Source organism: Eptesicus fuscus, chromosome 9 (genome assembly GCF_027574615.1).
Source record: "Eptesicus fuscus isolate TK198812 chromosome 9, DD_ASM_mEF_20220401, whole genome shotgun sequence".
Classification (NCBI taxonomy): Eukaryota; Metazoa; Chordata; class Mammalia; order Chiroptera; family Vespertilionidae; genus Eptesicus; species Eptesicus fuscus.
In genome coordinates this window covers 64,002,050-64,074,138 of record NC_072481.1, presented here as the reverse complement: position 1 = coordinate 64,074,138, position 72,089 = coordinate 64,002,050, and the positions used below count along the sequence as shown (strand labels likewise).

Genomic DNA, 72,089 nt, shown 5'->3' with positions numbered 1-72,089 from the left:
AGCTACCAGTTACAGAATAGGACTGAGGTGGGGATATGATAAAAGAGCAACAGCTCAAGTGGGGATGTTAGCTTTAAAATTAGATAAAATTCTTCTTGTCTAATATAGGTGCAGGTAGACATGAATTTGGAAGTAGAGAAAAAGGTAGGGGTTCTATTTCTCAATCAAGGCACCTGTTGATTGATGGGATTGAAAAAAGTGGCTAGAGATCTTGAGAAAAATGGTACAAGTTTTAGAACAGCTTCTTAGGAATGAGAAAGAGAGTTGAGAAGATGGAAGTACAACATTGTTGAGTAGCTGTGAGGGCTTCACTAAGTTTGAAAAAAGTATTTTTTTAATGACACAAATTAGCTTTGTAACTTTCACAATCTTGAAAACATTAACAGGAGCAAAAGGAAACTAGCTGGAAATTTAGTAGAGAGGATTTGACAAATTGAATGAAACATAAGGATAAGAGTGGTGAGGGAATTGAGCTATCTACACTTCGCTGGACCTGCCATGTAAAGAAAAAAAATTATAGTTAGAAGGGAGCAAAGGTTAGAGGTGCCAAGGAGAACAAGCATGACTGGACTAAAGTATGGGGAGAGTTAAGATTCAGATGGCATGAGATTATGGAGCTTTCAAGACTGGTTGGGAAATAGGTCATGAGAACCAGGGTTGAGTGTTTGACAGAAACAAGGGCCTTACTGAATGCTCATTGAAGGGACAATGGAAGAGAGGTGATCTTGTGGTATGTGGGTTCAGGAATGTTTTCCTGTGTAGTGACATGTGAAATGATGTGCTTTAAGTTCATTTGAACCAATGACCTTAACTTTTAGACTGAACTAGATGAAATTGCCATTTTTATAGATAAAAATGATCACTAACAGACAAGTACATCTAGTTCAACCAAATAGGTTGAATAATAATATCAGCAACTACAGCCCCTAAGTGTTTTCTCTTGGCCAGGAACTATAATCTTGTCTCTTTTCAGCTTTTCACACATCTGCCTTCCATTAAGGTGGCATGTGATTGATTAATGTCCAGCTGTGGAGAACTGGAATATTAAGATTTGAAAAGTATGCTTAAGAAAAATATTTATTATTTTTGCCATGTGTTCAAATTTCTGTAGACACTCTACTGAGAATTATTGTATGGAATATCTAATTTAATATTCACAACAATTCTATACAGTAGTAGCTCCTTTATTCACCATTTTACAGGAAACAAGCACTTGTCCAAGGTCACATAGAGCTGATAAATAGGGGAGTCAGGATTTGAACCTATAGACTCTGACTCTAGGGTTTGTACATTTAACTTGGGTACACATCTGCTTATTGGAATAATTGCAAAATATATGTTAACCTAATTCTTACCTGCTGGTCCATATTCATTTTGTTTTTTTCCAAGTACAAAGTCAGGGGTGAAATGAATGTATTTTCCTTTTTCTCCACAGGGTTCGAATTGCTTGGTGTATGGTTCATCTCTATCTGGTAGGGTAGGTGGTGCAACTAAAACATCAGTCTGAGAATGTTTAAAAAGATTTTTAAAACATCAGAAATAGAAATGACAACATTTAGTCAGAAAAACTCTAAATCAATTTGGAGTTCAGTGGAGGAGCACCAGAAAATATAATATTTTAAGAGACTTTTTTTGATTCTTACATGTGTGTAGCTTTCGTGTTTTGGTCTCTTGTATTGAGGCTTTTCCTTCCAAGTATCAGGAATTAATATTGATACATTTTTGAAAAAAAATCTTCTTTCTGTGGCTTCAAATAGGTAAGTAGAAGCTGCAGTCACCATGTCCTGTTATAAAAGAATATATGGCAGTGAACTGAATGAGCAGAGGTTCATCACAGGCGTTTCTCAGATCAAGAGTAGATAGAAAAAGCCACTGACTAGTGAGCAGAGTCTCTGCCTCAGAATTCCAAACCTGCCACCTTTCAATCCAAAATTATAGCTTAATCCTGCACATTTAAAGGTTTTGAGTATAATTCTGCATCGAAAGGCAAATGTTTCTATTTGGTGTTAAGAGAAATTGCATACTATGATAGACTTTAGGTCATCTACTTGGTTCCAATGCTGGCATTAGCACTTTCCGGGTGATAGATTTTGGCCCACTTATATAATGCTCTGAAGCTTAGTTTCCTTATCTCACAAATGGACTATTACTGCCTATCTTTAAGGTTGGCATAAGCATGAAACAAGTGCTTTACACATAGTCATAAAACTGATTGATTTCATTACTGTTTATAAATCTAGTAGAGAATAGCCTTATTTGATGCAAGTTTAGAACACTGTGTAGGCATGAGTCATAGGAAAGGTTTTTCATTACATCCATTCCCCTAATAGAAGCAGCTGGGTTGAATTGGAGCCTGGGGGTTGGGTGATGGAAAAATTTATAGGTAGACCTTTTTGATCATAGACATAACTTGTTCCTCTGTTATCGAGGTGAAAATAATATCATCCCAAATTGTTCAGTATTCTGAACCTCAAAATGCAATGATTAATAAGAGAAATAGTCCCACTCTAGAGCTTACTATATAGTGGGGGGAAATAGATGATGAATAAAAGGGATTTTTGGTAATTTAATATACATGATCAATCCCACTGAATAATTAAGAAATCCTGGGTGCTAGATGATGATGTCAACCTCTTCATCTTGCTGGCAATATCCCAGTCTATATTGATGTTTTCTTCAAGGCAGGATCGTGTCCTCTGTGATACTCCTGACCTAGCATAAGCCCAGGATAGCACGGTCCTTCTTCAGGAATTCCAGGGCTCTATTTTCTTTTCTGTTGAAGACAGGCCAGGGTGCTGACTCATATGTATTGAAAAGAACAGCAAACTGATTGGGTCCAGAGCCGTGAGTTCAGGAAGGCCCAGAGGACTAGCTGGCAGTCAGGAAAAGAATTTTGAAGAGCTCCAATGGTAGGTTGGAGGTTACCTCATCACTGACCGAAAGCAGATGAAAGAATTCTCTACCTGTTCCTTAAGGAAACCCACCCTCCTCCTTGTGTTTTGGGATATTTAGGTCTCAATGGATTGTTACCTTCTGCTTGAAGTGATGGTTCTCTCTGTGCCTATGAGATAAAAATGTAAATGGTGGTCTAACTCACCAGGAAGAAAAGGGAAAGGACTGAAATAAAACAAGAGTGAAAGAGGAAATGTTACAACTGATACCACAAAAATACAATGGATAATAGAGACAATTAAATGCCAACAACTTGGACAACCTAGAAGAAATGGAAACAATTCCTAGAAATATACAACATACAAAGACTGAATCATGAAGAAAAAGAAAATCTGAACAGACTAATTAGTAGTAAGGAGATTGAATCAGTAATCACTCCCCTGCCCAGAAGTCCAAGACCAGACAGCTTTATTGGCAAATTATATTAAACATTCAAAAAAGAATTGGAGGAAGGAACACTTTTTTAATGAGGCCAGCATTAAGATAAGCATGACACAAGAAAAGAAAATTACAGGCTAATATCACTAATGAACATAGATATAACAATTCTCAATAAACTATTAGCAAACTGAGTTCAACTATACATTAAAATGATCATACACTATGATCAATTAGGATTTATTCCAGGGATGCAAGAATGGTCTGACATTTGCAAATCAAATAACATGATACACCTGATTAACAAAATAAAGGATAAGAATCATATAATCATATCAATAGATGCAGATAAAGCATTTGACAAAATTCAACACCCATTTGTGATAAAACTCCCCACAAAGTGAATATAGAAGGAATGTGCCTCAAAATACTAAAGGCCATGTATGACAAGTCCACAGCTAACATCAGACTCAATGGTGAAAAAAATAAAAGCTTTCCCTCTAAGGTCAGGAACAAGACAAGGATGCCCACTCTTGCCACAGTATTGGAAGTCCTAGCCAGAGCAGTTAGGCCAGAAAAAGAAATAAAAGACATTAAAATCAGAAAGGCAGATGTAAAACTATCAGTATTTGGAGATGGCATGAAATTATATATGAAAGCCCTAAAGAATACACACACAAAAAAAAACAACAAACCCACAACACACAAAAAACCTGTTGGAACTCATAAATGGGTTCAGTAAAGTTATAGGATACAAGATCAATATAAAGTATATGTTTCATTTATATACACCAATAACAAGCTATCAGAAAGAGAAATTAAGATAATCCCATTTATAGTAGCATCAAAAAGAATAAAATGCCTAGGAATAATTTTAACCAAGGAGGTGAAATTTCTGTACACTTAAAACTATAAGACATTGATGAAAGAAATTGAAGATGGTAGAAATAAATGGAAAGCTATTCCTTGCTCATGGATTAGAAGAATCAATAGTGTTAAAATGTTCATACTAGCCAATACAATATACAGATTCAATTAAATCCCTATGAAAAATGCCAATTGTATTTTGCACAAAAATAGAACAACTAATCCTAAAATTTTTGTGAAACCACAAAAGATCCTGAATAGCCAAAGCGATTTGAAAGAACAAAGCTGGAATCATCACACTTCCTAATTTCAAACTATACTACACTAGAGGCTCAGGACATGAAATTTGTGCATGGGGGGGGGGTTGTGTCCCTCCCTTAGCCTGCACCCTCTCCAAACTGGCAGTCGGACATCCCTCTCACAATCCGTGACCGCTGGCTCCTAACCGCTTGCCTGCCTGCCTGCCTGATTGCCCCTAACGACCTCTGCCTGCCTGATTGCCCCTAACCACCTCTGCCTGCCTGCCTGATTGCCCCTAACTGCTCCCCTGCTGGCCTGATCACTCCTAACTGCACCCCTGCTGGCCTGATCACCCCTAACTGCTTCCCTGCCTGTCCAATCGCCACTAACCACCTCTGCCTGATTGCCCCTAACTGCTCCCCTGCCTGCCTGATTGCCCCCAAACATCTCTGCCTGCATGCCTGATCACCCCTAACTGCTCCCCTGCTGGCCTGATAATCCCTAACTGCGCCCCTGCTGGCCTCATAACCCCTAACTGCTCCCCTGACTGCCTGATTGCCCCCACCCACATCTGTTTGCCTGCCTGATTGCCCCTAACTGCTCCCCTGCTGACCTGATCACCCCCAACTGCTCCCTGCTGGCCTGATCACTCCTAACTGCTCCCCTGACAGCCTGATCACCCCTAACTGCTTTCCTGCTGGCCTGATCACTCCTAACTTCTCCCCTGCTGGCGTGATCACCCCTAATCACCTCTGCCTCGGCCCCCACACCCGGGACCCAGGCTACCCTCCCTCTGGCAGGCTGCAGGCACCTGGCACCTAGGCCAGCTTTGCCCGGGCTGGCCGTAGGCGCCCAAAACCATGGGCAGCTTTGCCCAGGCTGGCTGCAGGGGCCCAGGACCGCTGGTGGCTTCATTTGGGACCAGCTTTGCAGGAAGGACATCTGGAGGGTCGTCCAGAAGATGTCTGGTCTAATTAGCATATTATCCTTTTATTAGTATAGATAGCAGTAGTAATAAAAATGTATGGCATTGGCATAAAAGCAGACACATAGTTCAATGGAAAAGAATCAGAAGTCCAGAAATAAACCCACACATATATTATCAATTAATTTGTAACCAAGGAGCCAAGAATATACACTTGGGCAAGGACCATCTCTTCAATAATTGGTGGCCCACCAGGAGTGGCTCAATTGGTTAAGCATTGTTCTGTGCACCAAAAGGTTACTGGTTTGTTCAATCCCAGGTCAGGGGTCAGGGCATGTACAGAAGGGAACTGATCGATATTTCTCACATTGATCTCTCTCTCTCTCTCTCTCTCTCTCTCTCTCTCTCTCTCTGTCTCTCTCTCTCTCTCTCTCTCTCTCTAAAAATGTCCTTGGGTAAAGATTTAAAAAGTACCTTTTTTTAAAATTAAAAAATGGTGTTGGGAAAACTGGGCATACCCACTTGAAAGAATGATACTGAACCACTATCTTACACTATATACAAAAACTAACTCAAAATGCATTAAAGATCCGAAACTATAAAACTCCTAGAAGAAAACATAAGCTCACTGACATTGGTTTTGGCAATGATTTTTTAAAAATTTTACATAAAAAGCAAAGATAATAGCAAAAAAACAAACCCAAACAAAGAAACAAAAAGCAAACTAATTGAAAAATAGGCAGAGGAACTGAAAATACAATTTTCCAAAGAATACAAACAAATGGCCACCTGGTACATAAACAAGTTGATCAACATCACTATCGTCATGGAAATACAAAGCAGGACCACAAAGAGGCATTACTTCACCCCTATAAGAATGACTGTCATAAAAAAGATATGAAATAGTAAGTGTTGGCAAGGATGTGGAGAAAAGGGAACCCTTGTGCACTGTTGGTTGGAATGTAAGTTGGTGCAGCCACTATGAAAAGCAGTATGGAGGTTCCTGAAAAAAATTAAGAATAGAACTAACATTTGATACAGAAATTCCACTACTGGTTATTTATTAGAAGTAAAATAAAAACACTAATTTGCAAAGATATATGTACCCCCATATTCATTGCAGCATTATTTACAGTGGCTAAGACATGGAAGCAACCTAAGTGTCCATATAGATAAATGGATAAAGAAGATGTGGTATATATAAACAGTGGAATATTATTAAGCCACAAAAAAAGAAATCCTGTCATTTCTAACAACATGGATGGACCTCTAGGGCATTATGCCTAAAATAAATCAGAAAAAGGACAAATATGGTACAATATCACTTATATGTGGAATAAAAAAAAAGAAAAAAACAACAACATCAAAAACTGAGCTCATAGGTACAGAGAATAAATTGGTAGTTTTCAGATGCTTTTGGGTGGGAGAGGTGGCTCAATGGGTGAAGGGGATCAAAAGTTATAAACTTGTAGTTATTAATAAGTCATGGTAATAAAATGCATAGCTTGGTGACTATCTATATATATAAAAGGCTAAGCAACCATTGACCATCTGACTGGCCGGTAGGCATGACATGCAATGATCACCAGGGGGCAGATGCTCAACACGAGCTGCTGAGCTGCTCATGACTCTGCAGCAGTGGTTCTCTGGTGACACACCTCAGAACTAGAGAGGAGGGTGATCCCTGCAGGCCAGGCCAAGGGATCCCACCTGCCGGAGGGACCCCACTCATCCGCAGATGCCCTTTGAGCACTGCCCCAGGTGTGGCCAGCCAGGGAGGGACCACAGGAGGTTGGCTCCAGGTTGTGTCTGGCCCATCTCGCCCGGTCCCACCCTACTGGCCACCTTCTAATTAATTTCTTTTCAATGTGCACTAATCTGTGCACCAGGCCTCTAGTAGTTAATAAGACTGTATTATATATTAGAAGTCACTAAAATAGCAAACCAAAAGTTTTTAGTAAAAAAATTTTGTAACTATGTTATAATGATGGATGTTAACTAGACTTATTTTGGTGATTGTTTTGTAACATATACAAATATAAAATCACTAGTAGCCCGTTTGCACGAAGATTCGTGCAATAGACCTTCATTCACCTGGCTGCCTGCACCAGTTTTCTGCTGGCACCGGGGACCCAGGCCTTGGCTGTGGCCACCACCTTCTGCCTTCTTTCAGGGTCGGGGCTTGGCCCCGGGCGGTGGCCTTGGGCTCGGCTGCACCCAGCGTCCCTGCTACTGATCGCAGGAGCCGACCCCAGTGGTTTCCTGCGATCGGCGCAGGCTCCCCGCTGGTGCCCAAGGCCGGGAAAGCTCTGCCACACCCAAACGTCCCTGCAACGGTTTCCTGGTGGGTGTGGTTGGTGGGCGTGGCTTGGGCGTAGCGAAGGTGCGGTCAATTTGCATATTTGTCTATTATAAGGTAAGATTATATTGTACACATGAAATAATATAATATGTCAATTATATCTCAAAAAATTTAAAAAGGTATATATGGTGGTCTGAATGATAGTAACAACTGGAAATGTAGGTTTATTAACATACAGTTGTGTGGGCTGTGCATTGTATAATACCAAAGGATTTTATTTACTTGGAGTCTGCATGGTCCTTTGGACAGTCTTGAATAGTGGTATGTTCTCAGGTCATGGAGGTATTTCAGAGACCCTATATCAGATGACTGTGATCTCCTGGAGCATAGTAGGGTGGCCAAAAATTGTTCCTGCAAGCTTTTCAAGCAGAATTCCTATAATATTCATTATAAATTGTTTATCAGAATTCCTCTAGTATTCTAGTTGTATTAAGGAAGATTAAGATATCAGTTTTTCAAAAAATAAGTACTCTCAAACTAAAAAGACATAAATGCAAGAATAATGAAAGTTGACAATTGACATCTCATGTCATAAATAACAAATTGATTCACGATAAATTTTATCATGATCAGATATTATTCCAGGAATAATGTTATGTTCACATGTTGGTTCACTGGTTACATAAAAAGAGTGATTTTTGTCATCTTACACAAACCAGAACCCAAATTCCAGTTTGTAAGTAAGTCTTCAAAACCTATGTACTGGATCTCTTCTCTAATTGTGCTACCTAGGAAACCCTTGAAAAATCATTTAATTTCTCCAAATCCAGTTTTCTCTTTTGTAAAATGTGGATGATAGTGTTTTACATGCTTTTCTGATATTTTAAATGCAAGGACTTTGTAGAGGACTGAATGAATGTTAGGAAACATTGTGTAATCTAGGAATGTCTGCTAATAATTGAATTTTTTATCTATGCTTTCAGTAGAGGACCATTTTAGCAAAATTTTTTTTTGCCCCTACAAAAAAGTCTTCCAAATACTGGTTTCTGAGGTTCAAAGTATTTGAAACTGATCTACTGTCCCTGGACATGAAGAAGCCATCATTTAGAATTAGCTGCATTAACTGCTATTCAAGCTTGTGTCATTGATTTTTCTATCTCTCTCCCCCTCTCCCTTCCTCTCTGAAATTAATATATAAACTAGAGGTCTGATGCACGAAGATTCATGCAAGAATGGGCCTTCCTTCCCCTGGATGCTGGCACCACCTTTGCTCTGGCAGGAGCCGCCTTTCTGCCTTCCCACGCTGCCCAGAGGCCCGGAGCTGCTGGGGCAGTGTGGAATGCCAGCATCCTGCCCCACCCCACTCCTGGCCACCTGGTGCCTGTGTATGCAAATGAACCTGACATCTTTGTTGGGTTAATTTGCATACTCAGTCCTGATTGGCTAGTAGGCGTAATGAAGGTATGGTCAATTTGCTTCTTTCTCTTTTATTAGTGTAGATTAAAGAGTTTATACAGAATGAGTGATAAATGGCACCTACAGAATCACCTGCTCACAATTCAGGTCATGCCTATCAGCTTTTGCTGGATAACAGTACCCATGCAAAAGGCTAAAACAGTGAGCATAAGGACACAGTAGTGGAGGAATTAAATATAAGGAATTAGTAGATGTTGATGTCAGGGACAGGGGAAATCTATATGGCTATAACACAAATCTCTTTATTACAAGGAATGTTACAGTTGAAAGAATCTTTAGGAATACAGTTCTTGGTTCAGTTCTGTTGTCTTTCTCTTCACTGTTCACACTACTTAATGAACTCATTGGTTCTCCTGGTTTTAAATCTCACCTACACACTGATGACTCCCAATTTTTATCTGCACCCAGATTTTCTTCCTGAACTCTGATTCCTATCTCCATCTACCAGGTTTTCTAATAAGCATCTCAGTTCAAAATATCCCAAACTAACTCCTGATATCTCAGCTGCCAGATGATCACTGAAGTCTTCTCTTTCCCTGTTGATGATAATCCCATCTTTCCAAGTGTATAGGCCAAAACCCTTGGAGTCTTCTTTGACTCCTGTCTTTCCTTCCTACTTTCCCCTGCTCCACATACATCTAAATCATCAGCAAATTTGTCTATGACACCATCAGAATACGTTCAGAATCACATCACATCACATCACATCACATCACATCACATCACATCACATCACATCACATCACAGAATCAAGATCTCTACCAGAATATCCTTGTTCCTAATCACCATCACTTCTCCCCTACAACAGCTTCCTACCTGATGTCCCTCTACACCTCCATGCTATGCAGAGCTTATACAGGATTAGTGACAAGTGGAAGCTTTCTACCGAGTTTCCTCAACACTACAGTCAGTGTGATTTTAGAATATGTATGAGAGAGCACACCTCTCCTCTGCTCAGAATCCTTCCATGGATTCCTGTCCCACACAGAGTAAAAGCTCAAGTTTTTCCATGGGTCTGGGCCCTGCTACCTCTCCAACTTCAGCTCTCCCACCCTTCCTCCTGCTCATTTACAGTTGTTTCCTTGCTCCAAATAAGCATGCTATCACCTCCATGCTGCTGCTCCCTCTATTCCCTACCCAAGATTTCCAATGGGCTCCCTCCCCCACTCATCTCAGGTCTCTGCTTGGAGGTCACACCAACAGTGAGGCTTTCCATGTCTTCCCTACATTCTCCCCCTAACCCTCCCTGACCAACAGGGCCTACCTCCCTTTGCTGGTTTATTTTTATGCCATAGCAACTCACCACCAACTCTTCTGCTATCCATTTACATGTTTAATTATCTGTATCTGAAAAGAATGTACACTGCATAAGGGAAGAGGCTCTTTCATTCACTGTTGTCTTGCTATAAGCATTCAATAATTGTTTAAAGAACAGACAAGTCCAAGCCCTGGCTGGGTAGCTTGATTCGTTAGAACATTGTCAAGATACACCAATGTTGCTGATTCAATCCCCGATGAGGGCACATACAAGAATCAACCAATGAATGAATAAATAAGTGGAACAACAAATATATGAATATTTATCTCTCTTTCTCCCCACCCCTTCCTCTCTCTCTCTCTCTCTCTCAAATTAATACATTAAGAAAACAAAACAAAAACAGAACAGACAAGTCCAACTGCTCATCTACACATGAAACAGGATCAGGGAGGTCCTGTGCCTTGTCTTTGGTCTTATGTTGAGACAGTGGAGAACCCCGTGTACAGTCTCCAATTCCCACTGCCCTCACTGCACATGCTGTTTTTAAACTTTCTGGAGCATTCAGAAGTTTCCATAATATTTATTAACTACCAACTTTTTTTCCTTTTCTAGAATTCCAACAGAAGAAAACCCCATTTCTTTCTTACCTTTATTTTTTCAATCAGTATTTCATTTTCTGGCACACCAGGGTTTATAGCAATGATAATGCCTTCATAGCCATTGTTATTCAGCCGAACAAGGGAAGTATCGGACCCCTGCAGCAGGTACAGGACTAAGAGGAAGACAAAACTTCTGAATAACACCATTGCTCCTCTCCAGTTTTCCTGGCTGCAAGTGGCTTTGCTAGCCCCTTCTCTCTCTATATCTACTCCTAATCCTTATAGCCGTGGCTGATTATGGGTTGCAGACTGAACAAAGATCAGTGTTACATATGAGAGAAAATATTTGATTTTATGTAATCATTTTATTGTTACTGTAAAAGTGATAAGAAAAATAGAAGTAATCAGATTGTTTTATAAAATACATTCCACATTTTTCACTTGGGAAATATTTTCTAATTTTGCTTGATTTCCTAAATATGGACATATACTTTGTATTTTCTGTAGAGTACAATGTGAAAATTAATAAAGTTTCTTAATGAAATGAATAGAGGCAATAATGCTAATTTTTTTTTCAGTTTTACAAAGCAATTTAATTATTTTGATTATTTACCAAAATATAAATAATGGAAGAAAATGTAAGATTATTAAATGTAAATAACACCAAATTAGGTAAGATGTCTGAAATACAAGTTAAAAAACTTGAAGTACTTTGATAAATTAAAGAAGATTTGATAAAGTCAGAGCAAAATTTTAACAACTCCTGCCCACAAAATAATGAATAAAATTTGCTTTCATATAAGCATGTCAAAAAAGTCTGGTAGAATGTGGACTATAATTAAACAACAACAAAAAAAGAGCCTGGTAGTGTGCTGGTTTCTTTTAAGGCAGAATGAATAATATTAATAGCTAATATTTATTTGGTGCCAACCAGGGCAGAGATTCTCTCACTTAATCCTCACCACAACGCTCTCAGGTTAAGCCTGAATATGATCTTCATTAAGCATGGGGAACTGAGGCACACAGCGTTTCAGGAACTTGCCAAGATCAGGTAGCTCATAAATGGCAGAGTCAGGCTCTGTACCCAGCATTCCTACCCCAGAACCCATGGATTTAATTACTTCAGAATAAGGCAATTTTGTTTTATATGACATAATATAACATAATAACATATAACATAATAAGACTTTTTTAAAAAGGAGGAAGGGCGTCACTTTAGGAGTTGTGATGATGAACTAAGAATGTCTAGTCCTAAAGCAAAATTAGCCAGGACTCATTAGAAACTCAAAAGATAACTAACCAAAAAAAAAAAAAAATAGAATCATAGAAAGAAAATATCTTTAAACTAAAAATTCAAATAGGAGGATACTTTCTGTCTCAAATGGATGTTTTATTGCTGTGATAAGGAAGGGCAGAGTTCACAGCTGAATGAGTAACACTTTTTCAAGAGCCACAAAAAAATGAGCTTTGTCCTTTCCCTTGCTTAAGTTTATCAACGGGAGAAGAATCTTGTATTCCTCACAGAGAGAATGAACACAGCAAGTCAAGAAAATGGGATATTAATGTTCTGGTTTTTTTCTTTTTAACATCCCATCTCAGATTCTTTTCTTTTCCAAGAATTTAGCTGAATAACTGAATTCTCCAGGGAGGGTGAGACTTCTGATTACTACAGCAACACAGAGGTCTCTTATCATGGGACTTTTAAATCATGGGTCAGTAACATGTTAATAGAGTAATAATAGCCAGTTTTTATTTTTTATTATGAGAAGAGGATTTGGATTAGTTTTATTGAGGCAGGAATATGATCTATGATTCCATGGAAAAAATGATATTTGGAATATTTTCATTTTAAAAAATGAAAGCTTCTTTTTGAATTGCAAAGCAGTTACTCATCCTTATATAATTTTCCGAAGGCAACACTGAATTCTATTATGAGTTATTAACTAGTTTTTAAAATTTATCTTTATTGTTAAAGTATTACAGATGTCCCCCTTTCCCCTCCACTCTGTTCTCTCCCCAGGCCTTCACCCCACTATTATCTGTGTCCATGGGTTATACATATATGCATGTAAGTTCTTTGGTTGATCTCTTCCCCCCCCCCCCCCCCACACACACACACTTTCCTCTGAGGATCGTTAGTATGTTGCATGCTTTCATGTCTCTGGACCTATTTTGTTTGTCAATTTATTTTGTTCATTCGATTCCACATATAAGTAAGATCACGTGATACCTGTCTTTCTCTGACTTATTTCACTATTAACACAGAACCTGGGGTATAAATAGGTTGGGATCCATTGGGTGAGACTTCATTTCCTCCTCCTTCTCGTTTGGATCTCCCTGTCCATGGTGTGTTTAATCTATCCTAGCTTCCTTGTGCTAAGCCTCCTGTCCTGCCTTGTGGAGGTAGATCTGGAAACCAGTTTCTCTTTCCTTACTACTAGTGACTTGTATCCATCATTTGTCCACTCTCTTTTCTGTATCTCCCTCTCTAGTGCCTTCTTACTCCAATCTTTTTTCATTTTAAAAAAGAGAATCTAGTAACTTAGATATAGTGTTTCATGCAGTGAACAGTTTGGAGTACTTCACCTTACTTGACCTCTGTAATATTTGATGTTGATCATTCCCCCTTCTTTGAAACTGCCTTTTTTCTTGGTTTACACGACAGACTCCCAATCATCTTTGTAAATCTCTGGCTGTTCTTTCTCATTCTAGTTCACAATGCCTCTTTCTTTATCCCAAATTTGAGTGTTGACTCTTCTCAAGAGTTCATTTTTGGCTTCCTTCTCTTCTTTCTCTCTATGTTCCATATGGGGATCTCACCCTTAGCATGGCTTTAGTTATTCCCTGTACACTGATGATAACCAAGTACACATCCAGCCCAGACTCCTCAACAACCACCCTAGGTGAAAGAAGAAATGGAATGATATTTTCAAAGTGTTGAAAGAAAAAAAGTTAAACTTAATACTTCAGGTTAGCCTCAGACCATCTAATACACACTCTAAAAATACTCTTAAAGGAAATTCTCCAGCAAGAAGCAAAATAAATAAAAAATAAGAAGATATGAGAAGTAAGTTAGTAAAATTTATTATCTAAATAAGCAATAAATAAAACAACAAACATTTATTAATTCACAATTTAAACTAGAAAATGCCAACTTGAGGGAGGTTGGTGTTAGAATCCAGTTAGAGACAAGAGCTTGGTAAGGCATTTCTATTGGAAGAGAAGAGAATAAGGGGAATATAGGTAAGTGTTTGAATTCTATTACTATGGGAAATAAATAAATGAATAGTACATATAAGAATGGATCTTTTTTTTAAATGTTTGTTCTTTTTTATTAATATATATTTTATTGATTTTTTACAGAGAGGAAGGGAGAGGGATAGAGAGTTAGAAACATCGATGAGAGAGAAACATCGACCAGCTGCCTCCTGCATACCCGCTACTGAGGATATGCCCGCAACCAAGGTACATGCCCTTGGCCGGAATAGAACCTGTGACCTTTCAGTCCGCAGGCCGACACTCTATCCACTGAGCCAAACCGGTTTCGGCAAGAATGGATCTTAATAAGTTGAGATAATGATCAGAAGACAAAAATCATAATGTGTAATTTTTAAACCAGCAGTGTCAAATTTAATCTATTCAATGGAAGTTAGGAAAGGAGGGGACCAGAAGACACAAAAGGAAATATGTGAAATGGAAAAAGATGGAAAATAATTTCTAACAAATCATTAAACTTGTGTGAATTGGTTAAACTCTTTTGGTAAGACAGACTCTCAGCTTAGATTTTGAAAAGATGAAATAATATGCTGTCCATAGAGATACATGTAAAATGGTTATGTTATAACAATTCCTGCATTATATATGTGTAAAAGAAAATCTAACAAAGATAGGGCACTTGTAACAGTAAGTAATAAAAAAAGAAAAAAAATCAGTTGACCCTGATTTTATTTTACCTTATTATAACTTTACATAATAACTCACTAACTCAAAGACTACAATCTCTGTTTTTACAGAACTCCTTTGTTTCTATTCTGATTGTTCTCAATATATTCTGCAGCATGAAATTGTCCTGCTGTAACTTTTTTACTACCATCCCCCCACAGGGTAAAGTCCTAAATATTTTATTCAAAACCTCCCTTCATTTGTAGCTTAGGTACTTCCCCATTGCCTCCCAAAACAGCCACCTGCCCCCTACAATTCCTGCCTTAGGCAAACAGAAGGGTTCACATTTTCCAAACTGAACATTATGCCTTTGTCTATTGGTAATTTTTGACTGGAACTTACTTCTTTCTTTTCTACTTGTCCTTCAAGACTTAGATAAGGTGTAATCTCTTCCATGGTGCTTTCCCCCTTGTTCTCCTATAATTATGTATATGATATCATATCTCATCACATCACATTAAATTACTTTGTCTGTTTCCCTGACTAAACTGTATGTCACTGGAAGAGCAGGGACTATGTAGTCCCAGTCTCCAACATGATGCCTGTCATACAATAAAATACAATGACTAAAGGCATCCATATCAACAAATATCATCCAGGCACTAGACGATACTAGATTCAGACCAATAGGCAAGAAACAAAAATTTAGAAAATAGGTTCTGTGTACAACGTCTACAATGAATGTGGGTTTTCTTTCCAGTTCCAAAAAAGGGAATCAAATAAAACAAGTTATTTTTTAAAATCTTAATTGTATTGTATGAGTATTTTAAGCAGCACTCTGGTTGTACGTGACAGAAAACCAACTCAAGTTATTTACATATTTATTTACTTATTTATTGGAAGGATATTGGGCAAATCTCACATAATACTGCAAAGGTGAAGTTGGGAACTGGGGATGCTAGGGATGTGAATATGCTCATTTCTTGGCCTGTTGGCCTCATCATCTCATACCAGCTTCCCTCTTTCAGCAAGAAAAAAAATGGACAGAGACCAGTCCTGAGCCTCACAACAGATAGCTTTGCTGCCACAGAGACATTATTCATCTTCCCTACTTCGGGTTCAAAAGTCCTGGAGAAGAGCTCTGATGAGCTTGTTCTGAGTCAAGTGGCCATCCTGAGGAGTCATCTGCAGCCAAGAGAACACCTCGATCTTCCTGAGTCAGGTGCCTATCCTTGGTGAATCCACGATAGCAAGGAGGGCAGGGTCAAATAGCAAAGACCTGAGAAGTGGGGACAGTCTCAATCCTTGCCACCCAGAGTGAGGTCCTCCAGATCATGTGGGGATTGATAGAAATTAAGAACCATGGGCCCCTGGACCTACTGAACCAGAATCTGCATTTTGCTCCCCAGGTGATTTATGTACACACTCAAATTTGAGGAGCATGGGACACATTAACCAGGGACCATTGCTCTCTATTTCTTCAGAGGTTGGGAGAATTAGACCTGGTTTTAGGTTGTAGCAGAAAGAATTTCAAGGAAATATTGCAAGATCATCCTCCATGTTTAAAACATAAAATGTTTTTAAAAAGTTTTGGAATTTTCTTTTTGAGCAAATGCTGCAGAGAAATATCATTCATAATTTTTCTCTGGAATAGTTTGTCACATTTGCAAAGGAATAGGCATTTCAACTTCCTTTACTGTCCCATCATTTTTATAACAAGTTCATCTACTCTTATTTCATAGCCCAAACACCGATTACTGGCTCCTAGAAATTCTCATTTTCTAAACCAGCGACCTGTTTCCTCCTGGTTCCCCACTCTCATTGTGTTTTCCCCAGATGGTCTTTATTAAACCCTAGAGGCCCAGTGCACGAAATTCGTGCAGGGAGGGGGGTTCTCCCTCAGCCCAGCCTGTACCCTCTCCAATATGAGACCCCTCGAGGGATGTCCGACTGCCCGTTTAGGCCCGATCCCACTGGGATCGGGCCTAAATGGGCAGTCAGACATCCCTCTCACAATCCAGGACTGCTGGCTCCTTACTGCTTGCCTGCCTTCCTAATTGGCCCTAACTGCTTCAGCCTGCCAGCCTGATCACCCCCTAACCACTCCGCTGCCAGCCTGATTGATGCCTAACAGCTCCCCTGCCAGCCTGTTTTCCCCCAACTTCCCTCCTCTGCTGGCCTGGTCACTCCTAACTGCCCTCTCCTGGAGGGTTGATCACCTCCAACTGCCCTTTCTTGCAGGCCTGGTCCCTCTCAACTGCCCTCCCTTGCAGGGCTGATCCCTCACAACTGCCCTCCCTTGCAGGCCGGGTGCCTCCCAACTGCCCTCTCCTGCTGGCCATCTTGTGGTGCCCATCTTGTGTCCACATGGGGGCAGGATCTTTGACCACATGGGGGCAGCTATATTGTGTGTTGCAGTGATGATCAATCTGCATATTTTTTTTTTATTAGATAGGATAGAGGCCTGGTACAGGGGTGGGGGCCAGCTGGTTTGCCCTGAAGGGCGTCCCTGATGAGGGTGGGGTTCCCTTGGGGTGTGGGGCGGCCTGAGCGAGGGGCCTGTGGTGGTTTGCAGGCCAGCCACGCCTCCTGGTAACCCAAGCAGAGGCCCTGGTGTCTGGGATTTATTTTCCTTCTACAATTGAAACTTTGTAGCCTGGAGCGGAGCCAAGCCAAGCCTGGGGCTCCCTCCGAGGCCCGCAGCCATTGTGTTGGGATTATAATTGAAACTTTGTTGCCTTAAGCAGGTGAGCCCGACCAGGGTGTGTGGAAAGCTTTGCTTCCCCTGTTGCCGGCGGCAACCCTGGCCTGCTCTCTCAAGCTCCCTTTGTTTGAATTTGTTTACCTTCTATAATTGAAACTTTGTAGCTTGAATGGAGGCTTAGGCCTGCAATGGCTGGCAGAAAGCTTGGCTTCCTCTGTTACCTAGGGAACCTTGCTCTCTGTGGCTGTAGCCATCTTGGTTTGGGTTAATTTGCATACCTGCTCTGATTGGATGGTGGGCGTGGCTTGAGGGCGTGGCTTGTGGGTGTGTCGGAGGTGTGGTCAATTTGCATATTTGTCTATTATTAGATTAGACTAGAGGCCCAGTGCACAAAATTCGTGCACGGAGGGGGGTTGTCCCTTAGCCCAGCCTGTACCCTCTCCAATCTGGGACCCCCCAAGGGATGTCCGACTGCCCGTTTAGGCCCGATCCCTAGGATCGGGCCTAAACGGGCAGTCGGACATCCCTCTCACAATCCAGGACTGCTGGCTCCCAACTGCTTGCCTGCCTGCCTTCCTGATTGCCCCTAACCGCTTCTGCCTGCCAGCCTGATCACCCCCTAACCACTCTGCTGCCAGCCTGTTTTCCCCCAACTTCCCTCCTCTGCCGGCCTGGTTACCCCTAACTGCCCTCTCCTGCAGGGTTGATCATCTCCAACTGCCCTCCTTTGCAGGCCTGGTCCTTCTTAACTGCCATCCCTTGCAGGCCGGGTGCCTCCCAACTGCCCTCTCCTGCTGGCCATCTTGTGGTGCCCATCTTGTGTCCACATGGGGGCAGGATCTTTGACCACATGGGGGCAGCTATATTGTGTGTTGCAGTGATGATCAATCTGCATAGTACTCTTTTATTAGATTGGATAGAGGCCTGGTACAGGGGTGGGGGCCAGCTGGTTTGCCCTGAAGGGTGTCCCAGATCAGGGTGGGGTACCCTGGGGGCATGGGGCGGCCTGAGTGAGGGGCCTGTGGTGGTTTGCAGGCCGGCCACGCCCCCTCGCAATGCAAGCAGAGGCCCTGGTATCTGGAATTTATTTTCCTTCTACAATTGAAACTTTGTAGCTTGGAGCAGAGCCAAGCCTGGGGCTCCCTCCGAGGCCCGAAGCCATTTGGTTGGACATTGAACATGGTAACTTCTAAGTCAGGGTCCTGTGATGATATCAATACACTTTCTGGGATTGTTATTATTATTACATGACCTGCAATTTCACTGACTGTATCATTCTAGTAGCACAGTAATTTTAAGGAATATGGCTTCTCTGTCTATGTTGAAGCATTTTCCTTTCATTTTCTGAACACATGGCTGTACTGTTTCCAAAGCCGCAGCTATCCATTTGAATTGTAATGAAACTAGAGTAGCCAAAGGCCACCTCCATGTGGTCCAAAGATGTACTGGAGGCAGCTGAATTGTTTCTCCTTCAGGAAATAGGTCTCTGAGAGAACTAGGAACTGGTCCTACTGCAGATTACCCAGGAACCAATGATGATCAGTTTCACTGGCAACTTTATCCATCTAGATCAGATTCAGAAACTATCTGGGGGATGATTTCCTAAAGCCTGAGATGGTCCCAGGTGAAGACACCCTGGTTGGCAGATGCATTAGGCTACTAGGTGGGTTGTTCTGGGATAACCAGTCTCAGCCAATCTGGTATGCCTTGTTATTATTTGTATGTATTTATGGTAGCCTTGATTGTCTGGTATCAATCAAGGATAAATAATGTCACTGACTTTTCTAGATAAGTGAAGCATAACTCATTTAGTTTGAAAACTTAATTTCCACGCCTATATTTCTGAAGGAGAATATTTGGAGTAGGACATTTTGAAGATACCTTGGGTAATGTAATGAGACTTAAGAGTAAGTACAGGTGGCAAGAGGCTTCATGAATGCTGTCCTTTAGGCACCAGGATCATATATTCCAAATCTTTATCCAAAAGTATGAATTTTTATTGATATACACAAATATTTTCACAGAAGACAAGTGCCAGATTTAAAATTTTTTTCGTAACAATTTCAAGTAAATTTATGTGGTAATCAGTTATAGGGAAAAGGGGCGGAAAACCTCTTTTCTCTGAGGGTTTCTTAAGTTTGCCCTCTGTGGCCACGTCTATATAATGTTAGAATAAGTTTAGCTGCAAACCCAGAATCATTATTCTGTATACCAACGTTTGGGGTCTCCTCTGGAGACCAATACAATATTCTTGAAAATTAGTTAATCTCAGAGGTGTGTGGTGTCCCATGTGGCCTTAGCATGACACATCGGCCCCTGAAGGCACTGCTGAAATGTTGTCCTTATGCTGCAGACCTGTATATTCTCCTTTTCCTCATTCATTACTTTTTTCTGTCTTCCAAGTACTCATTTTTTGTTGCCATTTTGAATTTCTGACATTATCCTTCTGTGGTTCCCCCATTCATGTTTTGGCTTTTGTATTACTGAGATTGTTTCTTTTTCATATGTGAAAATCTTTGTACTGCTTATAAATAATATGTGCTTATTGTAAAAAATTGGAAGACATTACAACATTTAGAGAAGTAAATTTTAATTACCTATTAAATATACATATAATTTCTTGAATCATTAAGACCATACTGTATGTTTATTTATTTTGACATAATTTTTATTTTTCAATTACAATTTATGTGCAATATTATATTAGTTTCAGAGTTTCAGGTGTCCAACCCAGTGATTAAATGTTTATATAACTTACAAAGTGTTCCCCCCAATAAATCTAGTACCCATCTGACACTACACATAGTTATTACAATATTCTTGACTATATTCCCTCTGCTATATTTTACCTCACTATGATTATTTTGTAACTATCAATTTGAACTTCTTTTTTAAAAAATCATTTTGCTGTTTATACCACAGTCACATTCAAACTGTTCCATGACAGAGAGAACAGAGACCTGTCATGCAACGTAAAATTAAGTGAAAGCTTTCCTAAAGCTGGAGAAGTACCACAGAAACACAGGATGGCTGCAGCTCCCTCAGATAACAGCACCAGGGCATGTGGTAGGAATGGAGGGTGCTCCTACAGTAGCTGGCCTACTTGTATTGGCCTGAGACCACTGCTGGTTCCTAAGGGGAATTTCCTAATATGCTTGGTAAGCCGATCACTTGTAACCATTTATAATTGGAGTAGGGAGACACTTCTGCAGAATAAATTCTACAAGTTCCTGGACAGGTTCTCTAAATTTCATCTGCAATCAATATTGGTAAATTAGGATTCTGCAAAAGTAATCCCATTAAATGGACATCCAGGGAAATTTTACCACTAGTGAAATTAGGCCAAACAATAAATAGACCCATGAACCAAACCTACACACTGAACTAAAATGGTGTCATGTTAGGACTTCTGAAAGAACCAGGGTAGGAAAAATTATTCAAACAGAAGATCCTCATTCTTCTCTTCAGCCAGAAGATTGGCAGGCTCCATCAACCTCTCCAGCGACCCTCTGTTTCTTCAAGTCCCTCTCAGTTTTTTCCTTGAGAATCTTTTTCTTCTCCTGTATTTTTCTTTAACCTATAGAATGCTTCTTGCTCTCTCTCATCCAGCTCTGTGATGATATAAGCAAGGGAATGTTCAATCCTGGGAATGATGACATGTTCAATGGCATTTACATGACTGTTGATTATCTTAATAGCTTCATCCAAAGTAACAAAGGAAGTATGTAGCGAGGTGAATTCCACCAGTAGTTCCACTACTTTAGCAAAATTCCTCTTTAATTTAGCCAGTTGTTCCCCATCTCTGGCTAAACCAGTCAGTTCATAACTGTCAGTTCCTTCATGATAATGTTTAAATACTGGCAAAGTAACACCTGCTACACTATCTTTCTTTGCTTGAATCTTCATTTGGGCTTTATTTACATTTTGGATAACTGTGGTGCTGAAGTTCCCTGCTGTGAATGTGGCCTCAGGAAATGAAAAGGCAGCTTCTCTCATCACTTCACCCATCAACATTTTAGTCTCTATGATCTCCTTTAGGATCTGTCGAAATTGAAGAGTTAAGGCATCAGATTTTTTCTTCAGGAGGTTTCGACCTGCCTGTGCTCCTTTTAATCGAGCCTTCATGATGGTCTGTGCCATTTGCGAGGGGAAGATTTCAATTTGGTCTTTGCCTGCATTCTGATGATGACTTGTTCGGCTCCAGTTCCTGGCCTGGCAGTCGTGGTTGCCACAGACCCAGCCACAGTGTCTTCCTCTACAGGAGTCAGCTGTTTGTGTCACTTGACCCCTCGTGTTGCTAGGAGGCGACTGGGATTTGCATTCTTCCTCAATTTCTACTTCTTAATCTCTTCACCTTTTTCACCCATCCCACCAAGCCCCCTCCCATCTAACAACCATCAAAATGTTCTCTGTATCTATGTGGTCCACTTGTTCATTTATTTTATTTTTTTTTAGGTCCCACGTATAAGTGAAATAATATGTTATTTGTCTTTCTCTATCTGATTTATTTCACTCAGCACAGTACCTCTAAGTTCATCAATGTTGCAGATGATAAGATTTCATTTTTTTAATGACTTCTGTGTCTTAGCTATCCTATATAATAAAAGCCTAATATGCAAATTGTCCCCTCAACCGGGAGTTCGACCAGGGGGCGGGGCCGGCTGGCCAACTGCAGGAAGGGAGGCCCTGGCCAGCAGCAGGCAGCTACCCGGGGAAGAGAGGTTCCGGCTGGCAGTGGCAGGCAGCCAGGGGAAGGGAGGCCCGGGCTGGCAGCCGGCAGCCGCTAGGAACCCCATCCATGCATGAATTTCATGCACTGGGCCTCTAGTTGTAAATAATGCTGCAATGAACATATGAATAAATATGTCTTTTTGCGTTACTATTTTGGGTTTCTTTGGATAAATACTCAGAAGTAGAATTACTGGGTCCTTTTTTATCTCTTGTTATAGCCTTTGTCTAAAAGTCTATTTTGTATGATATAAGTTTTGCTACCCCAGGATTTTCTTTTTATTTTCATCTTCATGAAATATCTTTTTTCATTACTTTACTTTCAGTCTGTGTTTGCTTTTGATCTGAAGTGAATCTCTAATAGATAGCATGTGTGAGGGTCTTATGTTATTATCCATTCAAGCCCCTATATCTTTTGATTGGAGCATTTAATCCATTTTCATTTAAAGTAACCATTGATAGATATGTATCTATTGCCTCCTCCTCCTCCCCCTCCCCCTCCTCCTCCTCCTCCTCCTCCTCCTCCTCCTTCTTCTTCTTCTTATTCTTATTCTTATTCTTATTCTTATTCTTATTCTTATTCTTATTCTTCTTTCTTTCTTCCTTCTTCTTCTTCTTCTTCTTCTTCTTCTTCTTCTTCTTCTTCTTCTTCTTCTTGTTCAAGAAGGCACTTTAAGATTTCTTGTAATACTGGTTTGGTGATGATGAACTCGTTTAGCTTTTTCTTGTCTGAAAGCTCTTTATCTGTCCTTCCATTCTAAAGGATAGTTTTTCTGAGTAAAGTAAGCTTGCTTTCCATCACTTTGAATATTTTGTGCCAATCCCTTCTGGCCTAAAATGCTTCTGTTCAGAAATCAGTCTTATGGGAGCTCCCTTGTAGATAACTAACTGCTATTTTATTGCTGCTTTTAAGATTCTCTCTGTCCTTAACTTTTTGCATTTTAATTATGATGTGCCTTGGTGTGGGCCTCTTTGGGTTCATCTTGTTTGAGACTCTTTTCACTTCCTGGATTTGTATGTCTATTTTCTTCACCATGTTAGGGAAGTTTTCTGTCATTGTTTTTCAAATAGGTTTTCAATTTCTTTCTCTCTTTCTTCTCCTTTCAGCACCCTCATGATGCAAATGTTGGTATGCTTGAAGTTGTCCTAGAGACTCCTTAAACTGTCCTCATATTTTTGGATTCTTGTTTACTGTTCTGATGGGGTATTTTCTGCTTCCTTATCCTCCAAATTGCTGATTTGATCCTCTGCTTCATCTACCTACTTTTGATTCCCTGTAATATGTTATCCATTTCAGTAACTGTATTCTTCATTTCTGACTGGTTCTTTTTTATATTTCCTATCCTCTGTTGTTGTTTCCTATTTCTTTTTTGAAGTTCTCACTAAGAGCATCTACTCTTCCCCTAAGTTTATTGAACATCTATATAATCAGTGCTTTGGCCCCATGCTTCTGGTAGATTGCTTGTCACCATTTTATTTAGTTCTTTTTATGGAAGCTTGTTCTGTTTTTTTCTTTTTTTTTTTTCATTTGGGACATGTTTATTTGTCTCCTCATTTTGCCTACCTCCCTGTGTTTGTTTCTAATTATTAAATAGAGATACTATATCTCCCAATCTTGGTAGAGTAGTTTTATGTAATAAATACCCCATGGAGCCCAGTGTCACACTCCTGGGTACCCAAGCTGGGCACTCCAGGTATGTCCCCTTGTGGGCTGTGTGCACCCTCCTGTTTTTGTTGAGCCTTGATAGCTGTTGGCATATCAATTTGAGGGAATTACCCCACCCCTCAGACTGATAGGTTGGGAGAACTGGCTGTGACTTCAGGGGTGGAACTGCTCGACCCTATAGAGCAGGACTGCTTCAGTGGGGTTCTGAATGAGTACTTCCCCTTGAGTGTGTCACTTGTGGAGGTGGTTGGGTGGTCTTCTGGTGTGGTCTGTAGCTGACTACTGGTTCTGGGGCCTCTTGGGAAGTGCAGACCAAGATCATCTGCCACCTCTGCTCAGCTCAGGGCCACCCAGCATGAGCTACAGAGTGATCTGCATTTGGCAGCTACTTGTGCTGGGGCGTAGAGGTGCCTAGGTGAGGCCAAACTTTGAACCAAGGCAGGCTGCCACTAATGTTGTGGATGGGGTCACTTAGCAAGAGGAATGGGGCATATTGAGGCCAGATGCTGCTTGTTTGGGGTTTATGAACCTTTGAGAGATTTTAGGAAAGTCCACAGCATGAGCGAAGACTGGCCACTTGTATGGAGACACCGCTGGAAAAGGATCTATTGGGCCTATAACTTAGGTGAGGTGGGTCTCAGGGAATCACCAAGGTGAGGGGGCATTGTTAACCTTTCATCTCTGTGTGGGGAGGGCTCATCAAGGAACAATGGCCTCTGCCAGAACTTCTTTGTCTGGGAAAAAGCTTTGTCTCCAACTCTTATCCTAAAGCCAGACAATTCAGTTCCTTCCTGTGTGTCCCTGGTGCCTTTTGAGCTGCTGCTCCAAAGCTGGAGTTCAGAGTTACTGAGTTTATGTTCATGTGTGTGTGGGACCCTTTAAGAAGAATGCCTGAGATTCCAGCAGCCCTCCATCTCACTCAGCCATAATCCCTGCTGGTTTTTATAGCCAGAAGTTATGGGGACTTATCTTTTTTTTTTTTTAAGCCTCACCCAAGAATATGTCTTTGTTGATTTGAGAGAGAGAGGGAGGGTGCGGGGAGAGAGAAATATTGATGTGTGAGAGAAATATCAATTGGTTGCCTCCAATACATGCCCTGGCCAGGGATTGACCTTCAATCCTTTTGCTGTATGGGATGATGCTCAACCAACTGAACTACCTGGCCAGGTATTAGGACTTCTCTTCCTGGCATTGGAACTCTGGGGTGGGGAGCCTGCAGTGGGCCTGGGACCCCTCACGTCTCAGGGGGGACCTCTGTAGCCAAGATAACCCTCCCAACTTTTAACTGCCGCCTGTGGGTGTGGGACCAGACTGTTCCTTGTCGCCACTCCTCCTACCAGTCTCAATGTGACTGCTTCCTTATAGCCTCAGTTATAGGACTGCTGTTCTAGATTTCAGGCAATTCTGAATAATGGTTGTTCTGTACTTAGTTATAATTTTGATGGGGTTGTGGGAGATTGTGAGTACTGTATTTACCTCCGCTGTTTATTTTTGCATACATTTAAAAACTGGGTACCTATAAGCATTCTATTGAAAGACTTTTTTGGAATGAGGATGAAGATGATGGAGGTGATGAGATAAATAAATTGACTTAGTGATTCATCTGTGCCAGGCCCTGTTCTAGCCATTCTGCTCACATTTTTTCAGTTAATTTCCATATCAATCCTATGATGCCTTTTCCTCTATTAGAGATAAGTAAGTAGTAGGATAGCCAGATAAGTAACTTGCCCAATGTTCCATAACTAGTGAGTGGATATTGTTAAAGCATTTTCTTATGATATTGAATATTTCATAAATCTCATTTTAAATGCCTGAGTAGAATTTTATTGCACAAATACATCATAATTGTTAGATATTGAGATTATTTCCAGTTTGGGTACCTTTCAGGTAATGCTGTTATGAACATCTTCATTGACAGTTTTAGTTATTTCCTCATGATAGATATCTGGACGTGAACTGATGTGCCAAGGGGTGAAGATATTTATGGCCCTTGTCATTGCCAATTGTTTTCTAGGAAGACAGTTTCCACTTACAGTCCCTGAGATAGTGTATGAGGCTATATATCTTATTACACTTTAGAAGTATTAACATTTAATGGTATCTTCATTAGTTAGAAAAGAAAAAAATATATCCTATGTATTTTTTAAACTTAGTAACATGAATTGTATTGTTGTTGTCGTTACCAGTCAATGGCACTGCTCACAGCACACAGAGAATTAGGGATGGACGACACCCCCATTCCCAGATGAGAAGATGTGATGAGTCAATCAGTTCTAGAGCCTAGTATCTTCTGTTTATTATTCTTGGTAACCTTGGTCACTGCTTATTATTCACAGCCACTGATTCACTACCAGGAATGCACATTTGACACATGAGTTTCTACATAGATCCAACCCTATCTAGTAGTAAAATAGGGGAACAAAACAACCTAACTAGACAACTAGATTGCATTACATTAAGTTTGACACACACATTATCCAGCATTAAAACAGGAAAAACAAGCAAGCAAGCAAGCTAGGCAATGAACTCTGTACATTGTTAGCAAATCTGATTGGCACTCAATTCAAAAGTTAATAGTGGTGTTGAGAAGAGTCCCTTGTAACAGTTCTGTTAGTTAGCAGGGTTTTCCCCTTATTTTCTGGTTCCTGGCTGTATGGTAAGTGTAGATAAGGAAGGTACACAGAATATGGAATTAAATATGCAATGTTTCCTGTATATAGAATATTGTCTACATGATAAAACTTGGGCCTATAATATGCAAGATAAAACTGGTTAATGTGAGGTTGTAGTTATGTCAGTTAAACTAAAATGTTGTTAAAGTCTCCTGTATTATATTACTCTAGACCGGGCAGAGGGCACGGTCTGAAATCCCCCATCAAGCCCCGCTGGGTGGGGAGGGTGTGCAGCTGCAGGTCCCCAGCCCAGCGCCAGAAGGGGGGGCGCAGGCTCAGGTCCCCTGTCAAGCCCTGCCGGGTGCAGCCTCAGGTCCCCTGACCATTTTGGCTGGGCCATTTGGTTTAGTTTCACCTGCCTTCAAGTCCATGTCGCTAATATAGGGATGGATTTACGTTTAGAGAGAGATGGTTCAAAGCAGCAGAGCTGCCTGTGTTAAAAATGCTGACTTGTCACTAATTAGCTGTGTGACCTTACTCAGTTTGTTGGACTACTCTTTGCCTCAGCTTACTCATCTGTAAAATGTAGATAATACTATTATCAAACTCATGAAGTTTCTGTGAGGGAAAAAATGAGATAATTAGCAGAATCTCTTAGTACCTGGCACACAGTAAGTGCTAAATAAATATCACCTATTCTTCTTATTGCTACTAAATAAGAAGTAGTCTTGATATTGTTATTCTATGTATTCCAACTATTACTACTAAGGAAAGTTGCTTGCCTCCTCCCTCTTCATCAGGCTAATGCTTTATATATAGTGTTAGCATAATTGCAACTCTGTGTCTGGAGTCAGCATGCCAGGAAGTCAACCTGGAAGTGCCTCTTGGCCATGGCGAAAAGAACACCTGACCATCTGAGGCTTGTACAGCGCTGGCCCAGTTCTTGCAGTGCGGCTTCCCTTTCAAGAGGGAGTATGGTTTCTCATTAAAGAGGTTGATCTCAAGATTCTGAATAGCTTTGTTTTAAATAATACTTATATCAAATTGCAGGCAGATTACTCCACTCTGAGCTTTAGCTGCCCATCTCTACAGCCTTTTAGGGTGGCATGTCTTCCCTTTAGAGGGCTCTGGTTTGGCGCCTTGCTGGCTGTGCCTCCCCCAGGCCTGGCTTCATGGGTGAGAGACCTGTGTTAGATACGGCCCTGCACTCAGAACGATCCTGTGCTTGGTTTAATGCTCTGCCGTAGTTGTCTTGAAATTCTTAATGGTTTTGTCTTTTGGCTGATATTTGTAAGTGACGTCTGATGGGATAATGCATCATGTATGTATGTATGTATGTATGTATGTATGTATTTTATTGTTTAAAGTATTACATATGTCTCCTTTCCCCCCCAAGGTGCATCATGCATTTAAGTAGAGGAGATACATGCAATAGGTGTGTCTTCCATTTCTTGCCTCTCCATTTGCATATAATAACATTCACGATGTCTCATGACTACAGAATTTGGTTGGACCCACAACGTATTGGAGGTCAGTAAAACTCAAATGAGTACAAAGTGAACCTGCTGCATTTATGGCTGAGTAAGCAGTTCCCTGTCAGCCTTGAGAGGCTGTGATTCCAGTTTGACCAAGAACTTTGTTTGAATGCAGAAGAAGGCAGTGACTTCTGAGAAACACAAATGACCCAGAAATTGTATCGTATCCTTTATTATTTACTAGTGGCCGGTGCATGAAATTCGTGCACATTAAAAGGGGGCTAATTAGAGGAAATATTTTAATATTGCTATTTTCCCTTTCTCTATATTGAAGTGTCAGAGATGAAAGAAAATTAGTAAAATGTATATGAAAATCTTCCTCCTGTCAGAGTCTGGGGTGTGCCGTGGGACCCAGAGTCAAGTCCCCGCCCACCCGCAGTGCTTCAAAATCTTACAAGACCCAGACCCAGCTGGCCCCACCCCCATTGGGCGAGATCCAGACCTGGCCGGCCCCACCCTTGTCAAGCCCCGCCAGACGGGGGGAGGGTGCAGCCTCAGGTCCCCTGGTACACACCAGGTAGGGGGCACATCCTCAGCTCCCCTGGCCCAGCTCCGGGGCGGGGGGAGCAGCCTCAGGTCCCCTGGCCTGGTGCCAGTGCAGGTGGCACCAGGGCGGGGGGCGTGCCTTGAGGTCCCCCATTAAGCCCTGCCAGGCTGAGGGCATGACCTGAGGTCCTCCTTCAAGCCCCGCTGGGCAAGGGACGTGGCCTGAGGTCCCCCAGCCCAGGCCAGGGTGGGGGGCACACTTTGAGGTCCCCCATCAAGCCCCGGTTGGTGGGGGATGCGGCCTGAGATCCCGCGGCAAGCCTCGCCAGGCAGGGGGCGCAGCCTGAGTTCCCCTGTCAAGCCCCGCTGGGTGGGGCACTCGACCCGAGATCCTCCATCAAGCCCTGCTGGGTGGAGGGTGTAGTCTGAAATCCTCCGTCAAGCCCCACCAGGTGGGGGGGCGCAGCCTCAGGTCCCCCAGCACACCCCCCTCAAGTCCCCTGGCCCGGTGCCAGGGCAGGGGGTGCAGCCTCAGGTCCCTCGGCCCGACGCCAGGGTGGGCATGTCCAAGGCAGAGTCGTGCCTTGAGGTCCCCTGTCTAGCCTTGCTGGGTGGGGGGGTGGGGGGGGCGCAGCCTGAGGTACCCTGTCAAGCCCCATTGGGGAGCGGGCATGGTCTGAAATTCCCCATCAAGACCCACCAGGCAGGGGGGCACAGCCTCAGGGCCTCCGTCAAGTCCCGCTTGGTGGGGGGCACAGCCTCAGATCCCCTGGTAAGCCCTGCTGGGCAGAGGGTGCAGCCTGAGGTGCCCTGGAAAGTCCTTCTGGGTGGGGGGCACAGCCTCAGGTCCCTTGGTGCTGGGGTGTGGGGTGAAGCCTGAGGTCTCCCGGCCTGGGGCGGGGGGAGCAGCCTGAGGTCCCCTGCCACAGCACTGGGACGGGGGGCTCATCTTGAGGTTCCCTGTCAAGCCCTGCCGGGTGGGGGCCAGGGCCTGAGGGGTCCCCTGTCAGGCCCTGCCAGGTGGGAGGTGCAGCTTCAGGTCCCCCGGCCCAGTGCTGGGGTGGGGGCTGTGGCCTGAGTTCCCCTGTCAAGCCCTGCCAGGCAGGTGGCACAGCCTGAGGTCCCCCGGCCTGCGGCAAGGGGAGCAGCCTGAGGTCCCTGGCCCAGCACCGGGGTGGGGGGGGGGGCACACCTTGAGGTCCCCCGCGAAGCCCTGCCCAGTGGGGGGTGGGGCCTGAGGTCCCCTGTCAAGCCCCACTGGGTGGGGGGCTCAGCCTCAAGTTCCTGATGATTGCTCGCTAAGGCTCGTTAGGGGAACTTGGCCTCCACTGTGGGTGCAGCCATCTTGTGTTACAACCCCCCGCCTCCCCCCACCCCGCCTTTGCTGTGGGCACCACCATCTTTGTGACAGTGTGATGGTCAATTTGCATATTCCCTCTTTATTAAATAGGATGCTATTTCCCTTTGTATCCAACTAGTTATGTTGAAGATGATGACCTAGAAGAAAAGAGAAAATGAGGGAAACCCATAGTTTCTTTTTCTTTCAGTCCTTCCTTCCTTATCAGTGAGCCTAAGGTAGGTAGCATGTAGCAATACATGAAATAATAACACTTGAGTCAGTGTTGTGCAGTGTTTTCACTGCTTTGGCAAGAATGAAATACACATGCAAGAAGAGCTATAAAAATATATAAATTGTGAATTCCATATACAAGTTAAATGTCTTATACTCATATTTAGAACTGGCATTGCACAATATAAAGATGAATGGTAAAAGTCATATGGATACTTTAAAATAGTAATTTTTCTTTATTTAGAACAACTTTAAAGAATAGAAAACACCATGACAAGCTGAGAAAAACTGGAAGAAAGGAAAAAGTCTTTATATTTTAGTAGCTTTGATCACAGCATTTTCAATGCTGTTTGAACGAGGTTGTCCTGCATTTTCATTTTGTACTGGGTCCCCCAAGTTAATGAGTTGGCCCTATCCTCTTTCTATGGGGTGAGCAGTCCACAGGGCCAAGGGTTGTGCCCATCTAGTGAGTGACCTCTCAGCAAATACCTGACACCTGACATTCCCTGGTAAGTCATGATCCTTTCGAGACTGCATAGACTAGAACTGACTTGGATGCCAGCGTCAGTCCTGCCCAGGGCTGATTACTAATGGTGCGTAAATGCCCAGGCAGGAGAGAGGTTAAAGGGCAACTGTGGATGTAGTATGTGGACTGAAGGGGCCACACCCGTGTAGGTGAGGTACCTGAGGGTCAGTGAGGGTGAGGACTGGAGTCGGGGAAGATAAGAAGAGGGTGCTCCATCTGTCCCTCAGCCACCATGTTCCAACAGGATATGGGAGGGGTCCAAGAGGTTTAAATTGGAACCTGGCCTTCCAAGTCATTATGAGGGTATATTTGTCAAAATAGGAGATTACACATTTTAACAGCTCATTAACCTGATTGATAATATCTGCATACTTAGACCTACGGTATGTGGGCCTCTCTTTGTACTTTGCTCCAGGGGCTCCTTATTTTCATGGAAGGGCCTGGATGAGAGAGAGCACCTGGTACCTAGCACTTAGTACCTAGCACTTAGTAAAAACCCAGTAAACGTTGGCCACTATCAATATCAGATAATATAACAAATAACGATGATAATAATGTAACACCAAACTGGGGTAGCAATACTTATACCTGACAAAATAGACCTCAAAGTGAAGGCCATAACAAGAGATAAGGAAGGCCACTTCATAATACTAAAGGAATCGATACAACAAGAGGATATAACTGGTAAATACATATGCACCCAATGCAGAAGCACCCAAATACATAAAAAAAAAACTTCTGGAAGATATCAGGGGAGAGATCATCAGCAATACGATCATAGTAGGGGACTTTAATACCCCACTGACACTCCTAGATAAATCTTCTAGATCAGTGTTCGGCAAACCACATGTGGCTCTTTGGCCCCTTGAGTGTGGCTCTTCCACAAAATACCATGGCCTGGGTGAGTCTATTTTGAAGAAGTGGCATTAGAAGAAGTTTATGTTTAAAAAATTTGGCTCTCAAAAGAAATTTCAATTGTTGTACTGTTGATATTTAGTTCTGTTGACTAATGAGTTTGCTGACCACTGTTCTAGACAAAAAAATCAATAAAGAAACAGCAGTCCTAAACGACTCACTAGATCAGGTGGGACTAATTGACATCTTCAGAACATTTCACCCCAAAGATACGGAATATACATTCTCTCCTTTGGCCAAAGTCCTGAAATGCTGCTCACCTCTCTCCCCTCTACACCTCTTCCTCACTTCCAGTCAGTGGGGTTATAGTGGTAGTGGTAGTACTGTGTTCTGCTTTCCAATCCCCAGTTACTAAGGCCTTGCTCTAGATGGGTTGCCTGGATCCTTAAAGTACTGCCCTGAGTCCCACAGCCACACCCTGTGAGTAGGATTAGCTGGGTCCTGTGCCTGCCTGAATCATGCAGGAGCCCAGCATGCCCTCTGCAGTTTGAATTGTGCTGTCCATTCTGCAGCTAATCACCTGTATTTTGTTTTTCTCCTAATGCATTTGGAATTATTTTTGAAATCTAGGAAAGATTTATCTCTATGACAGTTAAGATAGGCTAAGAAGAACCATTTATCATGTTTCACTTTTTAATTGGGTGCCAGGATCTGAGTTAAAAAAGATTTTTCTGAATTACAATAACTAGCATTGCTTAGGCTTTGTAATTCAGTGAATTTCCTATCCTCATTATTTACTTCTCACCTAGATTGTCATCTTTGATGGCTTCTGTGACAATTTAATGTGAACCTCCTTGAACACTGTTTTGTTGCTTTGCCTTCTCTTGCTTTGTTTTATGAATCCCTCTGACAAACATGCTTGGAAAGTATATTCTTTGGAAAGATTTTGGCCTTTCTTCAAAAGTCTGAAACCATGTAGAATTATTTGGTGGTAGGTAGAATCCTTTCAGGCCATATGTCAGGTAGTTTTTTATTTTTTATTTTTATTTATTTACTAGAGGCCCAGTGCATAAAATTCTTGCACAGGTAGGGTCCCTAGGCCTGGCCGGCGATCAGGGCCAATCTGTGGGGCGACCAGTGGGGTGATTGGGGACTCCCGCTCGCACCCACCTTGGCTGACCTGGCGCCACCTGCTCGCCAGCCCTGCCCCCCTGCAGGTCAGGGCCTGCAGGTTGGGGGCAGCTCCTGTGTTAAGCATCTGCCCCCTGGTGTTCAGTGCGTGTCATAGTGACCAGTCGTTCCCCGGTTGTTCTGCTGTTCCATCGATTTGCATAGTAGTGTTTTATATAGATAGATTTTTAATTTAAGTTCTTTATTGTTTAATGTATTACATAAGTCTCATTTTCCCCCATTGTCCTCTCCCTGGCCACCCCAACCCCCAGCACATGCCCTTTCCCCCCTCATCCCCCTCATATGTCAGGTAGTTTTTTAAAGTATAATTTTAAAAACACAGTGCTTATATTCTCTCTCTCTCTCTCTCTCTCTCTCTCTCTCTCTCGTTCTTTTGCTGTTGGCAAACCACCTGGATGTGCCCTCAACAAACAATACTAAATTTTAAGATATCAGTGTCTTCCTAGCCTCAGAACTCTCTGCTGTTCCATTGTTATAATAAACTAGAGGCCCAGTGCATGGATTCATGCACATTAAAAGGAAATTAATTAGAAGGTGGCCAGCAGGGTGGGACTGGGTGAGACAGGCCGGACATGCCCTGGAGCCAACCTCCTTTGGTTCCTCCCTGGCCAGCCACACCTGGGGCAGTGCCGGGGCTCGAAGGGCATCTGTAGAGTGAGTGGGGTCCCTCCAGCAGGTGGGGTCCCTCGGTCTGGCCTGTGAGGATTGGGCCAAAACCTGCAGTCCAACATTCCCCAAGGGGTCCCGGAGTGCAAGAGGGCACTCTGCAAAGTTGCTGTCATTCAGCAGCTCCTGCATTGAGCATATGCCCCCTGGTGATCAGTGTGCATCATACCTACTAGCTGGTTGGCTGGTCAGCTGGTCGCTTAGCCTTTTAGGTATAGATATAGATATAGATATAGATATAGATGTAGATATAGATATAGATATATAGATATAGATATAGATATGTACATTAAAAAAAAACAAAAAACTAGTCATAGAAAATGGCCTGAAGGACATGTAATCCACTCACTACAAGTTTTATCTTTGGAGCAAATTTAAGAGCTATTTGCTAGAATTGCATTGTTTGACCCCCCTGTATAACTGTCTTTTCTGAACAGTGTTGGGGTGTCACTCTAATGTAACCCCGCAGTGAAGTGTGGTTACAGTGAAGGACTTTGTGACCGGTGTGCTATATTCAACTTGTTGTTGTGAGTATTGTCTGGATGTTGCTCAGGCTACAGTCTTTAACATCACAGTACCCTAATTTATTGAGGATCTATAGATGAAACTTCACATGGGTCTCAACTAGAAAAAGCCAGTCTCCTTCTGAGCCTCTAGTTTGTTTTTCATTGTAATTAATCTTGTTACTCTTTTTGTCTCCTATGTTATGCCAGCTAGGAAGCTCAAAATGAAATGTGACAAAGCTGTAGCAATTGTACAGAACATTATATTAGGCATTAAATGTGCTGAACCTTCCTTTAGTTTTCATTATATATTTACTTCCCTCCACTTCCTTTTTTCTTAATTTTTTATGTTTATTGTATGTATCTGTAAGGTACCTCAAGTCCTGTTTGGAAACAAGGAAGATCCTATCTAATAAAGAGGGAATATGCTAATTGACCATCACACCCTCACACAAAGATGGTGGCACCCACAGCCAATAAGGAGGGAATATGCTAATTGACTGCCAAGCCCTCAAAAATGGCAGCACCCACAGCCACAAGATGGCAGCGCCCAGTCCCCTCAGCCCCGCTGGGGCAGCAGGTGTGTGGCACAGCTGGGCCTGCCCCCAGGTGGGTCCAGCCACTCCACATGCCTGCCTCCAGAGTCCTCCAGTCCCCTCAGCCCCCCAGCCACCCAGGCCTGGCCCGAGGCACAGGCAAGCCTTGGATGGCAGCTGCCCAGCCTCCAAGGGCTGCCGAGGCTCTGGTAACCAGGTAACCAGGGCCAGCCGAGGCTTGCGCTGCCAGCAGTGGCAGCAACAGAGGTGTGATGGGGCGTCGCCTTCCCCTGATCACAGGGTCACCTCCCGCCCCTGAGGGCTCCCAAACTGTGAGAGGGGGCAGGCTGGGCTGAGGGACCCTCCCCTCCAGTGCATGAATTTTCATGTACCAGGCCTCTAGTCTATAAATAAAGAAATAAAATTGGGGTATATGCAGGAACAATCTCCTATTTTGTTTTCAATGAGAGAGTTACCCACAGCTTGAACTCATTATGCTAATTAAATGGAGAAATTTTTAGAAGTATATATTTTTATTGAGTTTTAGAGAGAGAGGAAAGGGTAGGGAGAGAGACAGAAACATCAATTGACTGCTTCCTGCATTCCCCCTACTGGGGATTGAGCCTGAAATCCAGGAACATGCCCTGACCAGGAATCGAACTGGTGACCTCTTGGTGCATGGGTCGAAGCTCAGCCACTGAAAGCTACACTGGCCAGGCTGAAATGGAGAATTTGAAAAGTCTTTCATCTGAATACTTTCTGTTGGAGACACACTAGTGTCTGTGATTAGTTCTTGATGGGGACTACTATACTGCTAAGTCTGTTTGGCTCCTTTTTTCCTTTTCTTCTCTTTCCTCCTCCATCTATCATGCTTCTAGACTCTCCCACCTTTATTCAGTCCTTCATGTTTCCCTCAAAGTCCCCCTTTTCAAGCATAGTTATGATTATATATACTCCCTGATTTAAAAATAAAATCGTCAAATGTTTTTTATTGCATATAGGAAAAAAGGCCAGGTTTTACTCAACTTTTTGTATTCAAAACCTAGCATAGACCTGGAATATAATAGGCAGCTGATGAATGGTTGTTGAATGAACTGAATTGCATTATATAACATAATACATGTAGTAGAGCCCTTGGCACAAAAAAATGTTTACTACTCAATCTCTTTCCCTTCACATTTGGCAGGAACCTACCTTTCCCACCTCATCTTTCACCACTGTGACTTTAATCATCAATGATTCATAATTTTATGCACATTATATGCATTTCTATGACCATGGAATATAAATGCTGTTCTTTCTACATGAAGTCTCTTCCTTAAATGCATCATTCTTGCTCAAATTTAGAGAAAATAATACATATTCCTGATGATGTTGGTTCAAATTTTCTCTATAACAAGCTATGACTTACATATTTAAACTAGAGGCCCAGTGCATGAAATCTGTGCACGGATAGGGTCCCTAGGCCTGGCCAGTGACCAGGGCCAATTGGGACCTTCATCCAGCTGCCGGCTGCCAGCCAGGGCCTTCCTTTGTCCACACCGCCCTGTGGTGGTCAGCACATGTCATAGAGAGCAGTCGAACTCCCGGTCGGTTGAACTCCCGAGGGGACAATTTGCATATTAGCCTTTTATTATATAGGATAGTTTGATCTACTTGGACATTTATAGCATCTTTTATATGTAATTACTTGTTCTTTTTAACTGGCAAAGCTCCTTAAAATGAATTAAAGCTTACTTTTATTTATCAATGCAAGCATTCCTTTCTAGTATTCAAAAGTGATGATTAAACTTTTGAATGTGAATGGATAGTTTTTAATACATACATACCCAGTTGTTTAGCCTTTTATTTCATTAACTCATCCCCTGCAGGAAGTCTAAAATAAGCTTTAGAAAATTTTATGATCCAAAGGTTGGATGATTTATTTACCTCATGAAAACTCAACCCAAGGCTACTGACAGCTGCAGTTCTCCCAGCCACTTCCACATAATTTTTAAAATGTGAATGCCGGGAATGGTGCTGTTGACATTAATTTCAGGACAAGGAAGAGAAGGACTAGGTGCCTCAGGAGGAGTCTGTGGGGGAACAAACAAAGATACTCGTGCGATGTTGGAGATTTCTGATGTCAGGTTGACCTTATCAGCAGCCCGAACAGCAATGAAGAGATCTGTGCCATTTTCAAAAGGGATGCTTTCTGGTTTAAACACAAACACTTCCTCAGAGTTGGCTTCCTTTGGAATGAGATTAGTCGTGTTCACTTGAACCGATTCATTGAACTTCTCTCTGAGATCAAGAATACTTGTGCTTATTCCAATGATATACTTGTAAGCTAAAAATAAAAAATAAAATGAAAAAGGGACATAACTTGCAATTCTCAAAGTTTTAAAAGGCTGTTAGAAACTTTATATCACCATCCCATAAAGTTCCAATGGGTAAATGCAATTGATGCTTCATTTTTACAAGCAGTAGTATCTTTTTACATTCTTGTCTGTGTATCTGGACAGAGTAATAAATGTAGACTGGGTCAGGTTTAGTCAGTCTTTTTGGGCATAGTACCTGGTCAAGACAGGAGGTTGTTTGATTATTATTTTATTATTTCTACAAGAGTTTTTGGTACCAGTGCTTCTTAAACTCTAATGTGCATACAAATCACCCAGAGATCTTGAAGTGCAGATTCTGGTTCGGTTGTGGGGCGGGGAGGAGGCTGAAATTGTACAGTCTATAACAAGGATTGGTGTGTTGCCCAGGCTGCAGCCTGAAGACCATGCCTCAGCAGGCTTCTTCCAAAGGAGAGCTCTGCTCCATAGATATCTGTGCTTTATTCTCAATCCTCTCGAGGAGTCTTTACTAAACATGGGGCTTCTTAAAGGGCACTTTGGCAAGATTTCAGGAAAAAACTGAAGATAGCCTTTTCCTGGTTGAAACCTCTGACACCAATAGTAGGCCAGCTTTTCAGATTCTAAACCTCTCATTTTTAAACCATTGTTTAAATAAAATTTTTAAATTGAGGTAACATTGGTTAAAAATATTATATAAATTTCAGGTGTACAACATTATAATTCTCCACCTGTATACTCTGTTGTATGCTCGCCACCAAAAGTCTAATTTCCATTATTTATCATATATTGGAGCCCCTTTACCCATTTTGTCCTTGCCCCACCCCCCCCTTAATTTCAGAGAACAATCAAAATCCTTCCTGCCCCCTGTCTTCCACATGCATCACAAAACACATGCTTGCCTCTCTCCCTTCTGCACCTCTGCTGGGCTGCTAAACTCCTTCACAGGGTCCACACCGCATTCAGCTTACCTCTTCCGTGATCATAATCGTCCCCAGGGGCTGTCCATGTCAGATTGATACAATTGTCCCCTTGGATTTTTGCCTTCAGGTCAGTGATTTGGCAAGGTGGAAAGAGATCAGGTATGGGAGCCTTTGGGATATCGGAGGCCACAAAAGAACCTCCTGAGGATGTTCTGCTGAAACACACGTGCTTGCCTTGAAGATCATTCTTATTAATTTCAGGTCTTGGTGGATTCCATTTTACTTCACCTGCGTTAAAATATTCCTCAATACATGGTAAGCTGCACAAACTGGCTACACTTTCCTTTGTTTTGTTATTGGATTACCCTCTTCCTACTTTACCCTTCCCCTTCTTTTCTCCCACACATAAAATTCATTTTAATTATTCGGTGTAAAGATACCAGATCAGAGAGAAAGAAGCAAAGAGAGAGTCTCACTTCTTTATCTCACAGATATTTAGTGGGATAACTTTCATAATTTATTTTCATGACATTTGTCCTGAAATTGTTTCTTTTTCCAACTTTTGGCCTATCCTGATCGTACCCTTCCACAAGCAGTATAAATACTACTTCTGTTTTAAACCTCCTCAGATTGCCTCAAGAAGTCTCTTCCACCTAAGCAATACTGTGGGTTCCATTATCTTTTCTATTTATTTGGTAATTAATCACCTGGACCTTTAAGAATTGCTTTGATTATTTGTTCTGTGCATGAAATGTTCTGTGTTAGGGATTCTAAAATTTTATGCATTTGAACAACTTCTGATTTTCTCAGTGAATGCATGGAAACCTAGTTCTTGAAGCAAATTCACTTTCTCATAAACTCTACTTTTAGCCCTTAACAATTTTGCCTGTAAAGACAAATTGATCTTCATACCCATTAATCTGGTCTTGGGCAAACATGAAGTAGGTACTTCGGCAGGTGAAGGGTTAGTATTGGATTCACCAGTAGAGACCATCTCTCTTGTTATTAAGGCTCATCAAGGTATGGAGGGAAGAACATGGCTTCCCAATGCCAAGCCCGGTGCTATTACTACTAGTTATGTGAATCAATAACTTCTCTAGCCTCTGTTTCTCTATCTGTAAAATGGGGTAATTAGGAGAATTAAATGTAATAATGTAATTAAGACAATGAGCCTAGGTCAGATACAGGCACTAAATCAGTCCCCTCCTGCCTTCTCCTAACTCAAAAAGAAGGACACATGGGAATAAAATAAGCTAACATTTTAAAGCTTTTCAAGCGATGGTTTCTTTTACAGCAATTTTTCCTATGATTACATTTGCATGAGGAGACACCACATGGCCAGAATTCCCCCTTTCCTAAGCATACATCCAAGTGAGGAGAAGCATACACTCATCTACTGTTCTTCCTGGTCTGAGCAGAAGAGAAGAAGAAAGGGAGAAGGTGGGTTTATGAAAACATTGACGTAGATAACAAGCCTTAAATTGTTATTATTTTTTCTATTCTTTGGGAATGCCTATGTCAGTGGAAAGAGCTTCATTACAAAATGTTTTTAAACTTATTAGATATAATAAACATTTATTGAATACTTACTGTTTACTGGTAATAGCTTATTAGGTATATAGTTCCTTGTTTATTCCTTATAACCATTCTATGTGGTAGTAACCATTATTATCCCTATTTTACAACTGAGGAAAATGAAAAACAAAGAGATGAACTAAAATAATTGACGTGATAGAGGGCTGGGATTTGAACCGAGGCAGTCAAAAAGTACATTCAATCTAGTGTCTTCAACTGAGGGCTATTTTGCCCCCAGGGGACAGTGGATGATGTCTGGAGACATTTTTTATTGTTCTGACTGTGAGGGTTGTTTTTGTTTCCTAGTGAGTAGAGGCCAGGAATGCTGCTAAATATCCTACAAAGCACAGGACAACCCCCCACAACAGATAATTATGTGGCCCAAAAGATCAATAGTGCCAAGGCTGAGAAACCCTAATTTAATCCTGCGCCATTCTCCCCACAGGCTTAATGGTTTCCTCTTGATCGCAAGCCTTTTACTCAAGTCAGGTGTGTTATTACAGATTACTTACCATTCTCAATCCAGCCAGGTATGTACATGGCTCCATTCTGCTGCGGCATAACTCTCCGTCTGGCTGTGTTCACTCCTCCCAGAGCCCGCACTTTTACACTGTATCTACCATTTGTATCGTAAGCCGTAAAATACCTCGAATAGATACCATCATCCTTAGTAGCATCAGCACCTTGATAGGGAGATGAAGGAATTAATGGGTATCCTAAGAGTAAATGGGCATTTGGATATTTCCAAATCAAAGGTGGGTTAAAATTTTAAAAGTAAAGAGAATCCAGCATGATCTTCAAGAGAGTTTAGGATTTGACTATGTAAAGGATGAGGTCTACTTATTTTTCACGTGTGTGTGATGTGTATGTGTGTATAGTGTCATATGTGTACACCTTATCTTCCTGAACTGTTGTCTTTCTTTTTGAAATCAGAGATCATGTTATGTGTCTCTATTACATCCAACACAGTGCAGGCTAACTACACTGTATTGAATTGAATCGCTATGTGTTACTGAGGAGAAAAAAAATGTTATATGATTATTTTTCAAAAATTCATGGCTTCTCCCAGGGTGGATTTAGGAAGGAAATTCATTTATAGATTTTGTCCTAAAAAGATTACTTGCACCACAGTAAGCAGCAAAGTTCCTCCTAAAAAGAAATGTAGAATTTTTTCTTTCTGTTAGATTTCTTAAATAAAAAATAATGGGCAGGATTTTCACTTTGGGAACAAGATAATATAGAGTCTGCATAGATATAGGAGTCACATATAACTGTACTTGAATTGATCTCTGCTGCTTTCCAAAAGCCTCAGTTTCTTCATTTGTAATGTAGGGATAGTGAAATCTCAATAGTGTGGGGTACAGATAAAAATGTATATATATTTGGTCACACAAAACCCTAATGTAAGATAGGTATTAATTTTTTGGAGCAGATGAATACCCTCTGATAACTCCCTAGAATCTCTGAACTATTGACCTTGAGCCACCAATATGTTTGGGCTTTGCAGAAGCTAAAAGTAGGCCCTTTTTTCATGTTGTCTAACATTTAGAAATACAGGAATTGGTGGGGGGAGCAGAAAGCTCTCCCAACCAGACCCTCAGTGCTGCACTCCCTGTTTATAAGGGTCCTTCACCAGGCCATGCCCTCCTGCTGTTGCTTCTTGGAAAAGGAAGATGTGTTTTTGCAATTTCTTGGGTGGTTACCTGCTCCATTGTCCAATAGTTCCAAGGTAACTGTTTTTCCGTTTGCTGATTCTATCAGGGCTGTGACACTGGCCCCCAGAATCGGCAAGGCTCCTTGGTGAACCTTTGCATAAACTACCATAGGGCTAGGGAATTTGCCTTTGTCTTTGTTCATTTTAGAGGTCACTGTAACTGGAGGCAAGGTAGCACTTGATGCACGGGTGGTGACAGTCAAAGTCAGGGTCTGGGAGCTTGCTTGCAGACTGTAATTCCAAATGCCAACCTGACCAAAACAAATGGAGACATTTCCGGTTAGGATCTAGGTGGCACAGACCTGACTTCTGTGAGGAGCCTATCTGATATAAGCATGTTAAAGCGATCTAAGATGGTTTTTGCTACTCGCAGCCAAGGGAAACTTCGGTATGCTTGAGCTAACTACATGGTTCTAATTGTCAAGAAAGCCCTAATTGGGGAAAACGAAGTCTGAAACCTTTGTTCTTATCTTTGCCTTGGTTTCTCAAGGGCAGGATCAAATGGCTGGGTTCCTGGGGTAGAAGAAACAGTTTTCATGAACCTGACTCTTCAAGGGTGATGTTGCATCTTGTCCACCTTGTAATTTGAAGGGTCTCCTTTTAGTACCTGGAGAAAACCACACCGCTTTCCTTTCTTTTGACTTGCTGTCATACTGAGTGATTTCCTTTGGATGGAGATTCTTCCTGGTTCTCTCTTTCATTCAACACTGACTTGCCTTTTAGCAACTAACCACATTTAAAAAGCTATGGTTATTCTATAAAAACTTTACCTTGTCAAATTGTGAGAAGGGGACATGCTGAGTCCATACCTTGGCAGTGCCTGGGATTGGGAGGTAGGCCATTTTAGTGGCCGTGTCCACTACGAAGCCATCTTGTTTCTTTCCGCTGGGATCCCAGAGAAGGATCTGGGGAGGCTGTACTGTCCAGGTGATGAGAAACAAGGTGTCGTTTCCCACAGTGCTGTCCACAATCACTGTGCCATTCATCCACTGACTGGCCTGGAGAGTTGCTCCTGTACTCTCAAGCTGTTCAGAAAAAAACAACTCTTTACTTTCTGGAGACTCCAGCTCCCATCACAGGGTCTCTTCCATTCTGCCCCCCAACATTCAGTTTTCCCATTAAAAAGCCCTGAGTGCTGACGTCCTTGGTTTGGTTTTTTGTTGTTATGATCTAATTCTAAATTACCTCCCCAGCTTTAGCTTCCACAATGTTGATTCCTGCACCCAAACCAGACCCCTTTCCTAAGTGACTCTATGACTATCACACTCTCACTTCTCTTGGAAGTATGTGTGCTTATCTCTATTTGTGTAAGCCTTACCTATCCTTCAAATTTCACTTCAAACGTCACTTTTTCCACAAGCTTTCTCTGATGTCCCTCTCACTTACCAGCTGAGAGTAACTCCTCCCTCCTGTGAGCTCCCACAGAGGACTGTTTCTGTCAGTCCTTTGATATTCTAACATTGTGTTTTGCTTTATACCTACTGGTATATAGAGCTCATCTTATTTACTACACTATAACCATGACTGGGACTTATTTTCACCCATATATGGATAGTTTGGATTGCAAATAACTAAGTGTTAGGTTGAGTATTATTGCAGTCCATGTGAAGATAAATTAAACAAGTCAATTGCCAAGGTTGTCTGTTTTTTGGAGAAGAATGGAGCTGAGAAGCTGGGATTAAGATGGGGAAGGGTTAGAAAGACTTTTGTAAAAAGTGTGATTTTGAGGATTATGGCCTAGATTATTACTTATTGTCCTTAAATTGAACTCTTATTAGAAGATACGGTGGCCTAGTCATGGAGCCAGACTTTGTAGTTCCATAGGGAGATTATGGTCTTGGATCTGATTCTTATGACGGGTGGGTAAATGAATCACACTCATTTCTTCATAACTCTTCCTGTTAGGTTTCTTAAATAAAATATGAATGGGCAGAAATGACCTGATTGTGAACTTGCCCTTTCATCAGTATAATTACTTTTCTAAGACATGTTCCTCCCATTTCTAAACCAGGCTTCAAGTTTAATTTTCTAAATTTGAACTAGGATAACCCAAAGGAGTATAATTGCTTTCTTCTTTGACTGAATAATTGCTATATTGGTAGACCAGAAAGCCTGTTGTTTTGAACTCTTATCATTATTTGGCTTTGACATCAGGCATTCCTTTACTTTCATCCAAACTTTCACAATAAAATTTATAATTCACACAGTATGAGTACTGATTGTTTATTCTTTCTAGTTAAAAAACAACCATGTGCGTGATTTTTGCACTATTAGAGAAGAGCATTTTAAAATATGTTTGTCCAGTTTTTAAAAAATAGTACCATGATTTTTAAAAGAAAACTTTGTTTTCTTGAAATTCTAGAATCAGAAGGGCCTGATTTTTCAGAAAACCAGGAGTTTTCTGGTTCAGATCTGAATGAGAAGCTGAGGTCCAGATGGATGAAGTTCATTGCCCGTGGTCATAGAGTTAATGACCGACCCTAGACAAGACTCCAGGTGTCTGGACTGATGGCATGGGCTTTTCACAGAACAAAGCACTTTCCATCCATTATATGAAAATCTTGGCCACTATCAGAGACTTGCGGTAATGGAAAAATAGAGCAAGTAATCCCTGAACACTTTTCCTGGAAAATTTGTATTGAGATGATCTACTCTGAAGAAAATTCTGAGCCAATTATATTGCTATGGGTGCTTGTTAACAGATGTTAAAAAAAGAATTCTTGGACCCATTATATTTTATGTTGCTGGTTTTTATGAGGAGTCACTTAGTACTATTTCCAAACAAGTAAACACTGTTGCTTTGTTTAAATGAGTAGTGTTGCATTTTAGGAATAATGTTTTAGCCTGAAACATGTATTTTAATTTTAAGTCACTAGTAGAAGAAAGTACAACTTAAAACTTTTAACCAGTAAACTCTCCATCTTGGCTAGCATTATTTATAAACATGAAAAATCGCAGAGGAAGAAGTCTGACCTGGATGGAGCGCTGGGAGAGAACTCCATTTCCTGATGAGAGGGCCCCAAAAGCGTCAATGAGGCCATTGTTCTGAGCCTGATCTGAAGCATATGTCTGCAAACCTCCTGAGAAGAAATTACATCGTCAGAAGTTACTTGGTAGAAATCAAGTATGCGCAACATTTTTGCTCTTCTTAAGGTAACAGAATACACAAAATAAATATTGTACTGTGTTATTAAAGTATTAACAGATAAACATAAAATAAGTATCCAGATTAACTCAGAAGTTGATACTAGCTTTTTAATCATACTATATAATAACTCCAGCAACATCTCGGTTGTATGGCTACTTCAACTATGTGCAAAGCAGCCATGAATCTGACAAGCCCAAACTGATAATATAAAATTCATGTTTTGCCCAGCGGGTGTGGCTCGGTGGTTGAGCGTCGACCTATGGACCATGCACTTTCATAGTAGAGAATCCATGAAGCCTTACTCTAAGCTTATGGATTTATTCTTTTTTTAGACATAATCCTAAGAAGGATGACTTCTGAGTTTTCGCCTAAGTCAGGAAAGCTGTGCATGTGACAAAGGAAGAAATAACAGCTGGTGAGGAACAGTTATAGAAAAGTACAATATGTGATAAAAATGATACTATTCTACACCAAGCAGTTTTGGGCTATTTAGAATAGGTGTAACTAAGATAGTTGATGTGAAAGTACTTTTAAACTATTAATGTCATCCAGTCTAAGGAAAGTGTTTTGATAATCCTGTTGGTAATACAATTGGTGCCTTACCTAGATCCTTTATCTGGGTGAGTGAGATAAAGTGATCCTTTATCTCTTCTCAGCTGCTCTGTTAGCTGCCCCATTTTCCAGAGAATGGCCTTACCAAAAGGGGAGACCTAAGCCCCAAGCTAGGAAATAACCTGCCCCCTCACCCCTACTCCGCCCTGACAGCCCACAGCCATGGACTGATGGACACAGTGGCACAAAAGGCCAGTGCCTTGCTTTAAAATTGGACCAAGCTTGCAATGCAGTTCCAGCTCCGAGTCTTCTGTGGAGTCAGGCTTCTGCTGGACTCCAAGTCCAGTCGGATCCATACCTAGCTCCTTCCCCTGTCCTACCCTACGTTCTCCCCTGCCTCTCATGAGAGCTCTCCCTCGGTAAATTACATGCACCTAAATCCCTGCCTCAGTTTCTGCCTCTAGGAAACCCAGCCTAAGACAGCTAGTATTAGGAGCAAACCGCCCTGTCATTTTAGCTGCCTCAGAAGACACTCGGCATAATAATTGCTATAATGCTGGTCCTAAGTAAAATAAATACATAAAAAAAAAATCGTGCCCATCCATTCTGCTAAAGAAGCCAGGGGCATATGGGATCTATTTTTACCATCTGTTGTGTTAGAAGCACAATTGATTAATGTTTTACAGAGACGTGCATTGTATTCCACATTTTCAGAGTGACCTTCCATGTGGCTGAGCAGACCCTTTGCTCTCCCCCCGCTACTCCTTGTTAAAAGTCCCAACTCAGATGTCATCTTTCTGGACCCTCTCCTTCCCTTCTTTGTGCCTCATTGTACTTTCCATTGCCAACAGAGCACTGTATCATGGTATAATGTAATTGGTGTCTCTCATGGGTCTCTTGGCAGCTGCCAACTGGAAGTGAGTGATTCCTGGCTAACCTAGTAGACTCCTTCCAGCTCTTATAAAGTTCCTGGGAAGAGAGTCCCAGGTCCTCATTAGGGTGCCATGCTGGCTCCATCTTCTCCAGACTGCCCTAATCCTAGAACCAAGGTCTTACAATAAATGGGTGGAGGAGGTTATAATGGTTATTTGGGGATAAGTCAGTCACTTGGCCAGTAAAATGACCCCTCTTCTCCTTATCCCATCTTTCCCCTCTTCCCCAGTTCACTGGAGCTCACAGTCCAGTGGAACCAACAATACAGTGGGGCTCAGCAGATTGCCCCTCACCTGTCATTTTAGACAGCTCCTCCAGTTCTTTCGCAGCATCGGGCCCCAGGGCAACTGTGTGGATGATGGCTCTGCTCTGTTTCACCTCAGTAAAGCATGTGCTTATGGAGCTGTCCTCCCCATCAGTCAGTAGCACAATTTCAGATCCATCTGTTGGGTATTTCCTCCTAATTACCTAAGGACATAATTAAGAGTGTGAGTTACCAAACTCAGGGTGGCCAACGTGCTTGTGAAAATTGTGTGTATAGAGAACAAGAAAAGAAATTCCAGAGAGAACAAACCAAAGTGTCTAGGGATGGTCAAATGTCTCTCTGCTTTGAAATGATACACTCTTAAATGGGAAACATTCATGGCACTTGTGCTCTTTCCTCTTGACTAACTTGCTGCAGTGAGAGCGTTATAAAGTGTGACTCAGGGCAGTTCCAGGGGTGAGCAGCCCTGGGGAAGCAGGAAAGAAGTTTCCTTCACATAATCTCTCCTCAAGAACTTTCAGGGGTTCCAAGAAACCCTCAGAAACCATCCTCATTGAATGGGGATAATATTGGGGGAATATTAGACCTAGGGTAGATTTTAGCTTGTATGATATTCACCCATCTGACCATACCAATGGTTTATGGCTGACATTGGTTCTGATTGGTCAATACCCAGCTCACATGAGCTGTTAAAAATTTAATGTATCCTTTGTGCCACTCAGGGTGTATCTCAAGAAACTAGAAACACCAATCAGAAAGGATTTATGCACCCCTATGTTCATAGCAACACAATTTACCATAGCTAAGATTGAGAAACAGCCTACTAGTAAGTGCCTATCAGCAGATGAGTGGATTAAAAAACTGTGGTACATCTATGCAATGGAATACTACACTGCGGTAAAAAAGAAGGAATTTTTTACCAACAGCATGGATGGAACTGGAGAGCATTATGCTGAGTGAGTGAAATAAGCCAGTCAAGAGAAAGATAAATATCACACGATCTCACTCATTTGTGCAATATAATGAACAACATAAACTGATGAACAAAAACATTTCCAGAGACAGAGAAGCATTGATCAGACCATCAAACTTCAGAGGGAAGGTAGGGGAGGGCGGGAGTAAGGGGGAGAGATCAACCAAAGGACTTGTATGCATGCATTTAAGCCTAACCCAGAGGTCGGCAAACTGAGGCTAGTGAGCCACATGCAGCTCTTTGGCCTCTTGAGTCAGGCTCTTCCACAAAATACCACGTGCGGGCGCGCACGTACAGTGAGATAGAAACTTCGTGGCCCATGTGCAGAAGTCGGTTTTCTGCCTGGGTGAGTCTATTTTGAAGAAGTGGCGTTAGAACACTCAAGGAGCCAAAGAGCCTCATGTGGCTCGTGAGCAGCGGTTTGTAGACCAGTGCTTGGACACAGACACCAGGGGGGTGAGGGCATGAGTGGGGTGGAGTGAGGGGGGGGCAATGGAGGGATAAGGATACATATGTAATACCTTAATTAATAAAGAAAAGTAAAAAGAAATTGTAGCCATAAAAAAATTTAATGTACCCTGTGACTAAAGCAAACCATTTTATTCCTAGTAATCCCAGTTCCTATTTGTCCTATGACATCTAAGTTGTAACTGCTAGACATGAACTATAGTTTTTTTTATGTGGTGTAGAGAGGACAATATTGAATAAGACTATGATGGAAGGAAAATCACATAAAAGAACAGTGTTATCCATTTAAGAAGAGGACGCATGAGTCCTACTCTCCTAAAAAGAGTGGAAGGAAGACCCAGAAGGAGGGGAAACAAGCAATCAAGCCTCCCTTCTCTGAGCCAGACTCTCAGAAAGGGAAGGCGTCTTAAAAGCAAAGCTGGGAGCAGAGAATACTTTCGTCCCACTCTGTTTGAACTCTGAGAGGGGCAGCCACACAAGGGAAGAGAGCAGAACTGTGACTGTTGTCGTGTGAAGGAGCCCAGAGCCCAGGGGCCTATCAGCCATGGCCATGGCCTTGGTCTGCCTGAGCTGCAGGATCTTAGAAGCTAGAGAAAGAGCTTAACTTGGATTCCCTTGTCAACACTCCCCATCACTACTACAGGTCATGGAAACATGCAGACATTCCCACACACACTATTGTGGAGATAGAAGACGGCTGATGTGAGAGTCGGCACGCAAGAGAACAGGTCATCTTGCCTTAGAGGATGAGGGTATGAGTGGGGGTGGGGTGGGGGGTGAATGGGGGGATAAGGACACATATGTAATACCTTAATCAATAAAGGGGAGAAAAAAGGTGCACAGCCTTCCTTGGGGGCTGAATGGAGGACATAGGTATGCTCAGGGCTCTGCTCCAACAGTGAGAGTCAGGGTAGGGCTGAGTTAGCTAGGGAGGACCACTGGGCCCTGATCAAATCAAGAGAACAAGCAAAGCACAGTGGCCACACCTCACCAGACATCACTACCAGGAGCCCAGGACAGACCTGTCTAGGGTCCTCTAGCAAGGACCAGGGGGGATCTTGAGGACAGTGTAGGATCCAAGGCCCTTTACCTCATCACCCTGAAGTCACCCACAAGCTCCTTCTGACCCTCCATTCAGATTCCATAGGGCAAGAGAAGCATTTAAACTCCAATTGTATCCCTTAAACTCTCTCACCCATCTGAGTGGAAAATGCAGAACCAGACATTGGCTCCTCATCGCCAGGCCATCTGGCATTAGTCATCTCCCTCAGGGTTTGCATAACAGGAGTTCAGTATATGTCAGTGATTTCACTGTCAGTTTCCCTCCCTCTTTAATCAAAGTTTGAATGAGTGGCAGGGCAAGAGAACCCAGATGCACATAGGCATCTGGCAAAGGGTTTTCCAGCTGACTGTGTACACAATAGAAACTACTCTCAGGGAACCGGCCTTCAAGGTCGAATAAAAGGGCCAGAGGGACAGACTGCATTTGAGGGAATGTTTGATCTTTTGTCCACATGAAATTCAATGTTTCTGTTGCTGCCTGGGAATCTGGAACAGCCCCAATGATGTGTTGTGTCCACAGAGAGGCACAAGGTAGACCTGCCTGAGTCATTGCTGAGACTCTCAGCCCTTAGACCTGCCAGCTTTGTTTCATGGAGCTAAATAGCCTCTAAATAATACAGAATTTTATACTCTGTATTTAGAGCAATCAAATAACTCAATTCAGTTTTATTTCTTGAGAACCTCCTGCATACAAGATATTGTGCCAGCTTGCTCGGAGGTAAAAAGAGAAATCTTACGCCTAAAGTTTGCTTAAGTGAAGCACGTGATTAGAAAATAAGAGAGAGAAGAGCCTGAAGTCATAGAGCTATTTTTTAAAAAGGTCATAGGATTCAGAAAGAGAAATTCTACACAGTTAGAAGGATCAGGAAAGTTGTCAAGAAGTATGGTTCTCTGAAGAACAAGAGTGCTTTGAGGTGCACAGGAGGGAGGAGAAAGTACTCTAAGTAGGGAGCTAGCCTGGCGAAGGTGTAGGAGCTCTGAAGGACAGGTGGTCTAACTTGCTTAAGCGTTGGATATCTGGAAGAGAGTCCCTGGTGAGGGAAGTAGGGGTTATTTTATGAATGCCTTAAATATTAGATGGAGAAATTTTTACTTAAATTTATTGAAAATGGCGGGATATTGATATCTAAGTAGAGGGATGATGTGGTCAGATGGGACCTTTGGATATACCCCCAATACATTTATAGTTATACTTCCTAAGGCCTCCTGCTTCCTTAAATAAACCATTTGCTTGCACAAAAGGAGGTCCTTCTGTACCCAGAAGTTGGGAGTGTTAAGCTACCTCAAAGTTTAACCATAACTCAGAGCTCATGTTTTGTTTTGTTTTTCTCTCATAGAAGGTACTCTGTTATGTCCCTGTATACCTTCCTTCATAGCAATCATTATAGTTTATGCATATTAACTTATTTGTGTGACTATGTGGTTAATGTATCTGCCCAATAAGATTATAAGCTCTGTGACAGGAGGATGTGTGGTCTCTCTTTGGCCCTTATGGTATTCTTAATGCCCAACACAGTGCCTTGCTTGTAGCAGGCACACATGAATATTTTGAATGCAGGCATGCATGTAGAAAAGCAGGAAGGCATTGATGTAGAAAAGCACAAAAGCACGAATGAATTAGTTATCAATAGTTTTGCAGGGCTGTGTCTTTCTATCATTTGAGCCACTGCTCTACCCTTAATTGTCTAATTCAACCAGATACGAGGCATGTATGGAAACACTGGGAAGGAGGAATTTCTTAACCATAAATTGTAAACACTGACGAGCTACATCAGGGGAACTTGTCTCACAGTAAATGCTGATCGAAGTCCAGTGCAGATGGATGTTCCTCCGCCGGCCATTGTGGGTAAGTTTCTGATGAGCGCATCCCTTTCCGCGCCACCGTTTATCTGTAGGAGTTCACTTTGGATGTGGGCAGCCTTGTCAAACATCACCATGCCTACCCAGGACCCTTGCTCAATCGTCTGCAGCAGGAAAAGTTTGCCTGCTTGATTCATTCGTTTTAGGCGGTCACCAATCTAAATGGAGAAGCAGAAGACAGGCAGCCAGGTTGTGGTTAGGTGGTCAGACTAATAACAGAACAGGCCAGAGGGAATTTGAACAGGGTTGTCTCAACAGAGAGTAAGTGGCATCAAGCTTACTCGAGGCATACCCTTATATGGGAGAAATTTTCTCCTTTATATTTAGTAGTATTTTGGAGTAGAAGTTTAGGGCCTTTGTAAAAATAGACCTAAAAGACAAAACCAGATTAGGCTTTAGTTCAATCATGAGGCTTTAGAAACAGGTCTGTAGACCTACGCACTGTCAGTGAAACATATATGTTAAGGCTGTGTAATTCATAAATCAAAAGCTAATTTAATTTGGCAAATGAGACACTTGATGCTGAATGTTTGTTGAATAAAGTGGCGGTAGGCATTCCTGATGGCAGTGTTAGCGCTGTAACATCTGATGCTCTGGGCTGTCTACATTATATTGTATGCAAATGTGAGATCTGCATCCAGAGATTGAGACTCATTGCACGTACTTGCATGCTTCCAGACTTATCTAGGACCAAGCACACAATTCTCTGTCCGATCTGCAGCAATGAGAAGGTGGGTTTGGGTGGTGGTGTCGTCATAGGAGTGGTTTTCTTAAAGTCCTCAGAGTCACGAATCACTTCCCAGGTGCTTCGGAGGTTGCATTTTTGGTTCTGCAGGTTTGGGGCTTCTTTGTTGTGGTTTATTTCTGTACAGAATTCGACCACCTGAAATTGTCAATAAAAATGACATAGATAATAATAAGCTACTGGTTAAAATCTTTAATGATTTGATTAATTTAAAATATGTTAATTCCTTGCCCTCCTCCCCAATCTACGTTGTTAACTCATAATCTTGGCCCAATCTCCAAACCACTGCAGAGCACTGCCGGAGAAAATCACGGTCATAATTAGAATTCCTATCTCCAAACATGCGCTCAACCTTGTGGACACCTTAGGGCTTCACAGCAATCATCTGCTTGCTTTTGGCTTCCTTCCTACTTCTCTATTTTGGGCCATCACCACTATCACCAAGACACCTGCATTTCAACATTTCTCTCTTGGTACCATCTTATCTTCCCATCCTTTCACTTATCACTCACTTCTTTCCTTCCCAGTCACTTGCCAACACCTTGAATTCCAACTTTTAACACCCAACATTCAGCTCTCTCCAAATCCACGTGGGTGTTCCGCCGGCTCCCCAAACTGCACATGTTCATAATTGAACTCGTCACCGTTCCTCCAACTTTGTTCCTCCTCCTTATGTATTTCCTAGCTTGATGCCACCACTATTCACCCAGTCTCCTAACTCAAGAACCTGAGAGTTTCCTAGCTGCCCGCCCCCTACAAAATAGCCAAGATCAATACAGTTCACTGTCTTTCCAGTTCATCTTTTCTCCATCATTCAAGCCCTCACAGTCCCTCCTCACACTATTGCAGTCTCCTATCTGACTTTTCTCCCTTGCTCCCCTTCCAGTTGGTCCACTCCACAGCTGCCAGAGGCATCTTCCTTCTTACTCCTGTATTTAAGACCCTTTGGTGGCTCTTAATTGGTCTCAAGATAGTCTGTACTACTTCACATAGCAAACAGCAATCTCTGTAAAATGCATTTTTCCTTCACTTTCCACTTCACTCTGGCTGTGCAGTCCAAGTCTTTGGTTTCCCCACTGTAGCCTTGCCAGGCTGTTGTAGATCTTGACTTGGCTCATGATCCCCATCTGTAAAGGAGTGCCTCTTCTTCTGTCCCCTGCATTGTGAACCTCACCTTCATGTTTCAGCCAAAAGTTCATTTTCAAATTAGTTTCTCATTTTCTAACTTTCCACCAAAGAAAAGGGGAAATTTCTTATAAGTACTGCGCGCTAACCGATTGCGCCACTGGAGCTCCGAAAAGGGGAATTTTCACTCAACCCTGTGGCCTCACAGTGCTTTATAGAAACTTTAGTAAGGCCCCTTCAACATTGTAGTGCATTTACGAGCTGTAAATCTTTCTATGACAGAAACCTGTCTTATTAAATTTTGCTTCCTCAAAACCTAGTCCAGTATCTGACACATATAAAAGCTCAATATTTTGTAGTTTTTTAATCTACAAAATGGCAGTAGTTACTATGTAAGAATTACATAAAAACATATGCAATAGGGTCAGTACTAACACAGCCAATAAGTTATTATTTGTGGTTGTTTTTTTTTTCTTCCTTTTATTAAGCATTTACATCCCTAGCATTTGGGCAATTAAAAAAGGAGGCATAGTATACCTAAAGTAGGTATAATTTAGGTCCTCCTTCTCAGTGATTTTATAGTATTATCATTCAATTAAAAATCTTAAATACCTGGGATTCTATAATTTAGAATGTAATCATTAGCTGTAAAACAATTTTCTCTTTGCATTTTTCAGATCATTTTGGTAGTGTTTCCATGTTATCATTCTGTTTACTTTTTAGCAAGGGAATTTGAAAAACTTCTGTGTGAAACCCCAGGCAGAGGTTCCCAAACTTCACTGTTCATCAGCTTCAACTCTAGCTTGGTTAATTTAGAACATATACTCTGGGAGTCTCTGGGAAAATCCTGAGCAAGTCTGGAAGTGGACTGCAAAACCAGAGTGAAGGATGGGCCTAGGAACCACGGTGCATCACGTTGTTACTGACAAGTTACTTCACCTTCTAATCCAAAAGGAAAACATCACTTTATGTAAGAGATGGGAAGATAAGAGGGGCTCCTCACTAAAGTCAGTTAACTGATGCACTTAATCTTAGTTTGTGCAAATTCATTGATGTATATGTTTAGCATTAATAATGGTAATTTTTCAAGTTTATCTTATGGCCAATTGGTCATTAAAAAACCATTAAGAAATATTTGTAAACTATTTAAAGCTATTAAAACTATGTACAAATTCCATAAGGGCACCGACACTCTTAAAAAGAAAAAATTTCAGGAGCATTTAAGATCTTGCTCCCTTGCATATGTTGTCAGCTTGGCTCAGATAAACTCATAAAAAACAACAAAAACAACACACAAAAAAACAAACAAACAAGAGAGAAAATTTTACTTAACAACTAAAAGTAAATAGGCAGCCTGAAAAGAGATCTCTGAAAATTAAATTAAAGTCTACTGGTCTTGTCCTTATTAACTAATTAAAAGAATCCCCCTGGGTAAGTTTCTTATTTAATGAGAAAATTTTGTGTTTGTCTGCCTTTAAGGATATTTGAACTCATTCTAAACACTGAAACTAAAAGCTAGTGGGAGAGAGAGGATGGAGAAGCAAGAATGGACCTGAAGAAGAGGAAGGGGGAGACAGGACTTTACCCTGATTGTGCACTCTTGGTTGGTCCCACAGAGAATCAGCTACTTAGTGATGCCTTCCTAAAATTTGATCCTCTCCTGCAGCATCTGGGATAGAAACCTCATTGAATTCACAGTGTTGGGGGGGAAAAAAGATACTTACAGAATTAACATTTTGTGAAAACATTATGGAAGCCTTCTCCGTCTGCTCACCATCAGGTATGAACTCACATCCTTTTTCAAACAGCCCTGTTACCCTGTCGATTTTGCAGGGTTTGGTCATACAGCTGCCTCCTTGACACTTCTTTATTACATTTCTGCCAGTAATATCTGCCGAACACCTGAAAATATATTAAGGTTGGATATTTAAGTGAAGTAATTATTTCAAAGGGCTAGACTCTGTGGTTGAGTTCTACAGATGACCTTGTCCACGATGTCCTTTCATAATTCAAGAGACAAATACATCCTTAAATAGAAAAATTATTTCTGTTTGCCAGAATGTATCTGAGGAGTTCCCAAAATGGTACCAGAAATTGTTTCTATGCAGCAGAAAAGCTAAGTCTGGTTTATGGTTGCTGTTAGAATGAACAAGGGTTGCAGACCTAAGGCACTGCCTAATGTAGTCCCCTCCTTCCTGGAAAATCTGGCCTGTTTCGCTCAAAAGGCTTGTTGACATTTCCTGGGTTTTGTGGTTCTAATTAGTGTATGTCATACAGTTTTTACATAGCTCTTATATGTTCCTAAGTATTTTAGATTTTCCTTTATATTATACTAGAGGCCCAGTGCATGAAATTGGTGCACGGAGGGGGGAGGTTGTCCCTCAGCCCAGCCTGTTCCCTCTCCAATATGGGAACCCTCAAGGGATGTCCGACTGCCCATTTAGGCCCGATCCCGGTGGGCAGTCAGATCCCTAAACGGGCAGTCGGATATCCCTCTCACAATCCAGGACTGCTGGCACCCAACTGCTTGCCTGCCTGCCTTCCTGATTGCCCCTAACCGCTTCTGCCTGCCAGCCTGATCACCCCCTAACCACTCCAATGCCAGCCTGTTTGCCCCCAACTTCCCTCCTCTGCCGGCCTGGTCACCCCTAACTGCCCTCTTCTGCAGGGTTGATCACCTCCAACTGCCCTCCCTTGCAGGCCTGGTCCTTCTCAACTGCCCTCCCTTGCAGGCCAGGTGCCTCCCAACTGCCCTCTCCTGCTGGCCATCTTGTGGTGGCCATCTTGTGTCCACATGGGTGCAGGATCTTTGACCACATGGGGGCAGCTATATTGTGTGTTGCAGTGATGATCAATCTGCATAGTACTCTTTTATTAGATAGGATAGAGGCCTGGTACAGGGGTGGGGGCCAGCTGGTTTGCCATGAAGGGTGTCCCGGATCAGGTGGGGGTTCCCTTGGGGCGTGGGGCAGCCTGAATGAGGGGCCTCTGGTGGTTTGCAGGCCGGCCACACCCTCTGGCAACCCAAGTGGAGGCCCCGGTATCTGGAATTTATTTTCCTTCTACAATTGAAACTTTGTAGCCTGGAGCGGAGCCAAGCCTGGGGCTCCCTCCGAGGCCAGCAGCCATTTCTGTTGAGGTTATAATTGAAACTTTGTTGCCTTAAGCAGGTGGGCCCGGCCAGGGTGTGTGGAAAACTTTGCTTCCCCTGTTGCCGGTGGCAACCCTGGCCTGCTCTCTCAAGCTCCATTCTGCCGCCATTTGTTTGAATTTGTTTACCTTCTATAATTGAAACTTTGTAGCTTGAGTGGAGGCTTAGGCCTGGCAAGGGCAGGCGGAAAGCTTGGCTTCCTCTGTTACCTAGGAAACCTTGCTCTCTGTGGCTGTAGCCATCTTGGTTTGGGTTAATTTGCATGCTCGCTCTGATTGGCTGGTGGGCGTGGCTTGTGGGTGTGTCAGAGGTATGGTCAATTTGCATATTTGTCTATTATTAGGTAGGATGCTTGTGAGTCTTATTGCTATCATAAGTGGAATGCTTTTCTCTAACATCTTATTATTTTAATATATAAATAATATATGAACACTATAGAAAATTTGGAAAATTACAAAAAAGTATAAAGAAGAAAAAAAAACACCATGTTCCACAATCATAAATAAACTACTGTTAACATGTTGAAGCATTTCCTCTCTCTGTATCAGCATAACATGGCACCTAGAGTTTTGCTTCAGCCTTTAAAAAAACTTAGTATGTTAGTATAATTAAAAATTTAATACCTTATTATAATTTATAACATTCTTTCAAACTGTGATTTAAAAAATTGCATGTTCTCATACTATAAAATAAGTTTAGCTTAATTTATTTCATTTGATTTCCCCCAACTTGTCAGAACTAAAAATAAAACTTCAATGAATAAATAAAATTTCACATAAAATTTTGACTCTATTTCCAAGTTTGCAACGTGATTGGTTCACAGACTAAACTATCAGATCAAAAGTGTGAATATTTTATAGATTGCTGATACAGCTTATTCTACCATTTTCCATATAATGGGATTTAAACATGAAATTACTGGATCAAGAAAAAGAAAATATTTGGAGATTTGATATGTGTCACCAAATTGTTTTCCATACTTGTGCCAATTTATGTCTCTAACAACCATCTGTGGGAGCTCTCACCCACTGACAGTTACTTACTAGATAATAAACAATTCTCATCTTTATCAAATTTGCACCACTGTGATCGCTAGTAAGTCTGAACATTTTTTATATGTTTATTCACCATTTTTATTTCTTCTTCTGTGGATTATTTATTCTCCTCCTGTATCTATTTCTATCTTATGATGTTATTGTTTTCCTACTGGTTTTCAAAGGTTCTTCATATGTTACAATACTAAGTTTTTAAAAAGTGTTTTTTATTAATTTTTGCAAATAATGTTTTTTAAAATTATTTTTACCTTTTTATTTAGTTTGTTTAATTTATATGCAACAAAATTTTTAATGACTATGTAGCCAAATTTATTATTCTCTTAGTTATATCTTTCTATAATTCTTGAATGCATAAAAAGACCCTTACCACATAGAAGTATGATTTTTATTAATATTCCTTTAGTTGTCATTATGATTATGATAGTTAAATTTAATGAGTCTATTCAATTGGAAGAAGATGTTAATATTTTTCCCACACAGTTCAAATTGTCCTGATATCTTAAGAAATTCTGTTTTTCTCATACATCTATAATTCTAGCTGTATTAAAGAGTAAATTATTATATATATATCTGTCAATTCACATTGCTTTAGTTAATATAGTTTATTATATGTATCTAAAATTCAGTAAGTAAAAGTTCCCTTTATTACTATTTTTTTAAAAAAAATGTTCTTAGATACTATCTACTGAGTGAATTCTGATATTTTTTTAAAATGAGATAAAATTGATGTGCTTTGGACTAGTTTTATAAAACCTATATATTAATTTGGGTTGAATTTAAATCATTCATGAATGGAAAAATCTCTCAATTTTTCTTGATTTTCTTTTAAAGCCTTTAGAAGGATTTTATTGTTTTCTTAAAATATGACATCTATCATTCTTAGAGTTTAACACTTCATTATACCTTTAATTGCTATCTTGAATGGAGTATTCTGTCCATTATATTTTTGAACTGGTTATTGCTAATATTTGGGAAGAAAATTTGAATTTTCATTTTGTACCTGGTCACCTTATTGACACCCCCTGTCTTTTATTTCTATTTATTCCCCAGGATTTTCTAAGTGGACCACATAGCATCTGCATAAAAGCAGTTTTCTCTCTTTCTCATAGCTTTCCCCCCACCCTCCCATATTTTAACCTCCCCGGTTTCATGTGGTATTGCATTGGATACAACTTTCTAAAAAAGGTTCAATAACTGAGCTAATAGTGGCCATCCTATGTTATCCCTGGTAATGTTCCTAGTATTTTCCTATTAAATATGATGTAGGCTGTTGGCTTTCAATTAATGTTTTGTATCATATTAAGGAAATAGCCTTCTATTGTGGGCAGTATTGTCATTTTGTGATTGCTTCTAGGCCTTAAAATAATTTTTTAAATTTAGAAGATAATAATCAATAAATTATTATGTTACAATAAAATTTCTTTTTCAGAGGACATGGTAATTAGCCAAATTTGCTAATGTTATCTGTGGAAGGAAGAACATGCTGCATATGTAGATAATTCTAGAATATCTCTAGAAAAGAATATGTATTAATCAGCTTTTCTCTTGAAGGAATATACAGTGTCTAACTGAATAGAAACTTAGAGAAGTGGGAAAGGTACATGTCAGATGTGGAATAACATCCATTGGCTGAGATTTGAGAGGTTAATCCAACGAATGATCACATCAGGGAAGTAGCCCTGGCTTGTAGTTTACATAGTGCGGAGGGAACAGCTAAGGAATCTGGTACACTATGCATGGCACTATGTGGCACTTAGTCTATTTATGCCTGAAGTGATATAACCATGAGGGAAAATATAATGGAAGTGGACCAAGCTGACAGAGTCTGAATGTAATGAAGAAAGGGAAAAGTGGAGAGCAGTAACGTCCCTCTGGGAGAATGGGAAGCCAAGGCTGAGCTCTGCTTGGAAGCAAGTACCAAAGAAAGAGTAACCACACCAAAGCTGAGCACATCTCCTTACGCGGTCATCAGGCAAGAGAACTGGAAGCAAAAATGGGTGTTGTACCAATTTCCAGTATTTAAAAAGAAGTTGTTATTTCCTGACTCAGGCATAAGTGTTCAAGGTTTTCAAATTCCTCCTGAGAATCTATTGAAAAAAAAAGTTTGTCTTCTTGACTCAATATACTGTATTAATGACTTACCTAATATCACAGCATTTTGGGATTTCTGGAAGACTTCTTATGTGGGCTTGGTGTGTTTGTTATTCCTTTGATTCTGCCAGATATAACTTACTGTTCTTTTATTTAAAGTATTTTTTACAAAGCTGTATCTGATCTGCAGAATTCTTTTTCATGTCTTCTGTCAGGTTTTAGTATCTGAATGGTGCTAGCTCTTTTAAATAAATTGTGAAGTTCCCTATCTTTTATGTTTGCACTAAAACAGTTCACTGAAACTGTTGGTTGCAAGAATTCACCCATACAATCATGGCAGCCAAGGGTACTTTCTATTGACATCACATAGTTAATTAAACTGGGAGAAGTTTTCTGCTTTCTTTTAATATTTGGATTGTCTTTCAGGTAAGTTCCACAATCTCTCCCAGGCCCATTCATACTGACAAAGTCCACACAGATATCATTCTGCTTTCAAGGCATTGAACAGCCCAAATAGCTTTGTTTATTTCGCTGACACAGATACAGGAAGATGGAGTCACTGAACGTAGCACCTGTGGATTTCTTATAACTGTATATGCACACTCACAAAGGCAAATGGTTTGTAACTGAAGAATAGAGAACTCAACTAATTGAGGTGCTTGTAAGCTAAGCAAAAGTGGTAGTTTTGTGGAACTCTGCAACAGGAGGCACTAACAGAGAATGAGAGACAGAAAACAAGGCAAAAAAGTGGACATTTTAAAAGTAAGCAAGAAAAAATGGGTTGTGATTTAAAATAGTTTGTGAAAAGTCAAGTCAACATATCCTTACCTTATTGCTTTATTTCTTCCATTAGATAAGTAGAATTTCTGGTCTTTATTGTATTCATCAAATACTCCCCATCGTAGATGTGCCCATTCATGGACAAACACCCTTCCTGTGAGAAAATGTTTTAAGTACCCGGTTACAGTAAGAATGGTAAAATTACTTTCTAATGCTGGGAGAAAGTAATTCTCCTGACTTTTATTATGCTTTGCTATGTTAATTTTTTAAAGTTTTGGCTTCCTTAGAAAGAAAACTCTAATATGACAACTCCACATTTCTGAAAAATGTAACTGCTTATTTTAGCTCACCAAATGCTAATTAGGCACACAGGAAGTGCCAGAGAGTTTTTATACAAAGAAAGAACAACTGCTCTGTCCTTGGCATAGCTCACTGTCTAGTGGATGACATGCCAATCAGATAACTAAAGTCCTTACTGATGCAAGTGCAGTGATGGAGGGCAGGACATGCTGCTGTGGGGCCTGGAGCATTGGTAGGGCAGCCAGGCAGCACCCCCAGTGGCTCAAACCCCAAGGTCTGCCTACTTCACCTTCCAGTCTTATTGCCACTTACTCCTGAATTACTACCGTAGCCACCCAGCTGCCCTCCATGTCTCCAGTCTTCAGTGGCTACCTTATGGTGTTCAGGGTTAAGATCGCTCCTTAATATGGGTTTCCTGATGACCCCAGCTCTGCTCTTCTCTGCAGCCACGTGTCTTGCTGTTCTCCACCTACTTCCAGAACTCTATAATCACAATGAATTCCTGCACTGCCTTTACTTTCCAGAGCCACTCGCGGCCCCTTCTCATCTCTGGTTCTTTTCACGTATTCTTTCTCTGCTTGGGATACTTTCCCTAGCTCTGTCTGGATAACTGCTTCTCTTCTTTCAAAATCAAGCTTATATCCACCTAGAAGCCTTCTCTGACATCCCCAGACTAGGCCCAGTAACCCTCCTTTACTCTTTCATTATATTCCATTACGGCACTTCCATTCTATTACAGTTGCTGCTTTCTTGCCCGTCTCCCACACGAAACACTTGTCTCCATGAGGACAGGCTCCATGACTCCGTCATTGTCATGCCTGGGTGCATAGTGCCCAGAACTTAATAGGTACTGACTGAGTATTTGTTAAATTTAGAGGAATTAGTGACTTACGTACAGCTCAGTTTTCCTGGAATGTAAATGTCCTAGATAGGCTGAATTTGGAGGGTTAGGTGAGGGGGTACACCTGAGGAAATGCTAGTATCACACACTGAGGATTTGGACCCTATTCTGGAGGTGCTGGGAGCAGAGGATGGCCTCTTAGAGGTAAGGGAAGACTGGGAGAGAGCATAAGTGGAGTCACAGTATAGAAAGGAGAGATTATGAAGGAATGCCATTCTCTGTGGTGACTAAGATGGCTGGAGTGGGCCCAGAAGTGAGATGGGGCAATTAGTATATCAATTCAGCACATACTGATTGAGCCATACATTGGGAATTTTCTGGTCCTGTTATGGAGGTGAAATAGAGGGTTGTAGAAGCACAAGAGATATGTTTGATACATCTCTCTGATAAGTCTGTAGTGCTCCAGTGAATGCGGGGTGGGGCATGGAGGTACCAGGGCTCTTTTGTTTAAGTGAAGAAAATCTAGCTGGTTCTAATACTTTGAAGATAATAAAGATACCTGGTAGTAGTTATTAAGTAACCTAACTAGCTAATACTAATCACATTTGATTATACCTGGAGAGTACATATTTCATATATACTTCCTTGCTTATTTGTTTTAATATTTTTTTCTCCAAAGATTGTTCTATGTAGCCCATGAGCATAATAAAAAGTTCATTTTGTGAAGGAAAATTGGATGTTTTTCTTTAGTTACAGTTTTTTTGCGAGCTGAACTGCAAGGATATTCTCTGTGCTACTTAAAGTGTGGTCCATAGTCCAGCAGTATCAGCATCACCTGGGAGCTTGTTAAAAATGCAAATTGTTGAGACCCACCCCACACCTACTGAATCAGAAACTGATTAACAATCCTCCTTGTCAATTTGCTTGAATGTAAGTCTGAGAGCACTGTGAGTCTCCGCCATCTGCTGGCTACTATGTGAATTACAGGCAGGAGGTTTAATTTGTTCAGCAGTCTCCTTAACAGATCCATAGAAACCTAATAACATTTCAATAAATGATTACAGCTATTTTCTGCTATTAATAATTTCTAAAATTAAAAACACTATAGTTACATATTTTTGCAGAATATGAATAAATTAAATTTCAAACTGAGAAACACACTATTCTGAACCCCTGCTTTAAGTGAAAATGCATGCTGTAACGTTATTTGGCTTATATGTGCTTACTCGGAAAGATAATGCTATTTTGATCTACTGTGAATATAAAATGATTAAGTTATGAGGAACACAGCGGAATGTTTCTTCTCTACCCATACCTTGTGGTCCATATTGAAACAACTTTTTTCCTACTATGAAGTCAGGAGTGAAATGAATCCTTTCACCCTTTTCTCCACAATTTCCCATCTGCTCAGTATAGGGTTCATCGTTTCCTGGAGGATTAGGTTCAGCAACTAGAACATCAGCCTGAAATTCAAGAAAATGTTTTCATCATTATAAAATTTTAACAAATGAATTGACCTTAATCACACTGGAGTATTGTGAAACAATTTCATTTGGTTCTAGAATATTATGATGAAAAAAATCTAAATCACTGAAGGAACTTGAACTTGAAAAAAGAACTTGATAATCTCACATTTTTGTAGGTCTCCAGTTTTGGTCTCATATACTCAGGTTTTGTCTTCCATTTCTCAGGAATCAAAATGGCAACATTTTTGAAATAGAATCTTTTTTCTGTAGCTTCAAACAGATACGGAGATGCCTGAGTCACCATATCCTGGGGGGAAAAAAGAAAACATATCAAGCAAGCACAATTAGGACTGTAGACTAAATTACCAATCATTCAAATTTACATTTGTATTTCACATTAGAAAAACTAGCTAGTAAAGACCAGTTATTTATCAAGACTGGAAGGGGAGAAGTAGAAATACCTTTTATTGTATAGAGACTAGTGCACAAAATTCGTGCACTTGGGGGGGTGTCCCTCAGCCTGCACCCTCTCGCAGTCTGGGATCCCTCAGGCTATGTCTGGGGGAGCGGGCCTAAGCTGGCAGTAGGACATCCTTAGCACTGTCATGGAGGTGGGAGAGGCTCCCGCCACCCCCATTGCGCTCACCAGCCATGAGCTTCTGGCTGAGCGGTGCTTCCCCTGTGGGAGCACACTGACCACCAGGGGGCAACTCTTGCATTGAGAATATGCCCCCAATGGTCAGTGTGCGTCATAGCGACCTGTAGATCCACCATTTAGTCAATTTGCATATTAGCCTTTTATTATCTACTAGAGGCCCAGTGCATGAAATTCGTGCAGGGGGTGTGTGTCCCTCAGCCCAGCCTGCTCCCTCTCCAGTCTGGGACCCCTCGAGGGATGTCCAACTGCCCATTTAGGCCCAATCCCACCGGGCAGTCAGACATCCCTCTCACAATCTAGGACTGCTGGCTCCCAACCGCTCACCTGCCTGCCTGCTTGATTGCTCCTAACCGCTTCTGCTTGCCAGCCTGATCACCCCCTAACCACTCCCCCTGCCAGCCTGGTCAACGCCTAACTGCTCCCCTGCCAGCCCGATTGCCCCTAACTGTCCTGCCTTGCCGGCCTGGTTGCCCCTAACTGCCCTCCCCTGCAGGCCTGGTTCCCCCCAACTTCCTTCCCCTGCAGGCCTGGTCCCCCCAACTGTCCTCCCCTGCAGGCCTGGTCTCCCTCAATTGCCCTCCTCTGCAGGCCTGGTCTCCCCCAACTTCCCTCCCCTGCCGGCCCAGTCACCCCTAACTGCCCTCCCTTGCAGGCCTGGTGCCTCCCAACTGCCCTCCCCTGCTGACCATCTTGTGGCAGCCATCTTATGTCCACATGGGGCAACCATCTTTGACCACATAGGGCGTCCATCTTGTGTGTTGGAGTGACGGTCAATTTGCATATATATAGGACTAGAGGCCCGGTGCATGAAATTGGTGCACAGAGGGGGGGTGTCCCTCAGCCCAGCCTGCACCCTATCCAATCTGGGACATCCCTCTCACAATCCAGGACTGCTGGCTCCCAACTGCTTGCCTGCCTGCCTTCCTGATTTCCCCTAAATCGCTTCTGCCTGCCAGCCTGATCACCCCCTAACCACTCCCATGCCAGCCTGATTGATGTCTAACTGCTCCCCTGCCAGCCTGTTTGCCCCCAACTTCCCTCCTCTGCTGGCCTGGTCACCCCTAACTGCCATCCCCTGCAGGGTTGATTGCCTCCAACTGCCCTCCCTTGCAGGCCTGGTGCCTCCCAACTGCCCTCCCCTGCTGGCCATCTTGTGGTGGCCATCTTGTGTCCACATGGGGGCAGGATCTTTGACCACATGGGGGCAGCCATATTGTGTGTTGGATTGATGGTCAATCTGCATATTACTCTTTTATTAGATAGGAGGATAGAGGCCTGGTGCACAGGTGGGGGCCAGCTGGTTTTCCCTGAAGGGTGTCCTGGATTAGGGTGAGGTTCCCTTGGGGCGTCGGCCTGGGCGAGGGGCCTGTGGTGGTTTGCAGGCCAGCCACGCCCCTGGCGACCCAAGCAGAGGCCCTGGTATCTGGAATTTATTTACCTTCTATATTTGAAACTTTGTATCCTTGAGTGGAGGCCTGGGCCTGCCAGAGTGTGTGGAAAGCTTGGCTTCTTCTGTTGTCTGGGAAACCCAAGCCTCCCTTCTGGTAGCCATCTTGGCTGGGGTTAATTTGCATTCTCGCCCTGATTGGCTGGTGGGCGTGGCTTGTGTAGTGGAGTGATGGTTAATTTGCATATTACTCTTTTATTAGAGAGGATATCAGGGGCCCAATGCACCTTGAAAGAAACTGTGGGCCGTGAGGCTGTGGTGGGCACAGGGACAGTTCTCAGCCCATCCTCCACACCCCCACCTAGCCCCTCCCGCCACGGCCCTCGGTCCCCTGTCTGCCAGCAGCCCTGCCTCTGTCGCCGTTGCTCTCATGTGCTGACGGGCACCAGCCCCGCTTGCAACCACTGATGGCACCAAGCGATCGGGACCAGTGCCAGGTGCTGGCAGCAGGTGCAAGCAGTGGCTCTGGCATCAGCTGCGGGTGCGAGTGGGGCTGGCGCCAGCAGTGGGTGCGAGCAGCAGCTCTGGTGCTGGCAGCGGGTGCGAGCGGGACCATCACCAGCAGAGGGTGCGAGAGGCAGCTGCCGGCCCCAATCGCCCCTCAGGAGCAGGAGGAGGTGGAGAAGCCCTGAGGGAGCAAAGAATTTTTAGTAACCACCAGAGGCTCGCCCGATGACAGAAACCGGTATCCCACCATGGTCTGATGCCTCCGCTCACCTGCTCTGCCATCTTACTGCTGCTGACACCCGCCATGTTCCACACTCTGCCACCTGCTGCCGACACCCGCCATGTCCCATGTGCGCCCCCTGGTGGTCAGCGCATGTCATAGCGACTGGTTGTTCAGTTTTTCTACCGTTCGGTGTATTTGCATATTAGCCTTTTATTATATAGGATATATAAAACCCTAATATGCAAATAGACCAAACATTGGAACAACCAAACAACCAAACAACTGAAAAATCGGTCACTATGACATGCACTCACTGCCAGGGGGCATGTGCAGAACTTGGTGGGCGTCAGCCTTGGCAGGATGGTGGAGCAGGTGAGTGGGGGTGCCAGACCAAGGTGGGGTGCCAGTTGTTGTCATCGGGGCAAGCCTCTGGTGGTTACTGAAAATTCTTTGCTCCTGCGTGCTGCGGTTCCACCTGGTGCTCATACCTGATGCCAGCGCTGGCCCTGCTCGCACCCGCTGATGGCACTGGAGCTGCCACTCGCACCTGCTGATGGTGCCGAGCCATCAGGGCTGGCACCAGGCGCCGGCAGCGGGTGTGAGTGGCGACTGCTGGCCCTGATCACCCCTCAGGGCTTCTCCACCTCCCCCTGCTCCTGAGGGGTGATCAGGGCCAGCAGCTGCCTCTTGTACCCGCTGCCTGGTGCCTGTCCTGATTACTCAGCGCTGTCAGTGGGTTCGAGTGGTGGCTGCTGGCCCCAATCGCCCCTGAGGGCTTCTCCACTTCCCCCTGCTCCTGAGGGACGAGTGGGACAGCAGCCACTGCTCACACCACTGATGGCGACGGCCCCACTCACACCCGCTGCTGGCACTGGTCCCAATCGCTCCACACCATCAGTGGGTGTGAGCGGGGCTGGTGCTGTCAGTGCGTGGGAGCGGTGGTGGCAGGAGTGGGGCTGCTGGCAGACAGGGGACAGGGGGCCGTGGAGGGAGGGGCCGGGCGGGGGTGTGGAGGATGGGCCAGACCCGCCCCTGTGCCCACCACAGCCTTGCAGCCCACAGTTCCTTTAAAGGTGCACGAATTCGTGCACTGGGTCCCTAGTCTAGAATAATAGCTAACCTTTTTTGAGCACTTATCATGCTCTGTATCAGAGTGTGATAATTGACAATTCAGACTTCAGAGGCTGACACTAATCCTGACTCCAACACTTATTGTGCGTCATCTGGCAATTTCCTTGAGCCCTCCTGAGCCTCAGTTATCCCATTTATAAAATGGAAAATATTATGGTGATTAGCTCATAAGATATTGTGGCGGTCAAATGAAGTCAAGAAAGTCCTGGGAACCGTGTTTACTTAGCACAAATGCTTGTGAAATGTTATCTGAGAGTGTCATCTCATTTGATCCTTTGAGGATCAATAAACCTTTAAGGGAGAAACTGAGAATTAGAGAGCGTAAGTATCAAGGTCTCATATCAACTAATACTGGAGAGAAACGCAAATTAAAATGAATATGACTTCACCTGCTGGCTCCTGCCGTTATTTTAGGACTAGCTAAACGTTATGGTAGTATTTATTTTTAGTATAGTACTAAGTGTCAGATATAAGGAAATGGCACACTTATATAATTTATTTTCAAATTACACACAACTTTATTTCTCTAAAATGAAGGAGCTGTAGTGTTAAATTATAAATGCCCCTGAGATGCATTATGAAGACAGTAGAGAGGGTATTATAGGAGATTTACTGTTGAAAAAGGCATGGAGTCTATTAAGACTGAAAATCACTGCCCTCAAAACTGAGTGTGGATGGAGGAAAGAGGAGGGCTGAAGACTGAGTCCTGGGAGCCACAGGCATTTAGCATTTAGTGATAGGAAGTGGAGGAGTCAGCCAAGGAGACTCAGGAGCAGCTGGTGCATGGGAAGGAAATCAGCAGGCATGGGGTAAAGGTGTTTCAGGGAGAAGAGAGTGATTATTGGTGTCAAATGATGCTGAGCAATTAAGAAAGGAAAAACAAACAAAAACTCACAGACACAGACAACAGTATGGTAGTTACGAGGGAAAGGGGGAGGGGAGACTGCATATATGGTGACAGAAGAAGATTTAACTTGGGATGGTGAGCACACAATACAATATACAGATCATACACCATAGAAATGTACACTTGAAACATATGTAATCTTATTAACCAATGTCACCCCAATAAATTTAATAATAATAAAAAAGAAAGGCGAGGATAAGAACTGACCAAAGTATTTGACAACTTGGATGAGTCATTTTAGTGGAATGGAGACTGACAGCTCCACATGAGTAAATTCAAGAGAATGGGAGGCTAAATGGAGGCAGTGAATATCGACAACAGCTCAAGCAGGTTTTTTTTGTTTTTGTTTTTGTAAATTAAAGGAGAATGGAGACAGGATGCAGTAGCTGAAGGAGCACTTCAGGGCAAGGGAATTTTTTTTAAATGGGAACTATTATGTGATAATTGGGGGAAAAACAAACAAACAAAAAACCCAGGTAAAGTCAGAGAAAAAAGGGACCATTGCAGGAGGAAAGTCCTTCCCGGAGCAGACCAGAGTGCCTAGACTCCAATATTATAATGTAGAGTTTGGGTTAGTGTGTGTGTGTGTGTGTGTGTGTGTGTGTGTGTGTGTACAAGCAGTTTCACTTATACATGAGGTGGGTGGGCATGAGGCACAGAACCAGTTCCCCTTCACAGGGGGAAGCAGCACATGGGTATTGATGCCGGGTGAATCCCTCTCTACCACTTCCTAAGGCAGTGGTCGGCAAACTCATTAGTCAACAGAGCCAAATATCAACAGTATAACGATTGAAATTTCTTTTGAGAGCTGAAAACCGACTTCTGCGCATGGGCCATGAAGTTTCAATCACACTGTACGTGCGTGTCCGCACGTGGTATTTTGTGGAAGAGCCACACTCAAAAGGCCAAAGAGCCGCATGTGGCTCGCAAGCTGCAGTTTGCTGACCACTGCCCTAAGGGGATAAACTTGGGGAATTTATTTGATTTTTCTGAGCTTCAGTTTCCCCCTTTTCAGATAGTAATAATGGTTGCCTTGTTCCTTCTAAAAAAGCTTCTTATAGTGATTTGCATTTCATTATTTCAAAAAGCGAGATTTTTATCAACCACTGGAAGATTTAACAATGTATCATTTTAAAAATAAAAACACGGAGTCAAAATCACCAACAAGTTGAAAAGTAGGTATAAAGCTCTCTATGACAGAGTATTATATTAGAACTAAAGGCCCAGCGCACGAAATTCGTGCGTGGGTACGGTCCCTAGGCCTGGCCTGTGATCAGGGCCATCTTCCCCAGCTGCCCGCAGCCCACCCCGTCCCAAGCCACCACCCACCCCCAGCTCCTCGTTTGCCATCAGGTGATCGGTGCCTGACGGCCGGGGAAAGGGACCAAGAGGTGGTCAGTGTGCCTCATAGTGACTGGTCCAGCAGTCGTTCTGGTCATTCTGCTGTTAGGGTCAATTTGCATATTACTCTTATATTATATAGGATCTGACTAGTGAAATGAGAATTTTCAGTGTCTCCTAGGAAGAAGCAGCAGCAGCATGAAATGCTCTTGTCTTCCATGTTTTAACAGAAACATAAATAATGGTTTTTTGCTTTGGCCTCTGTTGCTGATTTTGAGAAGGCAACCTCATATCCAAATAGACATTTAAACTTTTGAGGCCTGGAAAGGTCAAGGATGACAGCTTATAGGGTTGGCTGGAAATTTTTTAGTGATAAGGATTGTATATTGTTCACCACTGGATTTCTGGTACCTGACAATGGTAAAGAAATAGTCCCTTTTTCCTCTGGTACCAGCTTTGTAAATATTTGTTGGATGAATGAATGAATGAATGAATGAATGAAATGGTTGTGATGAATGGCAAATTCTCCAGGAGTGCCAAGACAAGAGGTTCCTGGACTCGCATACATTGAGGATACCTCCAAGATACATGGCTCCCATTGTGTATCGTTGTGTGTAAGAGAGAGAGAGAGAGAGAGAGAGAGAGAGAGAGTTGTAGAGACAGAGAGTATTTCTTCCTGACTCTCACTCCCTCATTTTATGGCGGGTGCTCTCTCTGCCTCTACAGCTCACACTGACAGGGCAATTGCAATGGATGTAACTTGTAGGTGGAGAAACCTTAGGGACTATTATTCAATTTTTTTTAAATTAAATTTATTGGGGCTGCATTAGTTAACAAAACTATGTAGGTTTCAAGTGTACATCTCTGCTCCCATCCCCCCTTACCTCTGGTAACCACCATACTGTTGTCTGTGTCTATGCAGGTTTTTTGCTTAATTTATTCACTTATTTCACACAGCCCCCCAGTCCCTCCCTTCTGACAGCTGTCAGTCTGTTCTCTGCATCTATGAATCTGTTTCTATTTTGTTAACTAGATTTCACATGTGAGTGAAATTACATGGTATTTGTCTTTCTCTGACTGGCTTATTTCACTTAGCATAATGCCCTGAACAGAAGCAAGTATTTAAGAGATGACTTAAAGGCTTCTGTTCCCACAAGAGCACCAGGGGAGAGTCTTCCCTCAGAAAACAGAGTGAGGGGTGGCCAGGAATGGCAGACAAGCTCACAATTAAGGTCCTTAACTCTGCAGATCTGAACCTTAGTAATGAGGAACTCACTTTTATTAACTACTTAGTTAGGGATTCTGAGTACACTATTGCCCTTAACTATTTCATTTTATTTTTCAACTAGAGGCCCAGTGCATGAAATTCGTAGATGGGAGGGGGGGTGTCCCTTAGCCCAGCATGCACCCTCTCCAATCTGGGACATCCCTCTCAAAATCCAGGACTGCTGGCTCCCAATCGCTCGCCTGCCTGCCTGCCTGATTGCCCCTAACTGCTTCTGCCTGCCAACCTGATCACCCCCTAACTACTCCCCTGCCAGTCTGATCAACACCTAACTGCTCCCCTGCTGGCCCGATTGCCCCTAACTGCTCTTTCCCCTGCCAGCCTGGTTGCCCCCAACTTCCCTCCTCTGCTGGCCCAGTAACCCCTAACTGCCCTCCCTTGCCAGCCTGGTTGTCTCTAACTGCCCTCCCCTGCCGGCCTGGTTGCCCCCAACTGCCCTTCCTTGCAGGCCTGGTTGCCCCCAATTGCCCTCCCCTGCAGGCCCAGTCACCCTCAACTGCCCTCCCCTACAGGCCTAGTTGCCCCCAACTGCCCTGCCCTGCAGGCCTGGTCACCCCTAACTGTCCTCCCCTGCAGAACTGATCACCCACAACTGCCCTCCCTTGCAGGCCTGGTCCCTCCTAACTTTCCTCCCCTGCTGGCCTAATTGCCCACAACTGCCCTCCCCTGTTGGCCATCTTGTGGTGGCCATCTTGTGTCCACATGGGGGTGGCCATCTTGTGTGTTGGAGTGATGGTCAATTTGCATATTACTCTTTTATTAGCTAGGATTATAGTGTACATTCAATGTGTTTTGTAGTAGTTTCAAGTGTATAGCACAGTGGTTAGACAATCATATACTTTACAATATGTGGAAACCAACTTATCTCAAACCCAACTCATTTAGTAGGACTCATACCATAAAGTCAATTTAATAATTGTGGTAAGAAGTAGATTTCTCAGGAGGAAAACCCCCAAAGGGTGAGGTGAAAGCATCTGGAAGCTCTAAAGCACCATGTAAATGTGAATTAGCATCACCATTCTGGATAAGGAATTTTATGTTCTTCTGGCACATTCCTGACTGTCTAGCCAGAGACAGAAACATGTTGGCTAAATTTTTCTCCCACACTTTCCTTGTCTGTTGCTCCAAGGATCACTTTCATGTTTGCTGATGCCATTTCTAAGGTTAGATGCAATCAAAAACTTACTCAAGCTACCTGATTGTTGAGAGATTTCAAAAGGTAAAGCTTTCCCTTTCAGCAGTGGCAGTGATATCTGATAGGTTGAACAGGTAAGATTCCCCTCCTTCCTTAACTACTGCAATTCTCCAGCCCCAAACTCCTCCTGATGGTAGAGCTGGTTCTCTCTCCAAACTCCATCTTTCTGGGTTTGTTTCTGCTGAGAGCAAGTAACACTTGGGGACAACCAATGGGATGCTTGTGATATTAACTTTTGGGCTCACACTCAGGAACTTGGGCTTGGTTAAAAAATTGAACCCTTTCCATCTAGAAGGATTATGGTTATGCCTACCATTAATTGAGCTCTTACTATGTGCCAGACACTATGCATGCATTTTTAAAGTTCTTTAAAAATTTTCAAGATAATTTTAGACTTATAGAACATGCAAACATTGTATAAAGTTCCCATATACCCTTCGCCAAGCTTCCCTTATGTGCATGCCTTGTTAAATTTAATCCTCACAAAATCCTATGGGGCGATACTTATTGTCCCATTTTACACACCAGTACTTTTCCTCATTACACACTACTGCCTCTGGATGTGCTACAGCCAGTTCCCCGGGTGGTTATTTATAAGGCATTTCCCTATTTTTCTTAGTTGTTTGCTGTTGTACCTGACCTCTCCACCTTACAACAGTTAGACACTTCTGCCCTGGACAGGAAGTGTCTTCCTCCCTAATTCTTCCTTCCCCCACAGAAGAAGTAATAAGTAAGGCAAGGCCGCTCAGGAATGTAAGAGGATCCCTTGCATTAGGGCTGGTAAAATGCAGAGTTTCCTCTCATTGAAAGGATCAGGGTTGTTCTTAAGTTAGAGATTTGCATCCTGGCCTTCTATATTAGGATCACAGAGAAAAGATTCATAATTAGAAGAATAAAAGGAGAATCTAATACGAGCCAGGCAAAGGAATTATTCTCTGTACATCTCACAATACTTACCAAATACAGTTGGCTCTGCCTTAGTGGAATCATCCACAATCAACAAATGTAGACAATCATTTATGAAGCACCAACAATGTATGAAACTCTTAGTTAAGTGCATTACATTTATTATCTTCTCCCTCAGAAGAATCTTAATGGTTAACTATTCTATTTTCATTTTGCAACCGAAGATACTAAGACATAGACATAAAAATAATTTGCCAATATCACACAGATGGAGTTAGAGAACTCATGTTTGCCCTTCCACACATTATACTTAATTTTTTTAAAGCATGGGTAGTTACCATTTCCAACTTACCTTTATTTCTTGAATGAGTGTTTCATCTTCCGGCACATTGGGGTCAATTGCAATGACAATACCTTCATAGCCATTATTATTCAGCTGAATAAGTGAATTGCTCAGGGCCCCTTCCAGAAGGTGAAGGACCAAGATGAAAACAGAACTCTTAAACAACCCCATTACTATACATCTCCCTTTGATTATTCTCTTGGAAAAATTTTGAGTTTTGAGGCATCTTTCTTTACCCCTATTTATATGACTATAGAGACACACATTTTTCCAAGTTATCAGAGGTAGTTTATCACAGGACTTTAACCCCTTGACCCAAAATTGTTTAACTTTTGCATTTGTCTCCATTATGAGGAACAATACCTTAGTCTTAAATTTTGTGTAC

At 42.3% G+C, this 72,089-nt stretch overlaps 3 protein-coding genes across 3 annotated transcripts in view; all 3 read right to left on the bottom strand.

Moving 5' to 3' along the window:
• Positions 1-11,205, bottom strand: part of LOC129150246 (calcium-activated chloride channel regulator 4-like) — a 50,996-nt gene extending 39,791 nt beyond the window's left edge. The window contains exons 1-3 of the mRNA XM_054720976.1: positions 11,047-11,205; positions 1,644-1,784; positions 1,356-1,503 (exon numbers count right to left, since the gene is read on the bottom strand). Of these exons, the coding sequence (XP_054576951.1) occupies positions 1,356-1,503; positions 1,644-1,784; positions 11,047-11,205 (448 nt within the window). The remainder of the gene's footprint in view (positions 1-1,355; positions 1,504-1,643; positions 1,785-11,046) is intronic.
• A 9,907-nt stretch (positions 11,206-21,112) lies between these two features.
• On the bottom strand, positions 21,113-21,733 carry LOC129150274 (V-type proton ATPase subunit D-like). Its single transcript, XM_054721173.1, has one exon. It carries the CDS (start codon positions 21,722-21,724, stop codon positions 21,113-21,115), a length of 612 nt encoding a protein of 203 aa, XP_054577148.1. The 5' UTR covers positions 21,725-21,733.
• A 14,665-nt stretch (positions 21,734-36,398) lies between these two features.
• CLCA1 (chloride channel accessory 1) lies at positions 36,399-71,875 on the bottom strand. The gene is made up of 14 exons (XM_008139489.3): positions 71,714-71,875; positions 61,988-62,128; positions 61,671-61,818; positions 59,263-59,368; positions 53,862-54,039; positions 50,932-51,150; positions 50,198-50,425; positions 45,933-46,107; positions 43,980-44,086; positions 41,816-42,031; positions 40,996-41,257; positions 39,805-39,975; positions 37,766-38,005; positions 36,399-36,787 (listed from the first exon to the last, which is right to left on the bottom strand). The coding sequence occupies exons 1-14, from the start codon at positions 71,873-71,875 to the stop codon at positions 36,399-36,401; spliced, it is 2,742 nt and encodes a 913-aa protein (XP_008137711.2).
• Between the last annotated feature and the right edge of the window lie 214 nt (positions 71,876-72,089).

Excerpts from the sequence above, each read along its gene's own strand:
- LOC129150274 (XM_054721173.1), bottom strand. The coding sequence starts at position 21,724 with ATGGCACAGACCATCATGAAGGCTCGATTAAAAGGAGCACAGGCAGGT.
- CLCA1 (XM_008139489.3), bottom strand. The coding sequence starts at position 71,875 with ATGGGGTTGTTTAAGAGTTCTGTTTTCATCTTGGTCCTTCACCTTCTG. Across the intron at positions 46,108-50,197 it reads GACTTCGATCAGCATTTACT|GTAATTAGGAGGAAATACCC; the intron begins GTGAGACAAGTT and ends TTATGTCCTTAG. Across the intron at positions 38,006-39,804 it reads ACCTGGCTGGATTGAGAATG|GTGAAGTAAAATGGAATCCA; the intron begins GTAAGTAATCTG and ends ATTTTAACGCAG.